The sequence below is a fragment of the Serinus canaria genome, chromosome Z, assembly GCF_022539315.1.
Source record: "Serinus canaria isolate serCan28SL12 chromosome Z, serCan2020, whole genome shotgun sequence".
Lineage (NCBI taxonomy): Eukaryota > Metazoa > Chordata > Aves > Passeriformes > Fringillidae > Serinus > Serinus canaria.
The window spans coordinates 73,482,042-73,554,130 of NC_066343.1; the positions used below are offsets into that span (position 1 = coordinate 73,482,042).

Here is a 72,089-nt window from a genome sequence, read left to right on the forward strand (position 1 = left end):
AAGAGCAGAAGGAACCACTTCATCACAAACACAGAGCTGAAATCTGACACTCAGTACCACACAGCACTGCTGAGGCCAAAAATACAAGCTGTCAATACCAGTCTGAGGGAATACCAGCAGAAGGGCCATTTATTATTTCCCCTGTTTCTTCTGCTCTTTCCCTAAGTGCCCACTTCTGGGCACTGTCAGACTGTGGTGAAACATCTCTGTAATTCACTATGGCTTTTTATGGAGACTTTCCTGGAGCCAAGGCTGCAAATGCCACTGAGGAAAATGACGGATGCTGCAGGCTTTAGGAAATTAACCATTCTTTGATTGCTTGCTTAGCCGAGCAATTTGCAGTGTGATAGACAGAAATTATATCATCCAGTGTCAATTTGTCTATTCATTTTTCCCTCTCCACATGCTTCCTCTCCTTGATTGAATAATCACTAACAATAATCACAAGCATCTGGGGGAAGGAAGTACATCCATCAGTTTTAATGTCAGCAAGAATGAGGGCTGATTCCTCCAGCATTCACCACAGCTCTGCATCTTCAAAGTCATTTACATTTTCCTTATACCAGCACTAATACCTAGATTGTATTATTTCTGTTACATACTCCCATTTAGGTTTATAATCTAGGAACAATAGAATGGCAATTGGGAAAATACCCAGTTTCAAAAAATAGATGGTTGTTTCATCTGCTATCATGCATTACCACAAATATTTTTACATCTATGCTTTAATTCTGTGAGAATATTGATGGAAGTGTAAGCTCGAAAGACTGAGGCTGAATAAGAGAGAGCAAATCCAAAGAAGATGATTTTATGTGAAGGATGAATAGAGTAAAGGACAGAGCTGTTAGGAAGGTGTAAGTAGGCAAATCCCAGGGATTGCAGAGGCTTTTTGAAGGCTGTCTGTGCACAGTTTGCTACTTCCAGTAATAAGTCACCATACCGTGTCTAGATATTTTGTAGACAACAGTCCAGAATATATACTGAATATTCAGTGATCAAAATACCAAATTCTCAGTTTGTATGGTTGCATAACTCTAAATACACTTTTATATATGTCTGTAAATGATGCTATATCATCATATAATTCCACAATGACATTCTCTAGTTTTGTGAGCCAATTTCTATCAGCTGAGCTCCCAGCTCCCCCAGTTCAGGGACACAGAACAGCAGAAAGTACAAAATCAGCGTGAAGGCACAATAAGTGGCCCAAAGATTGCCTTTCCCAGAAAACTGTTAAAGTGATTTGTTTATTCAATAAAATCATCTTTCAAACACAGTGACACAGACCAAAAAAAAAAAAAAAAAACAAACAAAAACAAACCCAAACCCAAAAACCCCTGATTACTGTTCTAGTTATGGCTTACAGCAATTGAAAGGCTTTCTATCACAACCATAGTACAGCTACAGAAACAATAATAAGCCAAAATTACAAAGTGTAAAGTCGACAAAATAAAGGTCAGCCAAAGGACACAAGAGAGTAACATCATCATAAAACCAACATGACTCTGAATGGATTTCTCCACCCTCACTGCCATTGCCTTACAGAAACGACAAACATGAAACAGCTTTATTTTTTTCATAGCCCAAGCTACCCTACAATGAAAACACGAAGGTTTACTCCAGTACTCCCAAAACAAGCATGTGTTTCCCACCAGGTGAAAATCAGGGATATACTCAACAGGCAGTAGTTGCTCAGTACAATTTACACGGGCTCAGTGCAGAGGTTTGATCAGGAACCTCATGGTGGACAGCAAGGAGGGCCCAGTAATGAAGAAAAAGTCACCAGATTTTTGTCCTGTCCCAGACAGGGAAGGATTTTTTCTCCCTTCCCTCATCTCTAAGGGGACAGGCTTGAATGCACACCTAAGTGTGTATCACTTGGCCAACACAATGCCAACAAACAGGGATTAATTCTGCCTGTTCCACACTGATAAGAAGGCAATAACCAGAGTCTTCACAAGCCTGTGGAGCATTGGAGATACTTCAGTGTCTTGGTCCATCAGACAGTTTCAGGTACAACAAACACCTTGAGAACCAGTCAATGCAGTACCTGATTTTTCTGGCTTAATTTGTCACTGTTTTACATGCTAACACATTTTACAGTGATTAGTACAGTCAAAAATGTACATCAGCTTACCCGAAGATCAAACACTGAGAACATCTATGGCTTCTAAATAGAAAGTCAGACACATTGGTAACATATTTACATCTTTCAATCCTTGAAGCACTGAGGCAGATTTGTCTTACTTCAAGCTTCCCACTGTGGGCCAGTCCCTCATTTCTGATGTTTCTTGGATAATCAGAGCTTTGGGGAGCACGGGAGTTGTTGACAGCCTGGGACCCAGGCTCCCTCAACCTAACGCCTCTTGTACATTTGGATTTCCCTTAAGTTTATTTTTAAAAGCACTTAAACAGAATTTCAATTTTGAATAGAATCAGTTTTTTTAAATTTTATTTTTATTTTTAATACAATGCAGACAACACAAGATGCCAAGCAGGCTCACCCACATTAGACAGGATGATAACAAGACACAAAATGATAATAATCTGGGAGGGACTTTTGGGAGATGCAGGTTATTGGCTTGGCTTACAAGCACTGATGTAAGGCCTGAATTCTCTTTCTGCTGAACCCAAATGTGAAAGTGGTGGTGGGTTCAAAGGTAGTGGGCTGCATCCTGCCTTGAACACATTCATATCACTGACAAATTCCATACTGGTATTTTAAAGCAAGTAGAAAAAACCCTCTTTTCCTGAGGCCTGTGGTTCACATACATACTGCCAGGTACAGGGGGCTCATGTATGATTTACAGTACCATGATGAAATGCTTTGCATAGATGAGTTTGAAAAGATGAACTGATGGCATCTGGAAGGGAGAGTGACAGTCACAACACTTCTGCTTCCAGAGAAGCTTGTTCTTTGCTCACACCATTAAAAACATGCTATTGCTGCTGCACTGTATCTAAAGCATTTTAAAAAGTGTCTCTGAAATCAAGTGGGGGGGGGAAAGAGGCTGCTCATCTTGCCCATGATCAAGGCCCATTTCTGGAGCACACGAAATTTCCACACGCTTCACTGGATTTTCTAAAGGCCTTAAGCACAAATACTGATTTCTTTATTCCTGGAACCTCAGCTCACTCCAGAATTTCCCAGGGAACTTGGCCCTTTAGGGATTGCCAAATTTTGCTGTTTCCTTTTTCCTATACTTGTAAAAGATCCAAGGCTCTCTTCAAACCCAAATGCAAGTGAAGTGGGGGAAAAGGCCAATTTCAGAGCACTGCACATTCACTACCCAAGCAGACAAGTGCACAAGCAACCTGGCCTCAGAAGATCAGGAAGGACAGACTCCCTGCCTCCCCACCTCAGTTTCCCCCAGACACAGCAGAGATTGTTCATTGCTGCCAGGGAGGGCTGAGCAGGGGCAGCCCACCCACGCAGCCGCGTCACCACCAGCGCTGCTGCCTGCCTCCAAGGCTTAAGCAGCCCTTCCTCTGATTCACCAAACACCCACAGAGGGGACTATTCTTGGAGCTGATTTCCTTCCATCCACTACATCTGGCCATCCCCAGTCACCTTTAATTCATCAGCAGCTGAGCCGGCAAGAGGGTGGATTTTTCAAAGGCTGGAGGAGCCACTCCTGATTGCTGCAAGCTGTGAAACTTCACCTGCTGTCTCTGCCGTGTTATTCCAGGGCACTAAAGGCTCTGGAGCAGCACTGTGCTTGCAGTCTCCTACATTCCCTTCACATTGTTTCTCAAGGAGACCACGGACCTGCTCAGCACGGTGCCTCTCCTCCTGGAGACAGCAGCAGAAGGAGCTGCTGCTGTCATGGCATGGTTCTCCCTTTTGCAATTCATGAGCTGGCTTTGACAACTCTGCTGCAATCACAGGAAATATGCTAAAATATTATAATGGCCCTATCGCCATTGAAGCCATTCTGTCCAACAGCAAAGTTGGATTTCATGAATCAAAAGCAATCAGCTAAACTATTCCAGCTAAATACTTCCTTCCCTTTGATGACAGCACTGGCAGATTCATGAGCCTCCTCTGTTGACCCGACAATGAAGTCAAAGCAATCCTAGTTGATTTCAACCTCAACTTGCATTGCCAGTGTATGCAGTATCAGGAACTTCTTAAGGGATTCTCCTAAATAATGCCAGGGATTGGGGATTAAACCATAACATTCTCTCTCTGCCTGTTTCAGGCTTCATATCCTCAGCAGCAGCAGAGCTGAGATTACAGCTCGAGCTCAGGATGTGGTACCAGACAGCTGACAGCCTTTCTTCATGGACAGATCAGAATTATTGGTGGGGAGGATTTCTCTGGGGCCTGAAGACTTTTCTCTGGGAAAGTACAACATGCTACTACACACATCCTTTACTTGCAGCAAACACATCTGACAGTCACTTCTTACCACTCATCTATCCCATTGTTCTGAGGTTAAGATTGGACATTTGGAGCTTAGACCTCATGGGAGAAGGGAAAACAAAACTAACCCCAAAGTCAGACAAATGATTGATGTCAAAAGAATATTTTCTTATGCTCAGTACACAAAAGAATGATGGCAGAAACCAAGGAGGGTCCTTCTTTCTGCAAAAGCCCTTCTACATATGGCATTTCTGACAAGTGCCATAGTTTTACAATCGCTTTCTGAGCAACACCTGAAAAATGAATCAGAAAGTGAACATGTTGCAACATGTATTTCATCTCAAGGACTATTTTATATATATTTCATTAGTTATCTTTCTGGCTTGTGAATCACTCCTTAACTGTACAGCTATGTACACCTTCACAGAAATATCTGGGCCTGTTTCTGCAGTCCCTACACAAATAAAATACCCACCCACCTGAATGGCGGCGTTTTTCAGATAAATGTGGCAAGATTGGGCCTTTGGTGCATATGTGCAAGTAACCTGCACACACTTCTTAAAATCATTAAAAAAATATAGTAGCTATAGATTTATAAGCAATCAAAATCTAAACACAGTAACACTGCACTTATTACAGTGAATTTACATTGCTCATTTATACGAAGCAAACAGTGGAAAGGAAACATCTGTGACCCTCTATTTACAGATTAGTTGTAAATGCAGTTTTGCTTATCCTTTTGTCTGTCCAAAAGGATTCCTTGCAACTAAAAAGAGGGATTTGCACTATTTCTATCAACATATGGGTGCTTCTCAAGTGCTTTCCCATCTTGTTTGAAGTGCCTTCTGCAATGTGTCAGACTCCTTTCAGTTGATTTTGTTCACTTCCATCACCATAGTAAAGAAAAATCTCTTACTAAAGAAGGTAACCTTAGCAGAGCAGCAGCAGCAAAGCAAACCTGAAGCCACTACTAGTCCCAAACTCAGGCAGAACAAGGAGTAAGGGCTCTGAGTACCAGCTTCAGGGTCATTACTGTTATCATAAAACTTAATGCACAGCTAGACGGCCAACCTGCAGTGTCACATTGCACTCTAAATAGCACTTTCATCACAGCACTTCATTGTCAAAGCCCTTTGCACACAAATTTACAGAACACAGCAACGACAAAGACCTCTTTTGCATATTGAGTCAAGGAAACCATTTCACCTGCGGGTTGAGGGGGGTGCTGCCTATTTCACAGGTAGACGATACGGGGGGGTGCTCAATAACACGCCATGTAACTCTAAGAGCTAAAACACATCACCACAAATAATATATTAAGCTTAAGCACTGGTCCTTCCCCTGCCCCTGGCTGGTATTTCCCAGGTGAATTCTGACACCTTCATCAAGGATGGTTTGCTGCTAAGGCAATCAAACCTCAGGACTGTAGTGTAAATAAAATGCACTCTCACCTACCGCCCAGGTCACTGCTGGCCAGCAGGGACTTTTGAAATGGTGACCAATGTGCTTTCACTTTCTTTGTGATCATTTTATCTGTAGTGTGAGCAACTTGCACAGCTCTCAGCACAGCACAGAGGCTTTTAAAAGAAGCTTTGTGCATTCATGCATTACAAAGTCAAAATCCAAGTCCATATTTGGATTTAAACCCTCTTCCCCCCCGCAAAAAACATCCCTCATACAGAACTTTAAACTTCAAATCCTTGATCAAAGACCTTATAATCTACATAAGACAAGACAAGGCAACAGCCCTAGTGCTTCAGACTAAGAGCTTAGACAGGGAAACTCTGTTTGTTTAACTATGCCAGCACAGCTGGAACAGCAAACCTCACCTCCTGTGTATGCAGCCATACCAGTATGAAGGGGCATGTGCCAGCACCCTGCTACAACAAAATCAACTCCAGCAACTTCTGGCATCTTCTCTCCTCTAAGATTTTGTCAGCTGTAGCAGGTGAAAAATTAGGCTTGGCATATCTGGCAGAGCTACACTGATGACATTTAAAGAATACACCATCAGCCCTTTTACTATCCTAATAACATTGTCCATATACAAAAACGCCACATTAAGACATTTGACATCTCAAGATGCATAATTTTAAAATAAGCTTCATAATCTAAGCCACAAAATAACTTCTCTGAATTTTAACTTCATTTCCTGACATCAACATATTACAGATACCTGAAAGTGTTAACTCAACCTGTACAACAGTGAATCAACATTCAGATACTTTACAAAGTCTTTAATACAAATCAGCGAGGAAATGTTTTTTTTTTCCTATCTTATGCTGAACCAAAAAAATCAACTTGTAAAATATAACTATGTAATCCCCTTGCTCTTCATCTCGAGAAAACCTTGTGAAGGAGCTTGTTCCTTCAGCAAGGACTCCAATGTGATGCTGAGATGGTGGCTGTGGGAGGAAGTGCACACATTGCCATGTGTTAGCTAGCAGGAAAGCATCACAGACAAGGAGAAAGGAAGCACAGTCAGCAGAGGAGAACAGAAATGCAAGGCGCAAGAAGGAAAAAGAAACAATCTCTAAAACAACATCACAACATGATTCACACAGTTACCTGTTGCTGTGAATGGGAGTTCAACATTCTGTTTTATCCTGGTTGAAAAAAATTCATAAAGTGATTTTGTTTATTCCTAACACATCTATCGGCTATTTTTGATCAACACTTTGTGACATTACAGAACAAAGATTTTAAGTTATATATCCCCATTAAGCTATAATGCTAAAGAGTATTTTCAAAAATCTAAAGGCCAGAGAACAGAGTGTTCAACAACATCTGGCAATACCCCAAGGTACTCGATTCAGAAAGCTCTGTAAAGTCATATAATCTATGCTAAAATTCTCCACCTCTGTTTTTCCTCAAAAGTTTGGTGCTTTTCTCCATAGTGAAATGACAAATATATTAATGTGCTCTATTTATCCCTAAATGTATTGTAAATGTGCTTCTTATCTGACTTGCTTTCCAGGACACCGTGTACCCTGGGGCAGAGGAGTTTTGCTTCTCCTACACTGTTACAGACCCAACTCTGCTAGCAGGAAAGATGCTGGTGTCCTAGATCTTATGGGATGCAATGTCTTGAGGAAATTTATATCAAACAATTATTGCATAATCTCGGGGTGTAACAAAACCTCCCACACCTTGCACGGGCCATCGAGCTCCCGCCACACTCTCGCAGTGTCCCTGTCAGCTGCAGGTCCCCGTGTGAACCCGCAGGATCCCCTTGCTGTGCATGTGGAGGAAGTTGAATATCTCCGAGGGCATCGCGTGGAAGCCGGGGCGAGGCTTCACGTTGTCGTAGTAGTGGTGAGTTATAAAAATCCCTGAGGGGTTCATGGGGAAGGCCCAGAATCCGAAGAGATGCACCTCCTCGCAGAGCTCCAGGGCCGCCGTCACCAGGATCAGCCCGGTGCTGACCCGCTTGGCCCGCACGCCCTGGCCGAGCCAGTAGCGTGAGACGTTGATGAGATACTGGGGGTGGAAGTAATAAACTGCCTGCTGTGACTCGAAGTCGTCCAGCACGTACTTGACGCGGATGGACACGTCCGTGTTGCGCGTGTTGTAGAAGGCCGGCAGCAGCACGGAGGCGTTCTCGTACACCTGGAGCACGTCGTAGAAGGGCTTCCTCCACTTCTCCAGCTTGTGGAATCTGGAGGGAAGAGGGTGTGAGAGATGGTCGGCACGTTCCCGGCAAGAAAGGCGCCCAACGGGCTTTCACTGAAATATTTCTGACGCGGGGATAATTGAGATGATGCTTCCTGCTGATCGCTTCCCGCTATCAACGGGAATGTACTTAGATTTGTAGCTACAGCATCAGCATGAAAAGTAGGGTAGAAATTACATACCTCTAAAAAACTATTAAAAATATAACTTTTTTAAAATGAAAAAAAAATTTAAAATTAAAAAATAAAAATTTTATAATAACTTTGTAATAACCTTGTGGCCATTTCTGATCATGTCTCGCTTCTCGTGGTGTTATTGGAAGTACGAAATTTTTCCAAGCTATGTGGTGCACCATGCAGTGCAGGGCTGTATAAAAAAGTGGCCAACACCAAAGCTAGAAAGTGCTTAAAATGTCTAACTGTAACAGTTCTAAAAGAAATACAAAGTCAAATTATTTTATGTTGCTTGAGAAAAGAAACACATCCCCCCATTGAGAAAGGAAAGCAGTAATGAGCCTCAGGGTCCCAAAAATGTCACAAGGTAGCATTAGGGCTTTAACAAATTTAAAATTAAAATAACCTAGTCAATCCTGTCTATGGTAAAGTTTCACTGACATTTCTTTAAAACATGTGACAATGTGTGTTACTCTATTTACTTGATGATAATTTTCCAAAGTTAATGACTCTGATTCTATGACTTCAGCATTTTGGGTGGGATCCAGTTTTTTTCACACTGAATGTTTCTGTGTTTGACTGGAACTTGCAAACAGAGCAGGGGAAGGATGGCTTTGTTGTTTTAATTTAATTTTAGCTCATTGCCTTTCCATTTTCTATCATCAAAGTGCAGGTTTAACATTTCTACAACTTGTGCATTTCTACAACTTGTTACCTATTCAATTCAGAATGAAATGTATGATTCGTATGATGGCATAAAGTAGGATTTGGAAAGAAATTCTGTGTAACAGAATTAAGTTGAAGGTAGATTTGGGAAATCAAGAGAAAGAAAATACAAAAAGAACCAGAAATAACCTCTCAGTGATTATACTGGGATTGACAGTCACAACATCTGTCTTCACCCCAACGTCCATGAAGTATTTCTCAGATATAGGAGGTAAATTGCATCTGTAAAAAAAAGAAATTAGTGACAAAGTTTAAAAATTTCTTTCACCTTTTCAGGACTAGTAAATAAAATTTATTTAAGCATTTCTGCCAAGCAACTAATCTAGAAACAGAATGAGAATTTAAAATTGTTTCAAAATGTGTTGATGACCAAACTGCTCAATAATCTAACAAGTTCTTGAGGGCTGTGTGAAATTCTCTCTTGTTCCCTCACCTGTGAGAGATGACCCCTCTTTGCAGGTGTAGCCAGTGCTCATTTGCCTCTTTCATAGCAATTTACCTATTTACTTTGGCAGTTTAGGATGCAAAATGGATTGAAGCTCCAAGGCCAATCAGCCTATAAAATCAAAGGCTTGCTGAGCAGTAGCTGAGGTGTATTCAATAATTAATAAACCATATCTAAAACACTGCCTTAAAGTGTTTTAAATAATAAACCAAAGATGCTTTGGTTTATACCCAGGAGAATTTAGGGGAAATGTTCCACAAGAGAGGAATCAATCCAGACCTAATTAATCCCAAACTATCTGCTTCACTTCCTTTTCCATTTATTAGCATCTCCCAACATGGTGTAATAGCAGCAATTCTGACTCCACAAGTTCACCACAGGACATCAAAGTTTTTGGAAGCAAACTTGTGAGATTTGCAAGACTTGACTTTGCCCAGCCTCCATTCACCTTGGCCTTGTCCTAGATACATCATCTCACAAAATTTAGAGCCTCTCTCCAGAGAGGCTGAAGTTACTGAAACACACACTCACAAGCCATCACTCTGTCTTTCTTTCCAATGGAAATCCAGCTGAAAAAAACTTCAGTATCTGTTTTCAGAGATAAAATGTGTGGTCTGAGAACTGGTTTTACACTCAGTTTAAGCTTGATTTAGGTACTGAGTGACACTTTTTGAAAGCTTTTTGAAGTGACCTGCAAGCCTCAATTAAAACCGTCACTGTTAGGACAGTCTCAAAAATACTGCTGTGCCTAATTTTCAAAGTTGTCCTTATTTCTGAAGAACAGGGCTTAGAAAAAACTGTCATGGTCTTTAGGGTAAGAGATGCTTACTGTTTTCACAATACCACAGTTCACATAACAGGATAATTTCTCAGCCAAAGAGAGAGGACAGCTTGGGGAGCAGAAGAATGCACAAAATTCCTCTGAAATCCTTCTAACACTCAAAAGGTTCACATCCACCTTACAGATAGTCCATCTTTATCTGGCCAGAGAATTGGTTTTGGCTATCCTTTTCACAGAAAATGCCATTTCTAGGACTTCCTTCTGCTGGGTCATGCCACTCAAGTCCTTGGGCACCCCCACTACCACCTAGCATTGGGCACTGTGCTGATTAGATGATATTTGAGAAGGGTTTTCAATGTTTCTGAACAGGAAATTCACACCAGGATTGAGAGGTACTGAATTTTTTGAAGGTGAAAATGCCTTATAAAAATGGTCCCATCAGCACAAACTGTACTTTTGTCACAAGACTCCAAAAACTCATCCCCACCAAGAGAGCAGTTGTCATCTCTAAATTCACCCGGTGCTTCAGCACAGAGCTCTGCTCTGGCCAGTAGATGGAGACAGACAATAACTACTTGTAAATGCAACCCTGGTGTGTATTTTATATATTCTATTGTACTAAAACTAATTGCTTTCAGAATTTACTTCACAGAACAATCCCGGCTGCGTGCTGCTGGCCACAAGAAAAGATTTCCCCAAGTGTCCTGAAGGTACAGCTGAATGTAATCAGGGCCCCATAAACAGCTTGTGAAATGTTTTATATAATTTCACAGGTGGCCAAGATAATGATTCCTGATAGTTTGGTGGACTGGAAAGCAGATATATTCAGACCTGACCTTGAACACAAGCTTTACTTTAAAATTGACCTTGTGTTTTAAAACACTGGCACATCTTTTTGCATAATCCACATTTTGGAGATGGTGTACCAGGGGTTTCTTTGGCACTGATATATTTATTCATATTCGAGTTCTGACTAAACCTCCATTTAATTGTTACAGTTACCAAACAGAACCCAGTTTCTAAGTTCTGTAATAATCTCCTCTTTTTTTCACTGGTTTTGGTACTGTTCAAGGAAGAGTAGCAGTGGTAAAACAGGACCTCTGCTAAAAGTCCTCAAACATAAATGAGACTTGCCAGACACATTTCAGCTTCTGCTTAAAAGCTTGCAATCTCCATGTGTCCCATGGGCTGCTCCTTTCATCCATACTTATGGTTGTGATCCAACACAACAGCAGAGAATCTACAGTAATTATTTAATGCATATGGAATGGACTAGGCTTTTAAGAAAGAAGTTATGCGAAGCCTGGACTTTCTCACAGACTCTTTTTTTCATTGGCAACTAAGATAATAGTTTTCTGTAAAGTTAGAATAGGAGGCAGACACAGGGGTCTGAAAATAATGAATCCTGAATGTAAAATTTTCTCATATGTCAAATTAAATTAAGACTGCACTGAACCAAAATCTGATCTAAATTTTGCTGGTGTGAAGTCAGAGAAATAATTGTTTTACGCATGGTTATTCTAAACTGACAACAACATACCCAAGATCAGAAAATAGGCCAACTGAAATAGATTTTTCTTTTCTAGAGAACAAGTCATGAATCTGTGAGCTAGCGGTCATATGCCATGACCCAGGCAAAGAGCTTAACAGGATTTAGAGAGGGATTAGTCATGCATATGAATAACAACAACAAAAAAAATCTTTCTCATATATATTAAGGATTATAAAACTGCTGCTAGACTCTCTTATCCAGGGACACTCATTGTGGGACATCCCAGTTTATGCAAAACCTGGGTAATTTCACATATAGCAAGGAGCAGTGGAGACACTTAATCTTTAAAGTTATTCTGGTGACTCTGGAAGGCCTGGATTGATTATTGACTACAGTAAATCCTGTTATTGAGCACCTGAGCTCTGCAGCAGTCCAGAAACACACCTCTGAGGCACATCAGCTGTGAGCTATTAACATCTGACCAAGCTGCTTGTCACTCAATAGAGGCTGTACCCCTGGCTCAGATCTGCCCCAGAAAATAATGCTTAGGTTCATAGGACACTGCTTATAGGGTAATATCCATAGAAGTATAAATCCACAACCTCAGTGGCAGGGGATATCCTGAAAGAGAGCATCAGACTTTGCCAATAAGTCAGTGATTAACCCCATGGAGTTCGGGAGAAATATTTCCTCAAAGCTTAATGTTTTAAAAAATACTATAAAGTAAGATGTTTTGGGGTTTTTGGGTTTTTGGTTGTTTTTTTTTTTGTTGTTGTTGTTGTTGTTGTTGTTTGTTTGCTTTTTTGTTCTTGCTTTGGGGTTTTGGTTTTTTTTTTTTTTTTGAAGCACATCTTTTTGTGCAAGAAGCAGGCTTGACACAGCCAATTTAGCAAATGTCATGTTTCCATGAGAGAGAGAAAAACTTCGCAATGTTCCATTTGTCATTGAAAAAGGCAAAAAAGGGGGAAAATGGAGCCGTGGTGGTTACCGAAACACGAAGTCTGCACTGTCAATCTCCCGGCCACATCTGCTGTTCTTCAGAATTCCTCCGTTCCCCACCACGGCACACCTCTTGAACTGGGAGCGGTGGTATGGCATGTCCTGCAACAGCACGGCAAGGAAACAGTTAAAGACCCCAAAACATGGAGACAACAAGCTCCTTTTTCACTTCTTTCCTTTTGTTTTCCTCTGCAGCTGCACCTTGATGCATTAACCACGGGATGCTGACGCTGGTTCTGGGGTGCAATGTTCCCTCTGCACAAAGTGATGGGATATTTTGCTGTGCAATTAGAGATGGCACGCAAAACAAACCCAAATGGAAGAAAAACCAAACCAATAACCTGTTCTTTTTCCCCAGTTTCAATAAGATAAGGAGTATTTTTAGACATTTTTTTCCCCTTTGATTTCCACGTGAGGGCACAAACCATGAATTAGTGTAGCTCAGGCACTGTTTTCTGAGCTGCCTGCAAACTGCTGGTTCCTGAGGCTCTGGTGTCCTGCTTTTGGGAAGCCTGCACACAGAGCTCCACAGCAGCCAGTAAAGCCCAAGAAGTCTGTCAGACAGTACGTCGCAGAAAGCAGCCCAAATTTTACTGCTTACCAACTCTAATTGTACTAATAGTATTAATGATTATTAATTAGCATTTGCATTACCAGCACTGACTTTGGTCAGGCAGCTTTATGGACTTGTGCAAGATGCATCCTCCTGTAATCTTTGGGCAAAATCCCGACTTCACACACAGAGATGCAGCTGCTGCTGAAGCCAGAGAGTGAAAATCACATCCTGAGAACAAACTGGGCTGTTAGGGTGAGAGGGCTGTGACGAAGAGCTGAGCCATGCTACACCTTATGAATATGTAGGGATGTGCTTATATAAGCATGAGAGTGCTCGTTTTTGGTACATACATATTTTATCAATAATCTCACGCTGAAAACTACAGAGGGATGCAAGAGTGGCTTGACATTTCTAGGTGATTATTCCCAGGATCTTTCCATGGCATCCATAAGCCATGAGGCAAAAAGGGCATGCAATTACACCTGTCTGAGAAAAGCAGAAGCTGTCTGACAGAGAGAAAATATGGAGCTGTCTGTGCTTTATGCAGTGATTTCCTAACACACAGTCCCTTGGCAGCCCTGGAAGGAAAATCAGAAGCCATGTGTTCATGCTTAGCACGAGGCTCTTGCCCTACAGCATTGCTTCTGTGTTTTCAGCCTTTTATTTCCTGCATGTGACAGGCTGCAGCCCTGCTCCAGTGTAGAGGGTGGCTTTAGTCACTGCCCAGTGACTCCCAAAGGCATTTTGGCATGCAATGATGCCTTCACAGCATCCTGATCATACCTGGACAAACAGCACAGCTAGGACAAGCCTAGCAGATCTCAGGTGTTTAGACTTTGATGCACTCGTCTGCCTAATTAGGCAGGGTTTTGAGGATAACAGTCCTGGATTTAGATGTACCCATTCTTTGCACATCTCCAGATGCCAAAGTGCTCTCCTGGATCCAAGCCTTTCCCCTGCTTCTGCCCCAGCTCCCCGTGTGCACATTCAGATAACAACACTTCCCTTCTTCTCAGCAGTGCTCAGAAAGCCAAAGGATTAGAAGTGTTTGGACCCTGAAGGACAGGTTCAATGGCACAAATCGTAAGTACTTAACCTGAATATAGGTCTGACTTTTCAAAAGGGATCAATGTCAGCCACCCCCTCCAAGTATGTTGTTGTAAATTGAAGGGGTGTGCCCCATGATAAATCTACAGCCACATCAGCCCATTCATGCTCATCAGTCACCACGTGCAGAGGGAATTGCCCACTGATTATAACCTTGAATACCCCTGGAGGTCAAGCAATATTTGCTAGAAAGGCTTTGAATAATCATTATGATGAATACATTTAAAAATTATGAAGCCTGCTCACAGATAATCTGCAAACGGAAATAAGTATAAAAATAGTCATTGTGAATATTAATTATAAAACAATCATGCCAAAAGGAAAATCAGACCTACCCTCAAATGTTGGCTTTACTATATGTGAATATTATACTTTGAAATAGTTCTGATAAATCAGTGTCTCTTTTATTAGCTTTCTTATTTCATTATCCACTTTGCTCCTAAGTTGGCAATATTCTGCAGGAAATTACAAACATATGATACATATGTGTGCATATATATATATATATATATATATATATATGGATGGATGGATGTGTATGTATATATTTTGCAGATGACACCAGAAAACAGAATAATCACCTAAAATATTGTATCAAAAATAAAGATTTTCAAAATATAAGCAGTGAATTTGGTAGAAATGTCAAACAAGTGCTAAATGCTTGGCTATAGGATAGAGCCTAATGCAGCAGTGAAACAGTGAAACTGTTCCTGAAAATGGGAAGAGGCACCTTTGGAAACATTTTGAAGATTTCTTGGTTGATATGAAAGATTCCACTCGTGTCCACTTCATATTTCAGTTTAGTTCCCAAGGGAGTATTTTTCTGGGTGGTGAACAGAAAGGATGGGGCATTGCAACACCTTGACAGAGTAGACCTGTGAAATGAAAAGGAAGTAAGATCAAGGAGTTGATGGCATGACACAGAATTTGCAACTGCTGTTACTCCTAACAAGGTATTTTTCACCAAAAAAAAAATTTTTAGCTCTTGAATGGGTAAAAGGTTGGTTTGCTGGATTTTCCTTCAGATTCAGTGAAATTTTCTGTGATAGAGAAAACTTTGGCAAAGCAAAAAGAAAAGAGAGTAAATTAGATACCTATTGTTGTCTCTTCTAGGCCGTGGGGAATTCATGTACAAACTCTTCCCTGCTCTAGCCCCCAAAGATGAGCTTCTGCCTCCCATATCCTGGCAAAACCACATCAGTGAATTATTCCCTCTCTACTTTAGAGATCTGCAGCCTTTCATGAATTATATACTCATCACTGGCAGGAAATGCAGGGGCTCAAGAGTCCATCTGGGGATGTGGAAGTGTGGCAGCGTAGTATTTAAACACTGCAATACCCAAAGACACTGCCCCACTTATCAGACTGCTGTGGAGCACAGCACACGTTGACTACAACAAAAAAACCTTCCAAGATTTTAGTTTTGCCCCTGGCCTTGCACACGTGGGTGTCAGGAAGGTGATGTGGCCCCGACAGGTTGGTGCCAGGCAAACTGGTCGTGCCTAAAACTCCAAAATCTCAGACTAATGGCCAAATAATTTTAATTTTTTTGCATAAAATCCAAAACATGGGATTCAGAGGAAGAGAGAAAAAACCATTCAGCTCTGATCCCTTTGCTTTCACATTGTAGAAACCCAAAACACCGAAAATACTTCTCTGTCTACTCTAAAGTATCCTAACCCCCAAGGGAGCACTAACTTTAACCCTCATTCATAGAAAAAGTTTCCTAGACTTCAAAATAGACTAACATCCACAAAACTGTAAAATATATTATAAAAAGTAGCATATCACTTAGTAAAAAATTTAAGTTTTGAAATTTTTAGTATGTTGTAGACGGAAGTAAAATAAAAAACACAAAGTGTCATCCTAAGTTTCTCCTTCCTTGTTCTTCATAAGTTTAAGTAACATTTTGTAATTAGAAAAAAAAAATCCACATTACAAACTTTTTAGAATCAGTTATTAAGTTAAAAGAAAAAATAATCTCTCAATTCTTAATTAAATATTTTGTCTTTAAAAACCTTGTAACAAAAGATTGTTAACCATTTTCTGCCTTCTAATGAAAAGCAGCCAAACTCACAGTAATGAAACTGCTTTCCTAATAAACACTAATAAACACTTTAATCCAAACATAAACTACAATCTCAAATACCTTCAATCCAAACCCTAAAAAACCAACAACCAACACCCCAACAACTAAAACCCCCCCACACATGAAATGTAAATGGCAAAAGCAGCTTTGTGAATAAGATTCCCATTCCCACCTCCCATCCTGCCCTGGATGCTTTTCTTCTTTTACTGGTGGCACTGGAAGCCCTGGTTTCTGCTCACCCTTATTCCAAGGATGGTTTATTTCCCAGGCAATGCATTTGATACCTTTAGTGAAAAATACATGTCATGGCAAATGTACAAGCACGAAGGCAAAGCCAGATGGCTCTCAAATAACCCAGATTAAGTGCCTTGCCTCTGGGGTGTGTGGCCTCATATTCTAAGTTGGAAGAATAAGCCTGTCTTCTTTATGGGCTTCATTACAAGCACCAGAAAGCAAATAGAGAATTATGCAAACATTTCAGTGATGTCCAATTACTCTCAGATACTTGACTCATGCAGGATGGCACAAAATGACCGTCAGATCAAGGCAGCAAATGAGACTGAAAAAGTCAATGAATAATGTCTAACAGCAAAAATAATTACAAACAGATAGTGGAATTGAATTGTTACAGTTGGGATATGAGAAAAACCTCTTCATTGGCTGCTCCTTAAGGAATTGAAAGAGATGTTTTTCCCTAATGTCCAGCCAGTGTTCCAGAGGCACAGTCCTTTTTGTGAATGCCTTTTTGTGAATCTGATAGAAGATTCTCAAGGAAACTGCTTTCCTTAGTCTCTGCATACAAACTTTGTTGTGATTTTTGCCCTTCATCCCTCAAGTAGCTGCTCAAGTAGCTGCTATTTAAATCTGCTGGATTCTCCCCATCTCACATGATGGGACTGAACTGGCAAAGCTCAATATCCCACAGCTTGGAGGGTTACACATTTCATCCTCCTCCTAAACAGCCTCCAAACTCAGAGACCTTGGTTTGCTTTTAAGGGACAGCAGCTTCCCCACAAACTCACACACTGATGTCTCTGCCCCACTGAACACAGATGAAACAGGCTTTAGACATTTTTCTTTCTTTTTAACTACAAGCACTACTGTTGTCCTGAAACCAGCTGACAGAGATTTTGTTTGCATCTGGGTGCCAGTGAGGGCCCTGGAGCAGTGATTTATCAGTCGGGCAGGTAGAAGAAGTGACAAGAGTCTTTCATCTCTTTTCTCTCAGTGCACAGGGTAGAGAGAGGTTCTTTGTTTAATGTGCTGGTGTTGGTGGCCTGAGATAGATTGATGGTCCTCCTGGTGGTCCTTGGAAACTCCTTTCTCATTGCCCCCACCTCTGCTCTGGCCTCCAAACCTCAAAGGGCTCCTTTCCATACCTCAAAGTGCTGCTTTCTCTCTGGGCACAATCATTACTCCTCTCACTCCAGCTGTTTTTAAAATAATGAGCTGCAGTCCTGAATGACTCTCCTCTTCAAAACGGGCTCTGATAATTGCCTACCAAGTAATTTCCAGGAAAAAATACAGGGGAGAAAAAAAAAAATTCAAACAAAAACCAAACACCTAAAAAAACTTAGGTGTGGAGATCACGTTGGAGAAACTGTTGTGAGTCTGAGACTAACAATGTTATTTTTAAAGATGTCAATGACTAACTCAGCACATGCATTCTCACACTCTCTCATTAACTCCTGACAGCTATTTCCTGGAATCATGCAAGACAATTTGGGATAAAGCTGAGGGCCTTATTACAAACAACATCTCTGAATTGTACCAGTGACTTGCAGAATTCAGTCTACAGCACCTACCCCGGAATAGTTTCTTTTCTCAAAACTTACTCAAATATGGCACTGGAATATATCAAGATACAACATTCAGAAACTGGTTTGGCTTCAATCTGCTGTTGCCTTCACAAAGCCAGTTTCAAAAGCTGAGTCTTGACAGGATCATGGAGCAGAGAAGTTACATGAAGAAAGACAGAGCACTACAGAAATTAACTGAGAGGTCTCTGAAGACCAGAAAAAATATGTAGATAATACGTGGGCAAAAGCTGACAAGCCATTAAAAAAAAAACAGTCAAAAACCAGAGAAAATCATAACCAAGGTCTGACAGTATGTAAAACACCCAGAAGAAATCAAGTCTGATTATTTTGTAGGCCAAATTTGCAGTATCACCAGTGATATTACCATTCCAAGCCAGAGAGTTGGGCTGAGGTGTTGGGTGCAGCCATTAAATCTCATCTCCCTCCCCACTGCTGCCCAAATAACACCTGGAAGTCTTTCCCACACCAAATTCCTTCTCTTTCCTGGAAGACTGTTCCACATGCCAGAAATTTTGTTGCTGAGTTGTTTTTTAAAATAGGGGGAAAAGTCTACATTTATTCATAAAGGATGGTATTCCCAATGTTGTCATGCTTACTCTTGCTATCCATGTGAAATATTGATCTCTGTGAGAAGCTAAATTCAAACTGAAGTAAATTTTACTCAGTCTCATTAATGTGAGACATTCTTACTTGAATAAATTGGCTTCTGTGACATTCATCTCCCATTTGCACATCTGTAGGCTCTTCCATCTGTCAAACAATTCAGTTTGCTTCACCCTAAAAATATATTTTAAAAAAAAATTAAGTTTATTACAAGGGCTTAATTTCCTAAAACAGCTGCAGATAGAACACCAAGCAAATTCATGGGACAAATCAGCCAGTCTAGACAGTACAAAATTCATAATTTTTCTTCCTTTTTCTGCTCAGACATAGCCACTCCAAGCCGTGTGCAGGCAAGAATTGATGTTTGGGACTGATTTATTCTCCCTGATAGGCTTCCTCTGTCTTTTCTCAGGATAAAAAAAAGCAATATTGAGCAAGAAGCAACTACTCTACCAAAATCTGCTGAGAAGCAAATCAAATGGGTCTCGATCAGCTGGGTTTTGGGGAAAAGCTGCACCCAGCAGAAGGGCCCAGGAGGGGAGTATTGGAAAAGGAGATTAATTTGGCCAACTAAGGCTGCATTTGGTGAAGTTAACTTAATCTGTGGGATCCTACAGCACAACACTGTAGGCAAATTTATTTTCTGAACAATTTATATCCCTCACATGTAGGGAGAAGAGTCTGTGATGGTAAGAGGAAACGAAAAGCTCTTTACATAAGCATCTCTACCTCCTCCTCTGCTAATCAATATACCTGTAGTCACACTAAAAAAAAACCCAAAAAAACAAAACAAAAAAACCCTCCTATTTCAACTAGGCTGATACAGGATGACTCATTTTGTGATGATATCACCAATTCCAAGAACTTCCCCACTGAAGTTCGCACATATTCTGGTGCGTTTGGACAACAGAGATAATGAAGGCTTTGCAAATATCTAGAGGTAGGAAGCAACTCTATAATCTGGATGAGAAATTTGGAAGTCTGTGATTTCTGCAAGATTGATAGGTCTTAATGAGTTCTTTTCAGGCTTGAGGGCTTTTAATGTTTGAATAAAGCACAGACTTTTAAGATAATTATATATTTAATGTGAGTAGAACCGAGCATTTCCCAGGCTGAGGAAGTTGCAGGAAGGAATTAGGTCATATTGTACTTTCTGTAGCCCACCAGAGCACACTAACTTGGAAATCTTCCGTTGCCATAAGGGCTGACTTGGGAAGCATAGCACATTTGAATCAAGCACATCAGAAGAGACCAGAAGAGTAAAAGAGCTTAATGTCAACGGTATCTACTGTAGAATTTAGGGTAACTCAGATCTAGCTGAGCAGGACTCCACTACCTTCCCTGGGCCACTGGGTAAGATGAAGAAAAAGGAGGAATTCTCTGTGCATGCAAGAAGAAAAAAAAGCAAATTGGAGCTTTTGATCCTCAGAAGAACATTGGAGAAGTGTGACATTCTCACCCCTGCCATTTATTTTTAAGCTCTGCGAGTCAGCAAGCCGTGCAAAGTGTGTTACTCGTGTACCCTTCATCCAGTGCAGGAGGCAAGGACATAACCTACATTTTGCTGTGCACAGAGTCAGTCAGGGAGGTGTGCTCAGATCCGTGCAGACCTAGAGCAACAAACTGTATTTTCTGTAGCTCTGGTTGCTTAAAGTTATGCATGTGTGGAGCTGCGCTTTGAACTGACATTCCCAGTGGGCTTGGCAGACCCTGTGCACTGCCTGTAACCTTACTGGCTTTAGATGTGGTGAGGGATTAGGCATAATCTAAGCACCTGAACTCAGTGAAATGCTGAAAATGCAAAAAGGCAGCACTAAAATTACCCAGCTGTGCAGCGTTGCGCTGGCAAACTCACTTTTTTCACCCAATTCCTTTCCTGTGGCTTCATGTAGACATCTCATCCAACTCATTGGTTTCCTGGCATACTCATTGGACCACAATACACAATTTAAAGATATTTTATTGTTTCCCAGAATCACATTTCCTTACCTTTTCAAAGAGGAGTTTTGAGTTGTGAAACTCACTGGTGTTTGAAGAGGTCAAAAATACAAATGGGCTCAGAAAATAACTAAGTAAATTAATAGAAAGGTCCATTGTCCACTCTGATTACTCCACTCTGGACTCTTTCTACCAGTCCACAAGTCACCATGCCAGTATTTATTAAGACACTTGCATGAGTCAGTCTGGCTGTCCTTACCCTTCAATTACTGGAAATATGATATTACAAACACTGCATTGAATTCTCAACAATAATTGTGAGCCTGATCAAAATGCCTCAATGTATGGGAAAAGCTTCCTTGTTCTGTAAATGGAACTCAGATCAAATTCAAGCACTGCTTGCACAGGTAAGAGAAGGCTAGAGATCCCTTCTGAGATCCCTGTTGATGTCACCTCTTGAGCCTTTTGACAGTGTAATTGTAAGATACCATTCCATCCTGCCTCAGAAGTAACACTTTTAGCAGTGCTTTTGTTGCCAAATACTTCTACATTAGTTGGTACTTCACATTTAGCTCATACTTACATAGACAAGACCTTCACCTCAATGATGTCCTGCCTTAATTCCAGGCATTTTGTAGAGTTGTATTCCAAAGGCCCTTCATAAAACTCAAAATACCTGAGGAAGGACAAGAAAAGATATCATAAATAAGGTTTAGGCTAGAATAATTGTCTTGCACATCAAGAGAATTTTGCTGAAATTTGTCATTTATGATTTCTTCCTAACTTGAGGCTGCACTGCCTGGTCCATAGTCAGCTTGTTCCTTCACAGGAAAGCACAGATGTCCCTGCTGGTCCTAGAACAGTCTCCCATGCCCAGTTTGTCCATTCCTACAGGAGGTCATCTATCTTGAAGCAACAACAAGGACCAGCTACCTTTTCCAGCAGTCAGCACTAGGCAGGTGGAACTGAAAGTCAGGGCAAAAGCACTGATCAATTAAGGGACACTGTTCCCATCTTTTGGGTACCTGACTGTGATGGGCTGGGAAAAACAGTACCATAAAAGTGCTAGAGGTTGTATTCCATCTGTGGAAGCTATTCCATAACTCCTGAGGAACTGAGATTTTCACTGGGATTTACTCTTTTGGTCTGCTTAGAAGGGAACAGAAAGAAGGATTATATTCTGGGGGAAAAAATTTTGAGAACAAAAGGATTTAAGTACTCAGACACAGCACAAAAAAGAGTGATATTCTTGATTAAAATATAGACAGAAATATTTACTTTATTGGCTAATTTCTTTACCTTAGTCACTGGGCTGAAGGGGAAGAAAACCACAAAGATTGCTATTCATGCTTAAGGAAAAGAAAAAGCCCAAGCTGACAAGTGAATTCTATGAGTCTGCATTGAAATGACAAACAAGATTTTGGGTTTAAACCAAGCTCTGCATTAGTTTCACTCCTAATCATTAGAAGTCTGTATTAAAACCTAATTTCTAAGACCTGCACATACCCATGAAACACTTGAGAGGACAAAGAAAAATTAAGAGAAGGTGACTGGAGGAATAGGTGTTATGAACAAGACTAGAGAAAGCTCTTTTGATGGATCCTTTAAAATCCTGGAATTCATGAGGTTGTAACTCCAAGAACTCCATTTTTGAATCTTCAATGAGAAATAAAGAGGTAAGATTTGTGGAAAAGCTTCATTCAGGCCATCACTGGAAATTGAATATTTGAGGTTTGTGTCATTGGAAAATAATATCAAAATTAATGTTTGACCCATGTGTAACTGGAAAAAGTCCAAGAGCTTCCCAAAACAATTTGTTTTCAACAGGGAATATTTCTGTCCTGTCAAGTGCTGCTTTAGAAAGTGTCTCCTTCACCTCTCCCTGAGGTTTTCACCACCTCAGATTTGTCAAACCCCAAACCAAACATTTCTGTGATCCAGTGAGAGGCACAAACCTTGAGACTGAAAGGAGGAAACCCATGCTTAAAAGGTGGCAGCAGGAGAACAAAAAAATCCCTAACAAAAAAGTCAGAAGAATCCAATAGCTCATCTTCAAAAAAATGTGGCTATTTGTAAATGTGTTTGTATAGACTTCAAGGCAACAAACATGTATTTTTGTAAGTTTTGTAGAAGAAAATATGTAATTAAAGTATTCCAAAATCAGTAAGAACTCCATGAAAAGACTTCCTCAGCCTGCTGAAGGGAGACCTAACATGAATCTTCATCTGGGTTCTCACCAAAAGGCTCACACTCTCCTTCCAGCTGAATTATTCACCTGGACATTCAGCATTTACTAAGGAGCAGCTGAAATCCACTGCCCTGGCACATCTCCCATGTGCTTGTCTTGTTGAGCTGGAGCTGAGCAACTTGTGGAAGGGGCTTCAACTGGGTTTGGATTAAGAGCCCACCTGCTTGCACCAGGCCAAAGCCCTGAGTGGATGTACTCCAGGCAACTTCCTCAAACTAAACCAAAATCTCTCTTCAGACAGTGCCACAGAATTTCTTACAGTTCACAGAAAATTCACAGAATTTTCCAGGGCTGAAGGGGTACCCTCTGGCTGCCAGTACAGACAACATTTTAATCCTCTGAAATAATCGTTTTTCTGACTGTCTTTTTCAGAATCAATCCTTTTCTCTGGTTCTTTGAGTAAGACAATGCTGGCACCCTGGATGTGCATATTCTACGAGGGGCAGGCACACACCCCCACACAGCACTCAGCACCTCAAACACCCCTCCTGCTTCTCAGCGTGTGCAGGAGTGAGCAATGCCTATCAGCCTCACTCTCACCTGTCTCCTAACACTTCATTTCAGTACCTTGAGTGTGCCTCAGGACAGATAAGCAGAGCCAAAATCTAGATTAACATTTATTTTTATCTTTCCTGTGCACTTCTGGCTGTGCTGCTGGGTTAGAGAGCAGCAGCTCAGATGTGAAGCAGCACATGCTGTCACGTGGGAACACCACAACACAGGAAAGCTGCCTTCAGCCTGTGGCATTGGAGTCAAAGATGTCATTTTATGGAATGGAGATGAAATTTCCTGCGTCCCAGCCATTCCCTTTGATCGCTGCCTGTTTACTCAATCCACAAACCAAGAATAGAAATGAAAAAGGATGTGTTACCACAGCAGCAGAAGGTTAAGAAGGAAAGGATTGGGTCAAAAATAAACCACTTCTGGATCTGAAAGGAAATCAATCCATGAGGCAACACTGCTTTTCTAGCAGAGCTATTGCATGAGCTTATAGATGGAAAAAGCACAGTCCTGCAAATCTCTACTCTCTCAACAGCTTGAGCTTTCCCAACAGAGCCACTAGGAGCATTGAATTCACCACTTAGTACCCCATGGAAGTGCAGAGGGAGGATCCGTGGGACGGGCTGGATGACACATGGCTGATGGGACACGTGCAGCAAAGGCAGGGGACACCAGTGGCAGTGTCACTCTGCACAGAGAGGGCAGAAAATGCTGCTGGCCTTGGGGTAGTTCGACTGAAGTGAGCTCAGTGATGCCAAGCTACTGAATAAACATCCTTTGGGCTGGCCTTCATCAGGCTGAACCTCACTGGAGCAGACAGACAGACAGACAGACACTGAACCCTCCTTGGCTGTAATGCTACGGATGCTTCTACACATCGGCTGCAGGCAGTAATGGTGCTGCAACAGCACTGGGAATTTTTCAAGACAGTGGCTGGTCAAGAGACTCAGGAAAAAAAGGATTCCTCTCTTTCTCCCAGGAGTGTTCATGCTTTTTATTTGCTTCACAGAGATTCTTCCTGCTGCAGATATTAGCAGAGGCTTTTCCCTGGAGCACTGGACAACCTCTTCCCACAGAGGTGCTTCCCACTGTGCTTTCCTAGAACTCAGCTTTTGCACAGCACCAGGCCCTAGCACAAGGGCCATGGCTTCCCTCAACCTCCAGAGATGTCCTCTAAACCCACGTCCTCATCTTGCAAGGGTCTGGACCTGCAGGGAGTGTTTGGAGATCAGGCCCCCGCACTTTCCCAGAGGAAGCATCAGTCTCACCCACTCCCTGGTCTCTGAGAGCTCTTCCTGCCTATTAACTCCCACTCTAAAACATGTAGTTCCCTGTGAACGAAGATACATTTGCCTGTCAGAAAGCTTAATTAGCACAAATGGAAACCGTCCCCCCCATCATCCTCCTCAGCCTGATCTCCAGCTAAGAAACAAGGATATAGTTCAGTTTATTTTGATTTGTGTTCTGGATTAGTGACAAGTGACAAACCTGACCATACTACTTACTCCTTTTGCTACAGAAAAAGTCTGTACTTTGGCTTTACAAGAATGACAGTCAAGTTTTATTATCTATGAGACAGAGTTGATCTGTCACTGCCATAATATCCCCTCCCTGCATTTTTCCACTGCCCCTGACGAAACATAAATAACTTCTATCCCTTTAAAGGTCACAAGTCTACAGGAAAACCAAGACAAGAATTCATGATTCTTTACCTTAAGAACACAACTGCAAGTGAATTACAACAAACAGCTCAGTTGCATGTAGGATTGTGCTTTCCCAGGGCACTGGGTACTGCACACCACTCGCTGCTCTGTGTCTGCTCACATCAATCGTAGCTTTCAAACCTACAACACTTTTCCAGGGTCAAATTCTGTGCCTCAACACCACACAAGCTGCAAGTGCTCAGAGGGCACTGGTTTTTTACAGCCCACTGCACTGAGTACCCAGGAATTAGATGCTATTCACTCTGTAATTTTCCATTTTTGACTGATTGAAACTTTCTTCTTTTCTAACCTTCACATCCCCCATCGCAACCTCACCTCCAGCTGAGCTGCCTACTGAGCTCGCTAGTGAGAGACACATTTGGTTTCTCAGTACATCAGCTAACACTTAGATCTTTGATCATCTGCAGTTGGGCTGCTCCTGCTTTGATCAGAAGTAAGCTTTCCTTGATCACACTACACGAATTAAAAAGCCCGAGACTTCAATCCTGCCTTCAAGTGACACTTGGGTTGAGACACTGATCTGTCTGATATACTGAACAAAGGTTTAAAAGTATAATTTGCTGCAATGGTCAGGCATCTTCTGAGCAGGATCATTTTTGAAGCTGCCTTCCCATTCATTCTGCTCACTCCTGAAGTGCCAGTTCTCAACACTGCTTGCAGTGAGGCTGCAGCACTTGCACGGCGAGACCTCAGAGCATGGCAGGAAGGATTCCACCTACCCTGCAGGAAAAACAAAGATCTTTCCAAAAATATACATTATCCAGTGACTAAGAAATAAGAATAAATGAACCAAGCCCTGCAGGCTTCTACTAAATGCTTATTAAGAGTGCTGTCCAATTAGCAGTGCCTGTGTTCATCAGTATGGGCAGATCCATGGCCAAGCTTGGGTCAAGATTCAGGAATGTTCCTTTATTCAGGAATGTTCCAAGTGTGCCAGAGCACACATTCCCCAAAGCACAGGGGACTCACATCATCTGGCTAGGCCTGCATGGAACCTTCAGGACCCTGGAGCAAAAATGCTGCTGGGGTGGAGGAGCCTATCACAGCTCCAGAGGCCCTGGACAATTCATCTGGAATAGAACACAGTAGGTGTTGGCTTCATCAGGGCCCATTGTGAGAGTCCAAATCCCTCTGGCCTTTGCTTCTCTTAATGCTTCCATGTGACAACATCAAGACTCACAAGAGTTGGTTAAAATGTTCAAGGGCTTTATGTCAGTTCAGGGGTTTTTCTCCCTTTATAAAAGCATCCTAGCACTTTGCATGACCTGCCCTCCCAAGATTATTTTGTCCCGTTGGGAAGGGATGATCCCTGTTCAGAAGGTAAAGAAGCTGATGTAGACGTGGCAAGGGAAGCAGAACCTTTGATGCTCCTAGACTAACTTAAACTTCACCAGGACTGTGGCACAAAAAGAAAAAAAAAAAAAAAAAAGAAAGAAAGAAAGAAAAATCACATTGCTTCTTGTGTTGTTTCTGCTTTTTGAGAGCCTGAGTCGACTTGACCACAACAGGATGGTGCTTGAAAGGCTGAACTGAGTGAGGAAGAGCTGTGGGCTCAGCTGAGGAGACTGGAGAAGCATCAGGCTTCTTTCACACAGCTTCATGAAACTATTTGATTGTCTCATCCTTGGGGACAACAAATATTAAACAAGATGGTTCACATTCCTCCTGCTTACCACGTGCTGATGACAATGTCACTGGCAATAACTGGTTTAAATCCTGTACAATCTTCATCTGTAATGCATTAGGTGTCTAACTGATTATGAACTTTTAGTATGTGTCAGTAGGTGGGAGCAAGATATGCCAGCATGAGCTGTGTCCCGTAAAAAATTAAAATATAAGCAAGATAAAATGGTCATTTATCTCTGTATGCATGGTGTAATAATAGCTCTTCTGAATTACTGCATCCACTGCTGACATTTCATCTTTGGGGCTTTGAGACACTGGTGAGAGTTACAAAAGGACCTGCAGAAATTTTCTGGATTCTAAAATATTATGAGAGGCGTGTGAAGCTTAATCTAAACATATGGTGACTGAATAAGGAGATACTGCACCAGGAAGCAATTACCAGTGGCAGGAAAGTTTTCAATACAGTATAGCAAGGAAAAACAGTATTCAATGCCTGGAAGCTAAAGATAGAAATGGCATGTTTAGTTCAAGATTGTCTGTCTTTCTAGAAGAATCAGAGTAACTAAAATTCAGGATCTGGAATTCTTGTACAGGGGTTTAGGTTTTCCAGGAGATCCTTGCAGCTGAGGTTAAAAGCTATTGATTCATGAACTCACTGATCATTCACTTAGGATATTTTGAGATGTTTGGCTTTACAGAGTTGTAAGCTTTTCTGAGGTTTGATAATAGATGATGTTAGATAGGTCCATCCATCAAGACAAGGACCAAGATATTGCGGCTGTTTTCCAAGTTAAAATTTTTGCTTTCAAAAAACCAAAAGTGCCCCCATGAACCAGCCATAAATCCATAAGTTTGATCTTCTTCAGAGGAGAGTGGCTTTTATTTTTCTGTCCCTTAAAGGCTGTTCATGTATAGCTGACTGAACACCCCCAGAAAAGTAGAAAGTACACAATATTTTTCTACTTAGAGGTTCTCCTTTTCTGGATTCCTTTTCTGACCATGACTCCACAGGTATCCTCCCCATCTGTGCAGTCAAGATGATGGTTGTGATGCCCTGAGGATATATTTTTCATCGCAGCCATGGAGGCTCCTGGCAAACTGTCACTGGCTGCTCACTGCCATTCTTATTATGATGTTCCATCTCCAAGTCTCCACGCACAGATCACTTGGAATGGCTTGGCTCTGCTGCTCATTACCCCATTAGCAATGTGAATTGACCAAACATCCACTCCTGCCAAAGGCACGTTTTTCCCTTCCCATCTGTCCACTGATTTGGGACACAAGCCTTTCTCTCCACGGTTTCAGCCTAGCACAGCACCAGAGTAAGTTGCAAAACACAGCTCCACTGCAGCAGTCGTGGGTGTAGCAGCAGGAGCTCCAGCAGAAACAGCCCTAAATGGCACAGCAAAGTCCAGGCTGCCTCCTGCTTCTCCCTGGAGATAAGCCCACCTTGCAGTCCATCAACACCACCACCCCCTGTGCTTCCCAGGTCCTCTCTGAACCAGACTGACACCCATCCTCATTTAGAGGCTTTCCCACTGTGCAGTGTGTGAATGATTTATTGGAGACTGCTTTGAATTTGAGTCTCAGGGACGTGTTGGTGCTTCTTGTCTTTTGCTGTATCAAACCAATGCTGTCTCCTGACAAGCAGCAGTGGAGCATGCTGCAGGAAGCCCTATTTTCCCAATTTCATTTCAAAACTCTCAGATTTTTAATGAACTGGTGCTTGGGTGTTTTAATCAAGCCCTTTCCCATTCTCTCTGACTGAAATAATCTGCTGATGTTGTTATGCATATGGCCACCCACCTAGAAGATATAGCAACATTCATGACAACCCTTATACATCAATGACATCTTAAACCCCACATTTTAGCTTATTGCAAGCAACTGCCTTTTTTTTTCTTGTGGTTTTTAGATTTTAGGATCCTTGTATGAGCAATGTGACTCGAGCAAAATCCTAAGTCCTTGTATTCACTCTTGTGAAACATCTATTTGACAAATCAAATTGATTCTGCATTTTATTTCATAGCCAGTGGGGACAAGACAAAGCTTCAGATTTGTCATACTAGGGAATTCAGTGTACAGATTTGATAGGACTTAAAGTAAGATCTCCTGTCACCCACCAAAGGATTCTGTGGTCTCATCACAAAAGCTCTACATGGAATCTTATCTGCAGCTCCAGCAGACTGAAGGGAACACCATAAACCAACTCATATGGCAGATAAGTCATCCTGTCATCAAGGCAGCTTCTTGCCAGTGAAAAATTACTTGAGCGTGAAGACTCACAATTCCAGTAAGTTGGAAAACATATTAAAAGGAGAGCAGAAGAATCAGAGCTCTGGGAAGGGCCTGTGTATATCACTTGTCGTAACCAGCACTAGATAAAACCTTTATCTGATTTTCCACAGGGATGCTGTAAGGTTTAACGATGCTTAGCACAAAGTAAAATGCAAAAGATAGAAATATGAGTAATGGGTGATGCACAAGAATCAAAAATAAGCCAGCGTTCAACAACTGGTTGTTATTGCATCTGTGTGGGTAGTCCTCCTCTGCTTGAAATCCCTATGGTTTTTGGGGAGCTACGGTGCTTCACTTCTACTTCTTGTTAGTAATCACTATTTCCTTGCCACCTAAAAGGCCTTCAGCAACATAATCTGAATTGAAATTAAGGCACTGGTGCCCAAAAGGGCCCAGGAAATCGGGACCTGTCAAGTGTCTGCCCAGAGCAGTGGTAGGTGACACAAAGGGGATCCACACTCTTGGTTGCACCACATACATGACCCGAGATTTAATTTCCATGCACTGCTTCTACACAGTCTGAAGAGCTGTCTTAAGCTCTGTGATGAAAACCTGGGTTAGCTGAGTTACCCCAGCACAGCAGAGCTGTCAGAGCAGGGCTCAGCGTGAGAAATGTGTTTGATTTCAGACCTCAGCCATCAGAGGGCTGGAGCCCCTCTGCTCTGGAGCCAGCCTGGCACAGCTGGGGCTGTTCCCCTGCACAAGAGAAGGCTCCAGGGACACCTCAGAGCCCCTGCCAGGGCCTCCAGGGGCTCCAGGAGAGCTGCACAGGCACTGGGCACAAGGCATGGAGGGACAGCAGCCAGGGAATGGCTTCCCAGGGCCAGAGGGCAGGCACAGATGGGATCTTGGGAATGAGGAATTGCTGGCTGGGAGGGTGGGCAGGCCCTGTCCCAGGGTGCCCAGAGCAGCTGTGGCTGTCCCTGGATCCCTGGGAGTGTCCAAGGCCAGGCTGGATGGGGCTTGGAGCAGCCTGGGGCAGTGGAACGTGTCCCTGTCCATGACTGGGGGTGGCACTGGATGATCTTTAAGGTCCCTTCCAAACTAGTGTGTGGTTCTAAGGAGTGGCTCAGTGTTTACTGAAATCACATAACACAATATTCATCTCTTTCTTACTTAATAATTTTCATGCAGGGTTTAATCTTCACAGCTCTTTGGTTTCTCTAAGGCCACTATTCTCATAATGCAATTCTAATGCACTCATTCTTTCTGCATGCTTTTGCTTTGGAAGTCCTTCATTTTCATCTAAACCTTCACTCCTACAGGATGAGTTGTCAGCATCTCTACACCCTGTATTAAGTTATGTAATTAAAAGATAAAGAGTAGTTCTAGAACATGTTCAAGTTGATACCACATATGAATGAATAAGCATATGTCTCTATATATAAATGGTACAAGTTAATGGAAATCATATTCATATCTATTTCAATTAATATCTTTAAACACAAAACCTTTTACAAGAAAGTGATGGCACAGCAATGTGCAGAGCTATGCAGTGAAAGGTATTCTGACATACAATTAGTTTTGTGCACTTTAGACATCTCTCTGGAGTCCTGTAAATATATACAAATAAAATCAGTTCTGTGAAATGTAGTCTGCAAGTTTTCCATTCAGTGGAAAGAATTATTCATTAGAGGAAGACTTGTTTTCATTTCATAACAACAGCATAAAGTTGAGTGTCAGATTAAGATTCTCAGGAGATGTCTGGTGACAACACAGTCAGAAAGGTGATCAAATGTAAATAGTAAACAATTTTGACACAGCTCTGCAGTTGTCACCACACAGCCTCATCTCCACACTTACACAGTACTTTTTTTATTTTCCTATATTCCCAGGTTCCATTCAAAAGGATAAATAATACCTCTAACACACTTAGGTGTGAAACATGTTGCAGGTAGGCTTATCCCTGACTGAAAAGTGTACAGCTCCACTGCCAGCAACACAGAACCACAGCATGTCTTGAGCTGGAAGGGACCCACAAGGATCATCAGTCTAGCTCCTGCCCTGCACAGACCCCCAGCAATCCCACCCTGGGCATCCCTGGCAGCGCTGTCCAAAGGCTCCTGGAGCTCTGGCAGCCTCGGGGCCGTGCCCATCCCTGGGGAGCCTGGGCAGTGGAGATACAGTCACTGACATATCACATAACACAGGCTTTGAAATACACTTTTTTCCTTCATTGATATTATAACTTTTTCCCAGTTATATCTGGCTTGTGTGGTTTGTTTGTGTAAAATCCACTTGCACCTTGAACCTCTTTGTCTTTGAAGAGGCTGAAGAGACTGAGAGCAGCACTGTGGTTCAGCCCCTCCTACTCTGTCTTTTGTATTCAAGGCTTTTGGATCCCAGTCATACAATCAATGATGGTTCAATTGCCTCTGTCAAAGGTGTCTAGAGCAGGAAATCTATATTTGTTTATTTTCTCATGCCTTCAAGATGATGTGTCTTTGTGTCACACTGAGTTCTTTTTATATGCCAAGTGCCTAAACTGAAGACTTTGTAAATACAGATTATATATGCAGATACTGAAAAGGCAACAAGAGAGGAAGACAGACAGATACACACACCAACACATACACACATGAGCCCTGCTCTAAGTGAAAAACTGCAGTGGAGGATGGTTGCTCTTATAAAGAACCTTTACAAGACCAACCAGCAGAGCAGCAGGCAGGATTGGTACAGGATCACATTACAGCAAGAGCCTGAACAGGAACTGCAGCATTGCTGTGGTTCAGTGACAGGATGATTTCTGGCAGGCTAGACTCTGCAACTTCTGCTTGCCTTTGAAGTGCTATCAGCTCCACTGCTGCAGTGGTGTATGGTTACAAAATGATGATATTTAAAAGAAAACGGGCAATTTACCCTGAGCTTTTTTTATACACAAGTACTAAGTGTAAAGTTCTTTTCATTGTTTTTAGTTTTTTCTTTATTTTCCAGCTCTTTCCCTGCTGTTTATTGAACTTGATGCTACACATGACTCAGGATTTTTAACTCCTGTAATTGGTGTTCCAGGAAGAGAGCCCAAATATCCACCCTATGCCTGTGCCTGGATTTGTGCAGATGGTCTGGGATAGCTGTGGAGTTCTTTAGGCAGAACTGCTGCCAGTTTTCTGACTCTGCTCGTGACCCTGCAGACACCTGAGCCCATGTCTAACTAGGAAGTACAAAGAGTGCAGCAGCACATCAGTGCTCCTCACGTTGCCAAACACTGTAAATAAAGGAAATACTCCAGCCTTATCTTGACAGAACACTTTTCCCCTGCTAGGCCCTGAAGAGAATTTAAATTAAGCTCTGTTTTCATGGAATACAAGTTTTACTCTAAAGACCACATTCCCCAGTGTGCTCTGCATGCACCAACACTGTCATGTTGGGACATTCTCTGCCAAAGTCCCATTCTCCCATACTGCCACACCTTCACACACAGCATTGGTAGGGAAACAGGACAGGAGGGGCCAGAACACAGAGGCCACCCTCCTGCAGACTTTATGGATGCTTATGGCATATTCCAAAATGTCCCCAAGGCTTGCAAGGGGGAAAACAGCACAGTGCTTGGGCATCCCTGACATCTTCTGTACTGCGGGGAGCAGTGCCAAGCAGCCAAAGCACACTGCAGATCTCATTTTTCATACAGCCTGTGCTCACATTTGTGGTTCACACAAGGAGAGAGAGGAAGAGAGAGATCTCTACAGCCATTCCCTCGGGTGTTGGTACCTGGTGCCTGTGTCACTGCCACTCTTCACTGCTCCGTCATCCGTGAAATTAAAGGTGCCGGTCCAATTTGCCAATTCCTCTCCATTCTGCCAGCTAAACTGCAGCCCTCTAGCAAGAAAACGAGGCAGTTGATATTTGATATCATTCATTAGGTTAAGTCTATCAGCATGAGTTCTCATGTCCTTAACATACAAATGTGACTATGACACGTTCATCAAAAACAATTAAAAGATACCAAGAACAACAAGATATCACCTTACTGGGGTGAATAATTTTTAATTCCCACAGACTCTGCTAGTCCTTGGATGAAAACAATACCAGGCTCCCCATGCAAATTTGAAGGCCAGTAGTTATCTGTGCTCATAAACAACACACATCTATGAGGAGGAAGAAATTTCATTCTCCAAAGACAAGGGCAAAAAGCTGGAGACATGGGAAACCATGGGGCCAAGGAAGTAAAAGCTCCAAACTTCAGTTTTACATCTACTACATTAGTAGTTGCTAAATGTGGTGGGCACTGGGTCCTTCCTCTGATTTGCTGGCTCTGCTGGCAAAGGATGTGTCATTTGATGGTGTCTCCAAAGCCATAATACAGTGCTTATTTTGCCTGTTTGGTAAGATGGCTTTTTTTTTAAGCCAATGCATAAACACAAACATCACAAGTCCCCTGTTTTCCAAACTTTCACAGATTTGTTCCAACCCTCATGATGCCTGCAGTCTTCTGGAAACTACACCAATAGCAGGGTAGAAATTTAAAAATGCTGGGGAGATAATTGACAACACAAGCCAAAACCCTTCTCTTATCTCAGAAGCCAAAGAAAAAGGATCTTGCAGATTGCTATTTTTAAACTTCTCCTTTTTAACCCTATTTCATTATTTCAGAAGCCTGGCAAGCTGAGTTGTGAACATTTGGTGCTGCCAATACTGAAAGTTAACTTCCCAGTTGGGCTGTGTGGGGACAGCCAGGAAGCAATCTGCCAGCAGGCTTTGTCCAAAAGAAAGGACATCCAGGACCCCGATGGTTTTTCTGGTCACTGGGCTGATGACAAGGGCTGGTGAATCTCTCTGGCCACATCCATCCTCTAGTCTAATTGGAGCAATTCTCAGCACAGGGAGTTAAGAAAGACCAACATGGGATGTTAAAATATGCCCAGGGGAATCTTGTGAGGTTTAACAAGGCCAAGTGCAGGACCTGTACCTGGATGAGGGCAGCCCCAGGGATCAGCCCAGGCTGGGGATGAGCAGAGGGAGCAGCCCTGGGAGAAGGACCTGGGGGTGCTGTGGGTGAGAGCTGGACCTGCCCCAGCCTGAACCTCCTGCCCTGGGCTGATCCTCCAGCATGGGCAGCAGGGCAGGGGGGATTCTGCCCCTGTGCCCCTGGGCTCAGGTGAGACCCCACCTTGCAGAGCTGCCCCAGCCCTGGCTCCAACAGCACAAGGACCTGGAGCAGCTGGAGCCAGTGCAGAGGAGGGCACGGAGATGCTGCCAGGGCTGGAGCCCCTCTGCTCTGGAGCCAGCCTGGCCCAGCTGGGGCTGTTCCCCTGCACAAGAGAAGGCTCCAGGGACACCTCAGAGCCCCTGCCAGGGCCTCCAGGGGCTCCAGGAGAGCTGCACAGGCACTGGGCACAAGGCATGGAGGGACAGCAGCCAGGGAATGGCTTCCCAGGGCCAGAGGGCAGGCACAGATGGGATCTTGGGAATGAGGAATTGCTGGCTGGGAGGGTGGGCAGGCCCTTTCCCAGGGTGCCCAGAGCAGCTGTGGCTGTCCCTGGATCCCTTGGAGTGCCCAAGGCCAGGCTGGATGGGGCTTGGAGCAGCCTGGGAAAGTGGAACATGTCCCTGTCCATGGCACTGGATGAGGCTGAAGTTTCCCTCCTGCCCAAACCACCCTGTGATTCCATGATTCATATAAAAGTGTGAATACATTATGCTATAATGGCCTTTGGGTAATGCAGGGCTCTGGATTATCAGGCAGCCCCATAACTTGTGTGTTTCTCTGGCAGTTTTTAGTCAGATGACCTGCCCAAGGTACAGTTTATGAGTGGAATGTTGGTGTGTGAAGAAAACATGAGAAAATTACTTGGACACCTTCACTTTGAGGCTTGTTGAAATAAATGCTTGTGGTTCTCTCCCATATACCATAGTCTAACACATTTTTTGCCACGCTGTAACTGGTGTAGAATCATGGTTTCATCAAATATATATCTTTGTAAAAGACATGTAAGTATATGGCCTTAAAAATATCTTTTAGTTGTTTAAGGCATCACTGAATGATACATTGGGTGAGAGGGTAGAAGTGTGGGAAAACCAAGCTGGAATTGTGCTTTTAAACTGGATTTAAATTCAGGATTTGGGACTTCGATATTAGCTTGCAAACTGAAATAGAGAGCATTAATCCAGATAAATTTCTGGTGTTGGTGTGTCCTCCAGAGGTGAACTCTCCTACAGCATGGCCAATATTCAGGCAGATTAAATGAAGAATTAAAACGTGCAGTAAAGTCCTTTCCCTGACAATGTCTTTACTCTGTATGTAACAGCTGAAAGGAAATCCAAGTAAATGTTCCAAGGTGGAGGGGGTGAATCTGTCCATCAAGGAAAACAAATTGTAAAATCACTTTTTAATGCCCTCCTTTCATCCAGCAGGTTTTGGGGGAGGGCGTGCACTGCAGCAGAGGCACCAAGTGTAAAGGACATTCACATTTTGGGTAAGATCCAAGGGGAGATTGGAAGACTAACCCTGAGGAATGGCAGATATGTCTTATGATGACCAGCTTGATATACTTAGCTTTGAAGTGGCAGGGTGGGGATCTAAGGGAGGTACAAAAATATCCAGTGAGGGATCTGGGTATGACACTTCTCTGTGGTTAAGGACAAAGTGCAGAGCTGTGAGCTGAGCTTAGGGTCAGGTTAAAGGTAAGTGCCCAGCCCTGAGCCAGACAGACCACACAGAGCTCTTCTTCCAACAGGTACTCCAGGGATTATTACAGAATACAGACTTATAAATACACAAAACACCCCACCAAAGAAATTTTGCAGTTTATAGGGCTGTGTGTCTCACTGTGAGTCTGCAAGACTAAGACCAAGCTGCTGCTCTGCATTTTTTGCAGAGGTGGTACAATAAATCTTTTTCTCACAGTAAGAACAACTTCCATAAATAATGGTTTGGAGTATTAGGACAGAGTAGATACCAAGGATGAGACATTTAAAAACACTGAATTAATTCTGTTTCTAACAGGATTACTGAGAGCTTTACCATTGATTTCAATCAGCCTTGAGTTGGGAGAATTTAATTTTTGAAATACAAAATTTTCTAATCCTCTCAGGTTTGGGTTGTAAGCATCCATAAAAAATTGTTTGGCCAAATGTGCAAACAGCCTGAGAAAACAGAAAAGAGACTTGAACCATTTCATCAGGGTATTTCTTTGGCATTCTATTTCAGTCAAATTCTACCATGTTCACTCTCAGCAGTAGCTGCATTTAAACAGGTAAACAAATTAAGGTTCTGTGAATCAGAACTGCAATATAAAAGCGCACAGAGGACAGAAGCACAGAAGAGGAAGAGAAAAAGCATCAGAGCAAAAGGGTAAGGGTAGGTTAAAAAGGGTAAGGCAATATTAAAAGAAGGTGAGGAAAGCTGAGGAAATGACTGAGACATTGAGGTCTACTGCATTTACAGTAATTTACTGTAAATTACATAGCTCATGTCAAACAGTTCAAAAAAAAAAAGAAAAGAAAAAAGGGAGAAAAGAAAAATGAAAAAAAGAAAAAAGTAAAAAAGAAAAAAAAATTAAAAAGAAAAAATAAAGAAAGAAAAGCCAATTTGAAGCCTGGAATCGTTGCCAATGATTGCCAAGTGGAACTTTGCCATTTGTTCAATTTGCCCTAATAGAACAACTTCTAAAACTGGGATGTGTCCCCAGCGTGTGATGCTGATGACGGCAAGGAAAGAATTCATAAAAGGTGTAATAACCAGAAACTCTCTCAGTGCAGAGATGCTTTGTTTTGCCCATGAATGTAAGCAAATTGTTCATCAAGGAAGATGTACGTCAGATATGATACCATTAATCACAAGACTTATCCCTAACAAATAAAAGTATGAGCAATGCTCTGCTTTGCGTTGCAGAAACTCCGTGAAGTTGGATGTCTTAGCAACAGAGGCCTTGAGTTTCAGGTAAATGTCAAAGCAATATTTTGATCCTAATTTGTAACTCTAAGTGTTGAATCAGTGTGTGGTCAAATAAACATCAGTGTAAAGTAATAATAGGAGGAGGGCGTGAAAAGGCAGAAAATTAACAAAGCAGCAGTGACTCTGAAGGGCTTGTCAAAACCGGCTGTCAGGAAGCAGCAGGAAGCAAAGACTGAAAGCCTGTTGCTGCAATCCAAACAAAAAACACAACTCCTACACAAGCAGAGGTTTTAATAGCAGAGGATGTCAGATAATTATGAGGATTTTGAACTACAAGGCAAGAATGAGCAAGTGGATGAATTGCAGAGAGAAGCTCTGCACCCATGCTGCTGTCACGCTGAGATCCCCCCTCAGAGGTGCCTACTGAACTTCTGAAAAGGAAAGGAAAGGTGAAAACTCACTTCAGACCAGAAGGCAGGGTGAATAAAAGGGAGCTGCTAAAAGAAGGAGACCCAAAAAATCTCCAAGCACAGCTGGAGGTCATGTCTGGGCTCTTCCCAGAGAGTGTGTGTGCAGCAGAACCTGATCAGGAGAGATCTTTGTGCTTCCCAGGCACAAGAGCAGTTTGGTGCAGGTGGCTGAGTGACACAGTCCTCAGCACCTCTGGGTGACAGGGACTGAGTGGCAGTGGGGCCATCACCTGCCACTCCAGCCACAATTATTCCCCAAACACCACCAGTTCATCCCATTTAATCCCAGGCAGCAGGCGACTTCCACTCATCTTCAAAAGGTGACAGCTACAACTATCCTCATCTGGCATCTACCACAGGCAGGCTAAATCCAAGGCCAAGCAAAATCAGGCAGAAATGCATGTTATTTTATACTGGTGAAGCTAAGCCAGAACCTGACTCAGCTTCTGGCCTACACAGATGAGCAAGGAAGGAGAAGCAGAGGAAGGGAAGGAAGATATGGATGTCCCCAAGAACCAGGCAAATTATTTGTCTATAGCTCCCTCTATTATTTGTCTCACTTCTACTGCTCTTGCTTTCCAGCATTCTCATATCCCTTCTCCCTAACAAAGAGGCCATTAGGAAGTGACAGGAAATCCAGGTTTTGTGACTACAGCTCCTGTTAAAGTTATTAGCAAATAGTATATTCAATAATTCCACATGCATCATTAGTAATTTTATAATCCTGTTTCTGCTGGAAGCCATATACACTTCTCAGATATAGAAGCCATATCTAGCTCCTGTCCTGGTGCCCAACAGCCCAGGACATGTAAAGGCTTCCTAAAGTCACTGGAAAATCACTTTCACTGTACCTCAGTTTCCCTGTTCTGTAATTCTTGTGCCTTTGAGGGGGAGGAACTGAAGACTTTGGTGTTAAGTGATCACTGCTGTCTTTGAAAATGGAAAGTGGTGCCCTGAGCCTATTAGCAGGGGTGTCACAGAGGTGTTGGAAAGTCAGATGGTTAATCTTGCCAGAGGTCCAGTTCCTTCTTTCCGCAAAATAAGGAAACTATGACTCACTGTGTCCACAGGGTGCACGGAAAATAAAACTAAAGCCGTGGTATGCATGAGTGACCTGCAGATGAGAGTGATTGGAAACACACACTAAAATGGATCAGGGAGTTAGAGGAGCTTGGGTGAGGGGAATATCAGGAGTCCCCAGTGTGACAGACTGCTGCACAGGTGAAGAGAAGCACAGCAGCCAGCAGAGACAGCAGTAAGAGGAGGTTTGGACCAAAACCAAGGATCCTTTTTAACTTTTGCACAGGCCAGAAAAAGCAAGATTATTTACACTGCACTTGAAAAGATATCAGAGGGGCCCAAAAGGAGTAAAGGACTAAAGTTAGCTGAGAGAACAGTGAGACACTGGGATCAAACCCAGCCCAGCAGTGCTCAGCCAGACCAGCCTGTGCTCAAAACCCCTTTCCTGACAAAAGGGCCAGACTCAGGCCCTGAAGACACAAAGCCAGGTGACAAGAACAAGGCAAATGCTTACTTGAATGGTTAATTATCACTTTAAACACCTGAAACACCTGAATCAATTTTGAAATAAATATGCAAGGCACAACACATTGAAAGGTGAGAGGGGAGGGGAGCGGGAGGGGCAGGGGAGGAGAGGAGAGGAGAGGAGGGGAGGGGATGGAGTCCGTAGGGCGGGAGGCGGACGGACGGAACGCTCAGCTTAGATAGATAGCTCGCTCGCTCGCTAGATAGATGATCGATCGATAGCTCGTATCTAGATCGATAGATAGCTAGCTAGATCGATAGATGCATAGATCTGCCTGTAGCAGCAGTCCAGATCCAATTCAGCTGTGTTATGTACTGCCAGGAAAATACCATGTGTGTGCTGGACGCTTTCAGTCCAGAATCCAGGTCCATAACCCTGCCAGGCAAGACACAAATAAATAAAACATTCCTGGGGCCATCTCAAGGATTTCAGCAATATGTTCTCCTTCTTTTGTGAGTCCATTAAAAAATTCATATTTTTCAGTGGAAGAAGCGTTGAATCTGACTAGCCAAGTTTAGAGAAATACTTATTTCTCCAGAGAAATTAGCAAAATGCAAGTTTTAGTCCTGATACAAGAACTTACATTCTTCTGCTTGCTGCTTTAATAGAGATCAACCTTTGTCTCAGTGACCTACAGCTTTGTAGATAGCCTGACAGCGGGTAATTACTGAGCTCATCACTCACAATCTCACAGGGACAAGATTATTAAAAGGTTTTGAAAATTGTATGAAAATAAGTGGCAGAGAAGGAATGGTGTAGTCAGAGCAAAATGAAGAAATTAAATAACATGGGCCCCACAAAACATAAAATATGGACAGGGTGGGATGGACAGGGTGGGAAAGGAGCACGTCTTTCACACACTCTTGGCCTTACAGAATTATACCAGGGACAAGTGTGGCTCTTTATGTTAGAGGGAAATAATAGTATTAAAATGGTGGAGGAGTATATTTTGACTAGTGCAAAAAGCAAAATTGGAAACATAGGTGGGAAGCTTCTGGATTATAACCATTATTACACATAAAAAAGGTTTTGTTTCATGTAGCACATTTCACATTTGGGTTAAATCTTGCATCAGATACTCACAAGCACTATCTGAAAAAACTTGGTCTAAAATTACTTCCCAGGGTGTATAAAACACATTCAGATAGTTGGCTTAAACTGAATCAAATGTTGACCAGGACCTCAAGAACATCAAAGGAAACCCTCCAAACCTTTACAATCTTAGCTTTTGTCATTTGTGGCTGGAAGATAAACTTCTAAGGAGTAAGAGATAATATTTATCAATGTTATTGGCAATAATTACTCACAACTATAATTATTTATAATTTAAATATCATGATTTATAATACTGAGGGGCAGAACCAAACCAACAAAAGAATGAAATTGTCGTTTTCAAGAAAAAAAAAACAAAAAAACCTGTAAACAACCAAGCCCTGAGCACAGACATGTTGCAGTGTGTTTTCTTTGTTTGACAGGTTTGCCGCTTAATTTGTGTTTTTTTGTTCACTGTTTGATCTGTTGGTTCTGTAATTCCCCTGTATTGTTCTCCCCCTGCCTTTGGAGTGGCACAGGTGCCTCATTTTGTATCTTGTGTTTCTAAACTTAGACCCGCTCCCTTACTGTAATTCAGTTCAGCTAAGTGTCATTCTCTTTGTTTGCCACCCAGCCACTCCCTACCTAGGTTGATCCCCAGTCTCCCCAGCTGCCAATCCCTCTTGTCCCTTCCTCCCCCAGAGTGTCAATCCTCCTTTGAACCTGCCCTCCCTTCTGGAAAACTCCCTGTCTATCCTGTGTCTTTTAGCACTCTATTGGTTTACCCAAGTTAGGTTCCTCCCTATTGCTCTTTTATTGGTTTAAGTGTAAAATGTCCCACCTTCAGCCCCTCCCCAACCATACCCCTATTGGCTCGTTACCCTCAGACCCCTCCTTCTGAGTGAAGTTATAAAAGCTCTTGTTTGCCTCAAGTCTTTGTCTTGCGGTCTTGAGATCTTGGCTCATCACCGTGGGTAAGTAAAGCCATCCCTGCTTTACCCCCCAAGACCCGTGCTGCTGCCTTTTGTTCCTGCGCCGAACCACTGCTGGGACTGGGATTTGCAGAGGAGCTTGCGAGGGGGATCTGTTGTGCCCCCGTTGTCGTCGTCCCCTGGCTGGCGACTAATTATTGCCCCGGCAGAGACACTCACAGGAAATCCCAAATGTTTTAAGATACCAGGGAATTCTGACATTTGAGATGGTAGATGCCTGATGCAGCGTGGGTTCCAAATCTCACCACACCACAAGAGATCTGACTGAAATAATTGCACTGCATCTCCAGTACCAATATATTCAGCATCAGGTCAAGTGTCCCTACACTGCCCTGAGGGCTCTTGCTGAAGACAATGAGCAAAATGCATTCACAGTCAGTGAGTGTGTACCCAGTGCCAGGCACAGGAGTAGCAAGTATTCTCTCTCTCCATCACAGAAGTGGATGGCACAGTCTTCTCCTGCCACTTAGGCAACCCTCCCAAAATACTTACAGCCTAAGATGTTCAGTTAGGACTGTCAAAAGCCCAGCTTTGGCTGTATTTGTTCTGATAGAAAATGCCAAACCAGTGACTGAGGCTGCTTTTAAGGCATTCTCCCTGAGAACTAAAGCATAAACCCAACCAAATAAAATGGATGTGAAAGGACATCAACTATCTGCAGGGCTGATGGAAAAGCAAAATGGATGCAAGCAACAGAGGGCAAGCATGCCTCAAAGAAATGAGAGGTTAAGTCCACAGTTTGCCTGAGGGAGACATGGACTGCTGAGCAATGAATACACTTGAATTAAAAATTGAGAAATGAAATGAAAAAGCAATCAAGGGTAAGAATGAAGCACAGTGGAAGTAAGAAAATACAAAGCCTTGCACAGTGATTATGCCTGAACCAAATCCAGCAAGTGTAAGAACGATCAGGAAACTCCAGCTGGGTCAAAAATAAAAGTTACCAGGTCACCCACAAGGGCCACAGAGGTCAGTGGTCAAGGGTGTGATGCACCACAGGTGGGGCTGTGGGGAACATGGGTGGAGCACAACCCAAAATAGGAACACAGGGTTCTGGGCTTGGCTTTTTTCAAATTAAGGCAAGACACACAAAGAGGCCAAGCAGGTAATTATTTTCAAAACATCGTAAAACAAGATGATGGCATTTTTTCTCTAAAAGAGATGTCACAGCAGTTATATCATGTTGGATGAAAAGGTGTTGAATGCTGGGCATTGGCGAAACTCAACCATTACTTTGTCATACCAAGGCAACCGATCTGTGTAAAATGAGGATTTAACCCAGATATTCAGCCAAATACACAAGAAGAATTGTTTGCTTGGACAGAAGCAGGCCTAGATCTTCACACAGCAAAGTTAGACTGAAGGAAGCTGCTGCTGGGTACTACATGAATTAGAATCATTAGAATTAGGATTTAATTGTCTCTGTATTAATCAGTAAGGACAATGGCCACTTTTTGGCTGGTAGGCAGGACACCTATAATTCACTGCTCCAGGGCAAAAAGTTTCTAGAGAGCTCCTACAGCCCAGCACGATTCAAACCCACCACAGGGTGGGCTGGTGGACACTGGCCTAGGAGCTGCTGGGTGGCCACAGCCACAACAAAAGGGGCAAGTGTCCAAAGGCCACTCTGGAGTGACACATCCCTCATGATATGAGGTCAAGAAGGACCATGGTGTGACACACTTGGGATAGTGGAATTTGCACATGCAAAAACACTGAAATAAGGGGTGTTCATTACCTTAATTTACTGTCATCTGAAGAGAGAAGGACTGGCAATTCACAGGCCAGACCAGCGGGTGGTTTTGCCATCTCAACAGCAGAGGTGAAACAAAACAAAGCTAGAAATACAGCTAGAAAAACAAAGCCAGAAATAGAGGGAGCAGGGATATAAACCCTGCTGGTTTTCTGCATCAGGGCCATGGGGAGCACTGCCAGGGAGCACAGGAGAGGAAATAACATTTCCTCACACTCGAAAATTTCAGCCACTTGACGCTGTCCTTTTCAAAAGCAAATTAAAATCATGGTTAAAAATCCCCAAACCTTTAACTAAAAGAAGGAAAAATTTTCAGATTCAGGAGAATTGCCTAAACAACCACAGCAGCAGTGGGAAAGGGAATGGGATGACAAGTGGGATGGGGTGACTGCATCCAGCATGTGGATGGAGGAACATCAACGTGTTGGAGCCAGTCCAGAGGAAGCCACCAGAATGATCAGAGGGTTGGAGCAAAGGCTGAGAGGATTGGGACTGCTCAGCCTGGAAAAGAGAAGCTTTGGGGTGGCCTTCAGCACGTGAAGGAAGACAACAAGAAAGATGGAGAGAGACTATTTACAAGGGCCTGGAGTGACAGGACAAGGGGCAATGGCCTCAAAATAACAAAGGGTAAATTTAGGGTAGATGTTCAGAGAAATTATTCCCTGTGAGAGTGGTGGCACAGGTTTCCCAGAGCAGCTGTGGCTGCCCTATCCCTGGCAGTGTCCAAGGCCAGGTTGGACAGGGCTTGAAGCAACCTGGGATAGTGGAAGGTGTCCCTGCCCATGGATGGGGATGGGACTGGATGAGGTTTAAGGTGCCTTCCAACCCAAACCATTTAGTGATTCTGTGATCCCATGAATCTGGAGACAGCTGAATTAATCTATCTGCTCCCTGCTGGCTCTGTCCCCTCCACCCCATTGCCAACAGGGATGCCTGCACCCCATGAAATGGCTTTGGGGATGCTCTGCAGCAGGAACAGCATGGCTAGAGTCTCAGCTTCTCCTGCTGTGCTCAACTAGATCTGCCCACTTTAAGGTGATGTCCATATCCCATAGATGCACTTTTTTTTTTTGTGTTCTGTATTGTTTGAAGACTTTGCTTTGTTCTGAAGTTTTTCTGAAGCACTCTTCTCTGAAGAAAGCTCCCCAAACCCAAGACCTGCCCAGCACCTTGTCAGGGATTCATCCAGATGACTCACAGGATACATGTAATTTCTGTGGAGCAGTAATTCCCTCTGGTTAGAGCTGGAAGCACAGAGCTGTGTGACCAGAGAGAGATGACTCACTAGGTGACCTTCAGATTAAGCCTTTTGGGGAAGATATTTCAATGGGAGGAGAGTTTGAACACAGGAATAGATGGTCTTAGGTTATGGTTAACACTTTCACAGGGTGTTATGAGCTGGCCAGAGGAGCATGTACCAGGGATGGGGCAGGAGCTCTCAGGTGAGCTGAGCTGGCTGCAGTTAGGACAAAAAACCCAGTTCAGGACAAAATACAGCTTGGGCCACGTGTAACCTCCATGTCTCCATTGCAGTCCCTGCTGTAAGAATAACATGAATTTAGGGTACAGACTAAATGGTAGTTCAGGTTCATTTTCTTTGGGTTTATTCCTTTAGTCAATGCAGTGCAGAAAGTGATCACAAATAATCTTATATGGTAAGGAAAGAAGTAAGGATCCCTTAGAATTGATTTGCAGGTGTTGAATAAAAGCTGCCTAAGATATTAAAAAATGATGGGTTTACCTCAAGTCATGAGATTCTGATCTTTGTAAGAGGGCACACATACATAAGAGTGATGTTTTATTCCCATTTAGAAGCTACAAAGCTTCCAAATAATAGAGGCTGCCTGCATAGGAAGGTTTGCTGAATCTTACTGTGTGATTCTTTGCTATCTTTTATTTACCCTCTAGCAGGCCCTGGGGTAATATTTGTTAAAGTCTTTAATAGTTTTGGAAATGTGTTCTCTTCACTCAGCTGAAAAAAAAAAGGAGTTTTAGAGGTGCAGATTCCCTTCTTCACGTGACACTCTCCCTGTGCAGAAGTCAGTCTGTTAAAACACCCAGAATTTAGTGAATTTCCTGCCAACAGAGCATTGGTATGTAGCAAAGTATTGCTCTGATATCTTTCCCTTGCCAAAGGGAAGGACTGTCCTATTGATCTCTCCCATGCTACAGGTTGGGAGATGAAGACAGATTTCAACATTTTTTTACTGTAGTGGCAGTTTCCTGATGTAATCCAGGATTATTCCCTGCTGGCCAAACAAGAGTTGACAAAAAAAAGGCCAGCCCTCAGCTGAGCATCTGATTCAAAAGAAAATTCAGCAGAAAGGCGAGCATTGGAAAGATGAGTCAATACAAAAGCAAGCAGCAGCTCTGGATTGAAGCAGAAGACCACAGCATTTAACCTACTTTAGCAGATCAATGCAGTGGATTTTTAATCATCACATTAATCCTAAAATAAAAATAATTACCCCAGAGATCGGTATTAAAGTCCCTTAATTATATCTCGTTTCATCATCCTTTTTACTTGGGATCAGAAGCTGCAGAGACCAGAGCTTCCCAATGCCATTTCTCCAGCTTGTGGTTTGACTCTCCTGTTAGGACTTCAGCTGCAACTGCAGGGATGAGGCACTGGCCGTGGTGAGAGCACCCACACCCATCCCACCTGGGAGAAAACTGAAAAAGGGCAAAAAAGAAGGTGGGCAGGACTCTGCCCTCCAATACACTGCATACAACTGCAAGGGAAGGAGTGGGGAACATTACACGGTGGGTGAAAAATGTGTGAATGCCTAGAAATTCAATCTCTACACTGTGCCCTTCTTCCAGCAATGCCAGGAGCTCATTAACATCCCATAAGGGGAAAGAGAGAACTTTGAGCAGAGGCTGGGCCCCTTATCAAATTTCCCTGAGCAGGGTTTATTTTCTGGAGCATCCTTTCCTGTCCACAGTCCTGCCACCCCCACAGATACTCTGGGAGCATGGCCATGGGCAAGTGCAGGACCCTGAGCCTCCATGGACAGCCTCAGGTGGGATTTCATGGTCATCACACCAGCCCATTCCATGCTTGTAAGGGCAAGTGGCATGGCACAGCTTACAGCCACGGAGCAAACTTTCCCATCTTTCTCCCAGAAAAGGGTGAATAGTGACCTTTCTCCACTCTGCTCTTTGGGACCAGTCCTGAGTCTGTGCTGTCAGCTGCATTGTGCCCAAGCTGCTTGTTGGAGGTCACACTTCCCTGCCTTGCTGGCTTTTACCCATTTCCACCACCTTCTTGCAGAGAAAAGAGCTTCCCCGGTGTTATATTTAGGCTTAAAAGCACTGCACACTTAGTGAAATAGTACTTTAGGACAATTTTCAGGTTTCTCCAAGTACATGGGGGAATTTCTTCCTGCTGTCTTGGGAGGAGGCCATGGAGCCTGCTGTTGCTGCAGGTGTTGGGATGCAGGCAAAGGCATCCCAAACAAGCAGCACCTGGAATCCCAGGGAGTAAATGGCTGCGTCCCCAAGCTCCAGCTTGGCAAGTGGCACCAGGGCTATAAATATCCCGCTTCCCCTCTCCAAGGAGCCTCTCCAAAACCACCAGGTACAAGTCAAAACATGTCCAAGGAGCCTCACAGCCGGAATCAGCTTCTGGCAGGGGGCTTAGCACCGGAGGTTTGTGAAGTGCAAGAGTAATTAAAGGTTACAGCTGCCCCTGTAACCTCGGAGCTCACTGGCAATCAGACTGCCCTGAATGCTCACCAGAAGGTACTGCAGGGTGTTAAGAGAGAGGGAGGGAAAGGAAAGCTGGAAAATAAAAAAAAAAAAAGTAGCTTCATAACATTATTGTGGTATCAATGCAGGCCACTGCTTAATTACCTTTCTGTCACCATAAACTTCCAGCCAAATTCTGCATTTTTATTTCCACAGAAGAGGGGAACTTCCAATTCCCAGGAGTAAAAGGAGCTGAGGGCTGAGCTGCTTTTTTTTTTCCCTGCACTAAGTTTGGGGAACCCTCTATGAAGACTGTTTTCACATGATTAATTAAAAAAAAAGAAAAAAAGAAAAAAAAGTAAAATAAGTCATTGCAAGTTGGAGTTAAAAAAAAAAAAAAAAAGTAATATTTTCCAGTCCAAGTGACAAAATATATGCCCATCTCCCTACTTGAGACTCTTTGATGGCAGAAGGCTCAGAACCAGACTTTCTCCTTGCAATCCTGGGAATTGGACATCAGCCTTTTTTCATTCCCTCATGAGGACAGGAGAGATTCCCAGGGCATGAGGCAGGACAGAGTCAGGCCACAGAGATCACTCAGTGGAAGAGTTTTTGGTTGTATCTTCTCATAATTTTATCTTTACTCTGCCATTTTTCATTTCAGTTTGTACTTGTGATTTATTTTTCTTCTCTCCAACCCTGCTGCAGTAATTTTGACTTGGAAAAGCAAGGATTGGTAGGTCTGCCAGGCCTCCAGGACAAATGGGAAAAACTGAGAAAATAAGGCAAGATGAGACCTCGACCTGGCCATAAAGTCATATTCCTAACACAGAGGAAGCTTAGTGCTACCCTTGTCTACCTACCAGGCTCCTCAAGCTCCCCAAATATGGAGATTTTTTTACCTCCTCAGGTAATTAATTTCTTTAAAACTTCCCCATCATGGTTAAATCCAAATCTTTCCTGCTACAACATTTTAGCACTTTGTAAGTGTTTAGAGAGAGGTATTTATTGCTTTTTTCTTCTAAGATTTAATTTGGATACTTCAAGTCAGTTTTCTCCAAGCCAAAAAACCCAGTTTTTTCAACACTTCAACTCATTCTTGCTTCTTCCAGCTGAGGAAGTCACATTTTTCTGGAGCTGAGGTGCCCAAAAACACCCAGAGTCCCCCAGACAAGGCCTTGTGCTACACAAGGCACGCAAATTGCTCTGTGGATAAACAACACCCCTGTCTAAACATATTAATATCATGCTTGCTTTTCACTCCCAGAGAGAAATGTTGGCTGATTTGCCAGCATTTTGCTTGCTCTTGGCACAAAGCAAACAACTACATGAGTTGCAAGGAAGGCAAGAACCAAGGCATTTATCTCTCCTGGCAGAGTGCAGCTCAATTCCAGTAAAAAATTCCACAGCAGCTGCCTACACGACTGAAACACTTACCTCAAAGCATGTAAGGGAAACATTCATCTTCATAAAATCATGCAAGCTGTAACTTCTCAAACTAGGTTTAAGTAAAATAAACTCTGCATGGGTCAAGGTTAAACATTCATAGAGCCCCATCGGTGTTTGCTGTGAAAAGAGCATTTTCAGATCAAAGAGTGATGTGCTCTACAGCGAGGCAGTCTCTGCAGCAATTCATGGGAACACAGCAGTGCAAAAATAAAGTGCTCTCTCGGTTGTCTGGAACACTTATATTGATTTTAGGAACTGCATCTGCATGTTTGTTTCTAAAGACATTGAAGTTTCAGCAATGAACATGCTACTTCAATTCAACATCTCAAGCCATTTCAGCCTGAACTTACACAGAGTGGGAAGCCTTGCAAGGGGCAAATACTCAGGTGGCACGAGTCTGTTTAAGTTGAATACAAACCCATATTTTTGCCACAGCTGAGGATTAAAACATAACCCAGGAAACTCACCAAACATTATATTCTGCCTAACCTTCTCCTGCACTCATAATCTAACAAACATTACAGATGCTGGATGCACCTTCCCAGACTGACAAGATACTGTTGTCATCAGCAAAACGCTGAGAAGTGGTTTGCACTGCTGTAATGGTCTGCCTGGAGGTCCATCTCCCCTTAGCCTGATCAGACAACTTTTCCCATTCCCTCTGATCCCCCCTTACCTCTTGAGATAGTTTCTGCCGTAGAGGATCTGCTGCAGCAAGGTGACCACGGCAAAAGCGCAGATGAAGATGAAGAACAAAGTTCTGTTTCCCAGCAAATCCCGGCTTGATGAAGGGTCAGTGTATCCCATCCTTCTGAAAAGCCACTGAAGCTTCACTGGGTAAAATTCAGTTCATTGCCACCTTCATGCCCTTTTTGCTGGGGACTGGAGGGGAATGCCTGCTGGCTTTTCTGTGAGCAATCCAAGGACAAGGTATCCCATTGTTTGGTCCTGCTGCCCCTTCCTTGCCCCTTTTGGATGTTAGCTCCAGGACTGTGCGCAATGGCTTGCTTCCATGGCAAAGTTTCCAGGAGATTCAGACGTGGGTAACATCTAAAATCATCTCTCAGAGCTCTCTCAGCGCAGGCAGCCTGTGCTGTGTGAGAGGCATTCTGTTCCCTCTAAGCCTCTCTTGAAAACCCGCTGCTAGCAATTATCTACTTCAATCCCATTTTCATATTCCAGATGGGGGAAGCTGCACACAAACCAGAGAACTGCAGCCAATGGCAAACACGGGGCTCCGGCAACCTGCGTTGGAAGCACATAGTCGTCAGCTCCTCTCTGCTTCTGCTCAGTGATTCCGACCAAATGTGCTCACAAGGAGACGTGACTGGGGCTTGCTATTATTGAACAAGCATGCAACAATCATGAGGATTTCATTCAGAACCCTGCAGGGGAAAAAAAAAAAAAAGAAAAAAAAAGAAAAGAAAAAGGGAAAAAGAAGCACAGCAGCAGCAGCAGCAGTCTGGTCAGGCTAGCAGGCAGGAAAGCTGCATTCTGTGTAGCAGCGTGCCGTCCGTGCCGTGGCTCCGGTGCTGTGGCATTTGCATGCAGAATGCAGAGCCTTCAGTCCCACTCTGCTCACTATTTGGGCTCCTCTGTTTCCCCTATTCCTCCAGAGTAAGCATGAGCAAGGTCACTGTGCATCCCTTCAAGGACAGAGCTCTCAGTGCCTGCATGCTGATTTATTGGAGGCTCTGAGTAGCCTCACAGCCGCAGAGAGGGAGCCTGCCTCTCAGTGCAGGCTCTAAGAACCATTCATTTAAAGAGACAAATATTCTGATTGTTCCTCCACTAGACACAGTTCTCTTTTGAAAGGGCAGAGCAACAAGACCTTGACCACAGCCATCGTAACTCCTCTAAACCTCCCCCCATTTTCGGGAGAGGCTCAATTCAGCTCACAAAGAGTTTTGTCACTCATTTCACTGGAAGCAAAATCTGCCCCAACCCTAAAACAAGTTCCAATGAAAGCTTTATCCATGAATGAAACATCCAGACTAGGAGGTTGTTTTGCCCCAATAACAGATGGGAAAACGATTTTGACAACAAAATGAGGGGGGGGAGGAAATCCATTGTCTAAGGGAATAGGAAGATTTTTGTGTGAATAGATTTTCCAACAGTTAAATCAGTGTATGCAAATTGCTCTAGTGTGCCAGCAGCCCAGCTGTGTGGAGCAGCAAACAGAGTGTTCATGGACTTTGTTTCAGCTGTAACTTGTGCTCCACGTGAAGAAGGGCCAAAGGTAACTTTGTGCAACCCTTTCAACACAATCCTTAAAGACAGGGCTAGTCTTCAGCACGACCTACAGCAATTTAGGCAAGACAGACAATGGCTAAAACAGGCTTTGCCTTACCTAATTTTAAGCAACAAAAGTCACACAAGTGTTAAAGGTGTGATGCTGTCACCCCGAACTCCTGCAGGCTGGAGAGCAGCACTTTAGACACAGCTGACTTTGCAGAGAAGGTTTAGGGACCCAGCCCCTGGAATGTCCTGCCTCAGTGCCTCTCACAAATCCCACACCACCTCTATTTCTGAACCCTGCTAAATGCTTCCGTTATCACCTTGCTTATAAATAGAGTGGGGACCCCAGGTCAGATCAAAGATTTCCCAGGGAAAAGCAGGGGTAGAGGGCAAGGACATACTAATTCTTCCTTGGAAACACTCTTCTACTGTTTTGTCATTCAGGGTCTTCCAGAACAAAGGAAGGAAAACCAATATTTAGGTTAGAAAAATAACTCAGTAGGATGCACTGTACTGGGAATAATGCATACACCATGGGACTGCAAGTTAAAAACTAACAGTAGTTTGATTCCCTATTGTCAAAGCCATCAGCTCTGGGGCCAAATATTTATTCTTTAAATGATCAATTCAGATAAGCTCACATTATATGAACTATGTGTTCCTACATGAAACAGTTTCCATCTAGGAACTGAACCATTCCAATGGATCTATCCAGAAAGCCTCTCAGAAAAAGAGAAAGCTGTTTGGCCATCAAAATTCCCAGTCTGAAACCCCACATCAGAGTGGCAGATTTGTATGCAGTAGCTTAGTCAAGGCCAGTAAGTTCAGAAGTGAAGGAAAATTTACTTAGTGATTTGAACTGTTTGATTTCTACTGATAGCTTTGAAAACTCTGAGAAATTTGCCTCAGTTGCTCTGGGAGTCATTTTACAATAACAGCAAATTATTAGAGAGTAGAATTTAGCTTCTTATGATTTTCTGTAGGTGTGACACTGATTTTGCAGATTGGTGAAAACACTTTCAGCCTTTCTACTTTACTGCCCTCCATTCAAAGGGATTTTTTTTCCCTTGAGATCTGTGCAGTAATGCACCAAATTCCTAAGCCTAGCAGAAGCTCTTTCTCCTGGAGTGATGGCGAGCCTGAGCTGCAGCAAACAGCTCATGGATTCTGTCAGTCTTTGATTCTCTGTGTCCTCTCATCATCCTCTGCTATATCAGGACTGGCCAGAAGATGCAGCACCTGAGAGACCTATGAGCAGGAGAGCTGCAGACCCAAAGAACAAAGTACAAAGGTAGCTACAAAAAATAGGAAAGGTTTTCTGTGCCAGAAGCTTGCACAGGCATCATTCCTGACATCATATGCAAAAGAAATCTGTTTGCTGCCCTCAGCTCAGAACAACAACACTGCACAACTGGAAGCAGACCAACTCCACGCAAGCAAAGAGAAACAGGACATCTATTGACAAATTTTCATAGGATGCTCAAGGTTGCCTGCAATATTTCTTGTGAGTGAAACTGCCTGAGAGTGCAGCAGAAGTGCTGAATGAGCAGTGTCAGCCCTCATTCCCAGGGCCCTTTGAGAATTTGACTTGTAAACTGCAGGCCTCCTTGAAAGGATCAGGCCTCTGCAGAGAAAAAAATATATTTTTAATAATATTTTTACACTCTGCACTTGAACGAGCAGCAGACAACAACAGGTCCCCTCCAGAGTCTGAGAAGGATTGAAAAAAGTCCTCTAAGACTATTGAGCCCAACCAGTCCCCCACACTGACAGGTCCACATCCACCCATTCCCCTAAATGCTGCATCCACCTGCTTTAATAACATTTCCAGCACAACAGAAACAAGCTCAGAATGGGTATTCCTGCATCCATTCTTGGAGTGCAGACTTCCAAATCTAAAGCAAATCTGGCAAAATAGATCTTAATATGAAGCTGCCAGAAGCAGTCAGTCTTACACGTGTCTGGCCTTTATTTGTTGCATGTGAGCTGCTTGCTAAATATCACCAGAGATAATCTGTCACAAGAAACTCCTCCAGCCTGAGCAGGGAGACTCTGAGTGCTCTAACACAAACACAAACATGCTCCTTACACTGACACCCTCCAATGGGAGCTCATCATTTACTCTTAAGGCCCAATGAAGCAGGTTTGAATTTATTTATTTTTTAAAAATGAAGCTAGCATTAAATTTCAAAGACAAAGTAGCCAAGACTATGCTACTGAAGCTCTATATGAGGAAAGATGAATTGGCAAGAGGACAAAATCTGGTAGGGGTCAGACTCTTCTCTCTGGAAGCCTTATCTCTCTCTCTGTTGAAAGGACAATACACAGCCCTTCCTACTGAGCTGGAGTTGATTTTTTAATGCAAATGAACTACAAAAATTCATTTTTGATAGGCAGGCCTTGGGAATTTTTTAAAGTATCTTTCACTGAACCTGTCATTTGAATCAGTGTTTGACTGATCACGCATTCTAATTTCAGCTGAAAGCAAGGGTATTTGGTGTCTGGGACAGCAGATCTGTCTCTTGGTTGTTTAATCACAGAATACTTAACATGTAAACTCACAGAATCATACAGGTTCAGGGTAAAACAAGACATGCTTAATGTTCCTCTTCAGGATTTTTTTCTCTTCCTGCCTGCTCAGCCACTCTTCATGGCTGTTATTCAGACCAAAGAACTCCACAGCCAGCACTGCAGAATACTACGTGTGGTAAACAGTTTGAGGAGAACATTTTTTACACCTCGTTTTCCCCACTAAATTAAAATTAAATCATACCCATTTACAGTTTCTACAATGCTTGTGTAAACTGCTAGATCCCTGGTTTTGCAAAGAGCTGGCACCCAGGTATATGGCTGTAAGGTTCTGCTGAACGTGAAACTCATAAACATATGCTTATCAATATTAATTCTTTTGCAGATATAAACCATGAATTTATTAGCATAAACACAATGTCTAGTCCCCCATCACTGCCACAAATCCATATGTCTTAAACTGAGAAAGTGAAGGAAGCTGAAAGGATTCAGCTAAGATGTAAGCATTTGTTTTCTTCTGAGTTGGGTTCAGCCACGTGGAGATGACAGTGGCTAATCTGGCACCAGGCTCCCACCTGTGGAGACAGCTGAATTAGAGGACATGTCCTGAACACAACATATGGTCTGTACACTGGATTCACATTACCTCATCTCTTAAATCATGACCAATTTTCTTCCAGTTATGGGTCACAGAGCGCCCCATTATGGGGGAAATAATGACCCAGTGCATAAAAAACCCCTTTTTTACCCTGATGACATCATCTCTGTTGGAATGTCTGCCTCAAAGGAATAAGGTCTTCTGGCAGGAAGCTCTGCAGAGGGTGCCTTGGCTGCAGTGCTGTACATTTACTGTGGACAGTTCCTTATAGCAGAGCCTAAAATGCATAGCAAAATGCGAAACTCAGAGCCAAGGACATCTCTGCTTTCCCAGTGGTATTTCCATGTTCCTAGAAAACAAAGGAAGTTAAGCGTGATTGTTATGGTCCTGTTCAGGCTCGTGGCCTCGTAAGTAACTGAGAACAGAAGAAGCCCAGCCTCTCTGCAGAGAAAAAGAAACAGGACCCAGAATCTTTTACAGGAATGATCAATAATAAACGTTAGTTTGATTTTGGAGCCCTGCATGAGAGCCCTGGATTTAGCAACAATTCAAGGGGACTGACATGTTGGCAGAGCCACAGAGGGGTCAAAGGGTTTCCATGGCCAGCAGTTGCTCTCAGATGAGAAATGTGATCCCTTCTCTATTCCAAACAAGTCATAACTCCTACCCAGTTTTCCAAAACCACCTTTAAAACCTCCCAGAGGAAAGCACTGGAATTAGTAGCACTCACTTTAATGGGTGTCGAAAGATTGATATTTCTTTTGGATAAAAATATTCCAATAGTAGCATCACAATGAACAAATATTTCCCATGACCAGAATAAGGATCACACATTATCTAATGCTGAAAACCACAATTAATAATTATTTCACTATTTCAACAGTACATTTTTACAGAAAAAGTTAATCTTTTTTCTTTTTACAGAAAAGGTTAATCTCAAATATTTTTTAAAAATATGTAAATCGGCATATTAATTCCCAGAGAGAGCATATCAGATTTTGGAATATGTTTCGTTCTGTCAGTGAGTGGCATCAATCAGAATGGATGTAAATGTGAAAATGAAATTTTCCTCTGAACTATCAGCTAATTAAAACCTTCAAATTTTTGTGCTGCTCTTATACTCTAGATGTAAGAGACCTATAATAGAAAATTATTTAGGAAAAGTTACAAGGGTAATTTTTTATCTTAGTTCTGCAGTGATTTTGCATTCAAAGGAATTAAGTATATTCTTCTTGAATTAACCATCAGCTTCAGTTCCCATGACCTTTCAAGCAGCCCAGACGTTCAGGTTTTGAGCCATTCCTCATGATGCCCTCCAAGAGCACTAATTACAGTGCTGGCTACACACAGTAGTAACCACTAGTCTAACTGCTACTTCACCTCAGCTACTCCTCCAGCCAAAGCCAGCATGTATTCCAACACATCATGATTTTTTAAATAATCCATGCTAGTCCATGTTTAGTTCAGTCCATGACAAATATTACTAATTAAAAAAAAAAAAAAAAAAAAAGAAAAGAAATCTATCTGGCTTTTGTGGTCTCCAAAAATCCCTATTCTTCATGAGGCGTATTTTGTTTTGCTCTTCTGGCATTGTGGGAATGCCCACCGGAACCTGGACAAGGAACCTGGAAGACAGACACCTCTACCCTTAGAGCACTGTGACCAAACACACCTTTCTGCCCCTCCTGAGGCAGTGTGGGTTCAGATTTTAAGCCCTGCACAGTCTCTGGTCTGACCTGAAAAGTGGCCACAGAGGTGTCTATTAATAAAGCTGGTAGCATTTTCAAATTCCTTCCTTTGGATCTGTGATCTGCCATAAATCCCAGGGCTGTGCTTTCTTGTGTTAGGGTAACAAATAAAGAACATTCCTGGAACAGTCAGACACTGCAGCCAGGCATCAGCTGAGTCAGCTCCTGCCACAGGCATTTGTAATTTACCCAGGCAAGAAGGAAAGGTGACAGTGGGATTTATTAGCCCCTTTGGCAGACAACAGGAATTGCACTTTGGAAGCCGTGCTTGGTGGCATGGAAACGGCTCGGCTTACAAACAAGTTCAAAACCAAGACAACAATGCTCCACGTTGCTGCCAAACAAGTTTGAGAGTCTCAAGGGCAGCACCAACCACCCAGAGGGATAAGCTCCAACCACAGGCAGGGTCACCCCTGACCTCTGCCAGCAGCTTGGCCTTTTGCAGCCCTGTTACAGGCAGTGCTGGCGTGGGCAGGGAGCTGGAGGGCGGCAGCCAAAAACCTATTTAAGCATCTTCCTCCCCTTAGAATGTTGAAAATGAAAATCCTCGTTTGGCTCTTGGCTGCAAGTGAATTGTCCAGGGCTGTGATTAGAGTGAGACCTTGAACTCAGCTGGGACAGTGAAAGGTGTCCCTGGTGATGGCAGTGGTTGGAACAAGATGGTCTTTAAGGTTCTTTCCAACCCAAACTGTGATTCTATGATTTATGATGACCACGTTGACATGAGCTATATTCCAACTACTTCCAGTGCTGTATTCCACATATTTCTTTCTATACCAGGACCACCAGTACATCCATCAGTCAGAAAATTTTCAGATTTTATCCACAATCTTTGCTGGTGGTGTTGACCTCTTGCTGGAGACCCTGCAACAGGTGCTCACCTAAATAGCTGAGTACAGTCAATTGGAGGTGTTAATTTTCTCTAAGAACCTAAAATGGGGAAGACAGAATGATAGTTTATCCCCAGCCAATATTAACATCCAACACCATACGGCCTACAGGATCCAGTGCTGTGCAGGCAGTTATTAAGGAAATGCCTTTAACAGGGACAGACATCCCCAGAAGAGTGGGGATGAGGAGAGGGCAGCACAGCATGGCATTCAGCCAGAATGTTCCCATCAGCATCACCTTTATTTAAACATCACTTTCAATCAGTTTTATATTTTCTTCCAGGTGTATCCAGCAGCTCCTCTGGAGCTAAGAAATTTGTGTGTGGGTTTTCTTTCACGCACTGTGGGTAGGAAGGTATGTGGGAACTATAATTCAGTCACTCTAAATCACATGTAGCTGAAGCTTGAAAGAAAAATAATAATAAATGGTTCAGATTGTCAGGCTCAGTGCAATTCTCAATCAATTAAAGCTTATTTTAGCACCAGGGCAGTTTATTTTTATAATGTTCTTCTGGCATTTTGATGCTTTCTTGTTACTGTGTAGCTAAAAGGTCCTGCTGGGAACAAATTACTCTTGGTAAAGCATTCTCTGAACTACAATTTCAGTTTCAATGATAATAAATATCAAATGATAATAAATAATATCCACAAGAGCAAACAGCAGCAAGAAAAGGGCTACTGGCAGTGAGAGAGAACAGCTTTGGACCTGGGTAAAGCAGGAAGATAAACCAAGGGCTCAAGCACAGTAGAACCATTGTTGTCTGGGCTCAGAGTCTACAAAGTATTCTTCAATGCATGTGACTTCCAAATGTAATTCAATGTATTGAGACATTAAACAGTGAAAAGTCACCAGTGAAAATATTCCTCCACCAGCTTGCTGCTTCTTTTCATGAATGGTTAAAATTAAATATTGTGTCTGAATTTTAGATCTACATTTTGTATTGTTATCATGGTTCCCCTTTCACAGATATGGATTGCCCAAATCTAAATTTCTCTTTTGCTGCACTTGAGAATTTGAACCACAGTGTCAGGTTCAAACCTTCAAAGCCCTGAAGGTTTCAGGGCTTCAAAAGCTGCTTAATTGATGAGGAGAGCTCTTCCCCAATGTGACAACATAGTACTGTTTGTGGGTCCTTGCAGTGCATGGAAGCAGCTGGCAAACAAGAACAATGCTGTGAGTTCACCTTTCCTTGCAGGAATCAGAGACAAAATATTTGTTTAATAAGAGGGACAATAATCACAACAAGTTGTTCTTATTTTTTTTTTTTCACTGTGCCAAAGACAAAGATATTATGGAGGATATATCCTAAACTGTTGCACACTGTTGTTATAAACTGATTCAATTTTTGTTCTAAGCTTTACCAGGCAAGGGAATTAAAAAGCAAAGTGGGAAGTGTGTATGAAGAATGTCCCTTACCCCTTTTTAATTTACAGATTTGAGCCTCCTAGTTGCTCTTGCTTTTCTTCATTTGGAGCCATCCCTCACAATACACTGTTCAGGTGGAGATTTTCTATTTTCCTTTCCCAGCTGAAAAAAAAGACCATATCAAACACAAAATAATAGGAAAATGATGTCCTTCCAGTGCAGGAGAGAGCTATGGCAGGGTCATCAGCTTCCCTCTGGCAGCTCATGCTCAGGTGCTGGCCCCTCACCTGGGATATCACTGCAGGTTTGGCTTGGAAATCCAAGGAAGCTGCAGCTCAGATCTGTACATTCAGCATTCTTCTGCTCTGGACAAAAGAAGGACAAACTTTTTTCCTCAGCACTTCTCCTTCCAGTTGATGAAGCAGAACCAGCTGGCACTGCAAAAATCAGTGTTTTCAGAACAAACACTGTGCTGTGACACATCTCCTTTGCTAAGACAGTCACCAGCTCCACAGGAATACACACCTTGCTCTGGGCCACACACCTGGAAAATCCCTGCAAGTTCTGACCAGCCCTACACAGAGCTCCAGACCTGAGTTCCCCAGCTGCTGCCTGGAACCAGCACATCACCTCCCCAAATATATGCAGAAAAGCTATTAACTCTGCATTTTGCACCCACTGCCTGTCCTTGCAATCTCCACTCCCTCATCACAACACGTCTGTGCTTCAGAAATAATGTGTTCCTGTTAGCAGTTTTATCTCCCCAGCAGCTAGTGAAGAGTTACACAGCTACAAAAAGTCACAGTTCAATATCCATCCAACGTGATTTCAAGCTACAGTTCCAAATGTTTCATACCCCATTGGCTTTAATAGGCTATTAATATTACGTGTAAAAGCTTCAATTAAAGAATCGTTAATGATTTTGCTGCTTTTGCAGAACTATCCTGTCTTATTTTAATGTAAAACCCTAAATTTCCTCTCAGCAGGCTAAAAACCTGCTCCATCCATAGTCCATCCTATTTTCATTGGAGTGGGGACAACAGCCCTACTATCATTTCCTAATTAGCTGTAGGTTTGGGCTCAGCTCCATGTTTCACCAGGCTTCCTCCCCAACTCCAGGCAGAGCTGCACCACAGTGCTGAGGTCTCCAGGCTGGCTTGGCAAGGCAAGGTGGGATTTCTGTGACAGCCTGGCTGCTTCCAGCACCTGAACTGCGACTGCTGCATGCTGAGGGGGAGTCATCTGCTACCTAGTCAGCTCACATGCAGTGCAGGTGGGTGTCTTTGCCCTCCTCAGCACCTCTTCCCTCATTTCTGAACCAGAAATCAGAGCATTCCTTGGCCTTGCAGGTGTGCTGCAGAAGGACCAAGGACAACTTTCCACTTACTGCATAAGGCAAAAAACAAAAAAAAATCCAACAACAACAAAAAAATCCCTGCTGCCTTTTGGCATATGATTTTGCCAGTTTAAGATCCTAAGATCTCACTCTTGTGAGAGCAGGATCCACCTGACTGAGCACAGAATCCACTTCCCTACACAATCCCATCCCCAATTCCTTGACATGCCTGCTGAGGATGCGCTAGTATCACACACAGCTCTTGGAAAACAAGAAATCTTGATGTTACCAGCACTGAAGAGAGATGAGTCTGACTCCCACCACCAATGAATGTGCCTACACTCACCAAAACCCTCCAGGCACTCAGCTGGGATTTAGTCAACATGCTCTGTGGAGAATAAGAGCTCTTTGAATCCCAAAGTATCCCAAAGATACGTCAAATGAGTCACATCCCAAATACACCTTCTTCTTTCCTGAGCACAACAGGAGCTTTGGATGACCATTTCAGCTGCAGGTGGGATGGCAAGAGGGCCAAGCATGAAAACAGCATGGAATCCAGCTGATGTCAGGAAAATAACATCAGGAAGTGAGCTATGATTGCTTCCCCCTTAATATTAAATCCACTCAAAGTGCCAGTCTTAAATCCAGTGAAAATGTCACAGAATTTCACACTTCCTGCAACCGCCTGCCACCAAAGGGGGACAGAGCTACAGAATTTTACCCAGATTTCCACTTTTACCCTGGTCCTCTTGTTTCTCTCCCACAGCTACTGTAGATGATGATCAGCAAATGAATAAAACATACTTCCATGTGAATGGAACAACATGTGCCAGCTTTGCTGCTGGCATTCTGTCCACATGACTAGCACTCCCCTTTGCTAACCCTTCTTCCCTCTTCTGCTGTTAACCCTCCACTCACGGACAAAAGGAAAATAAAGCAAACCTTGGGTACTTCTTCCCCCTCAGTGACATCAAAAAAATTATCTGGGATGAGGAGATGGGGGGGAGTTATATTTCCACACAACATAAGAAAATCAGATATTTTAAAATAACAGGCCTCACAGAGCTTTTTTTTTCTCACAGAAATATTTTTAAAAGCAAGAAAAATGAAATTATTTGAAACTATAAATGGAAAAGGAAATCATTTTAAACTATAAAAGGAAATCATTTCAATCTATAAAAAGGAAATGCCCAGTTATATAGAAAGTAGCTTTTGGACCCACCTGCCACAAACCACAGTGCTTAGTGAGCTTCAAAATCTGCTCTGATGATCCATGCAAAGGGTAAGATCATTGACAGCTTCACAGACTGCATATGAACACCTCAAAATCACTGTGTGAGCCACTCAGACTTCCCTCACCTCAGCTATTCTGTATTCATCTGCCACAAAGGTGGGACACAGGGACAGCCTGCATGACCTGAAGCATTTATTATTCAATATTATTCTGTATTTTCATGTTCTTCAATGAGATGCCTGACCTGCAGGTTACCCCACAGGGATGGCAGGGACTGATGACGGGAATATAAAATGAAAAAAAATTTAATGTTTGCATAATTTGGCCCCTGGATGAAATCTCAGAGTGAAATCAGAGGATCTAAAGATTATTAAGAGAGTCTGCCCTGGTTTTTAGGTTATATTTCACCCTTTGGCCATCTCACTTGGCTGCAGAATAAATATCACCTGCTATGGCAATAACAAATACAGTTTGCTGGGGCTAAAGGTCCTGGTACAGTGCTTTATTTGCCTTGAACACTTCAGGAAAAGAAAGCCTGCAAAAGAGATCTTCATTTATTGCACCATTTGAAGGCTAGCAGAGAAACCCTCAAACAACAAGCAGCTAACAACTAGGTAAATGCCAGATTTCACTGAGTTGTGCCAGGGATGTATTTGGGCATGTATTCTTTTGTTTGTGCATCCCCCATAAAGTTGAATCATTGGGCAAATTTTGCTTAATCAAGAGCTTAAGCCAGCACATGTTTAAATCAATGGGAAGCAATCTTGATTTCCTAGGGAGGAATGGCAATCTAAATCACTTTATTATCAACTCAGACTCACTTTTTTTTATTCTCCCTGCAAAATCTACTGCTCAAGTGGCTTTAACCTCCCCTGCTACCATCAGTAATAGAGATCTTTAATCCAGCAAGTGGCCAAGCACCAACCACAAGCTTTTAAAGCCCTGGGGAAAGCTTAGAGCAATCCTGGGAAGCATCCAATACCATACTGGACTGATATGTAGAATAGCTATTTCAAGCTCTTTTCCCTATTTGTCCCAGGATAAAAAGGCATTAACTAATTATTTTAATTGCACTTTTTGTAGTATTTCTCATGGGAGCTAGACTACAGCTGCCTCAGCTTGATCCCATTTGGCTGGGGGATGGGATGCTACTATAAAATGTGTTTTCCCCAGAGTGAATGGGGCTTTCTGCTGCAGCTGTCTGTGTCGAGGTGGGGGAGCTGTTGGAACAGGTGTGTGGCACAGAAATTCTCCCTGGTTTGAAACTCTCTCATAGACTCCAGCAGGAAATCTTCATCCAGCTCCTCAGGAGCAAGGCCAGATGAACTCTTCCCCCCTCCACCTTTTTGGTGGGGAGGAGAGCTCACAGTGATTACTTTTAAAAGAACAAACACCTGTGTGGGATCAATGCCCTGACAATTGTACTGATGCAATTTTTTTTTTCAGCCAGAATTTTCTTCATTTCTGAGGGCAAAATGTTGAAACTGTTTGGAAGAGTCATGATCTCACAGGCAATCTGCAACAAGATTCAGATCACTTATGGAAAAATATGCAGTTGGGAATGGAGCGAAGGAAAACACCCCCACAGAAACCTGATTAATCAAGTACAATTGGCAGTGAGCACAGAAGAGAGATTGTGCTCTTTAGGAGACATTTTTTGGTGCAGATGAGTTTCTGCTCCCCTCCAGGTGACATTGTCCTGTTTTCCCTGCATTCCTCTTTCAGGCCTGGTGGAACTGTTGCAGCCTCAAACCCCACACTCATTTTGCTTGGGCTCCAGTCTTTTACAGTCTTTTACTTCTCCTGCTTGGTGACAGGCAGGAGAGGAAGGCAATTGGGATTTCCAGCCAGACTATCACTGCTAAAAATCTGTGTTTCCTCCTGAAAATCCCGCTCAGGTTAAAGATGAGTTACATCAGTATCAGAGAAACTGAGGTGGGTGTAAGATGTTCCCAGGAGCTGGTCAGACAGATCCTGTTTTGCAAAGGTCCCATGGTATCATCCTTTTCTAAACTTGCTACTGGGAACCTCTTTGTTCAGGGTGGACTAGGGGCTGACATTTCCCACCAGCACAATCAGAATCTGATAACCAGAAATGGACATCACTCCTGCTCCATGTGTGGTGTTAGGGAGTTAACTTTCCTCCCCCTTTGTTATTTCAGTTCATTTACTGAAAAAATAACAGATGTGCCCAGAAGAGGAGCTTTGGGAAATATTCCTGTTTTTTTCACTAAACAAACTCTGACAAGTTGAACATTCGAAGTACAGCAGCTCCCTTCCTCTCTCTGACCTTTTCCTCCCAGCTTGGGGAGGTTGTCAAAGGCCTCTCCTCCTCCCCTCACAATTTCTGCATCTGCAGCCTGGTCTGTGCATTTGCTTGCACATTACCCTGGGGTGAAACAGCATCTTCTGACTGTGGAAGAGACTGAATTATATCACTGTATTATATTTTAGGTGCAGATAGGGTTTTCTTTGATTCACCTACATCTGCAGAGTTGTTAATGAAAGTACAGCATCTGGTCTAATGGGCCCTAATGAAAAATAAAATTTTAAAAAGTATCACTTTCTCAAACAGTTCTAACTAGTTGTTCCAGACTACATTATTTTATGGAAAAGTCCATGGTGTTCCAGGGCAGACCAGCTTTTTAATGAAGGAAACATGAAGCTGCATTGCTACAAGCACTACAACATGGCTTAAACTGGAATACCAATGGAAAAATCAAACCTGTCCTGCTCTCAGCCACCTGTGTTTGTTGTTGCACTCTTCCTCATCTTGCACAACATCAGAGTTTGCATGGGTCTTCCATGATTAACTGAGAGGCAATCCAGTTTAGAATAAGCCCAGCAGGAAAAGAATTTTAAAGGTTAGTTGTCAGATGGCTCAGCTTCCCAACAAACAAACAGAACCAGAATCAGGAAAAGGGATGCTACGCTGGAATTTGGAGATGAAGGGGTGAGAAGGCTGGACGCTTTTGGCAGTGGGGCTGCTTTCTGTGAGCTGAAAGTGCTTGCAAAGTGATGGCCTGAAAATGTGACTTGTGGCATTCTCAAGCCCTGCTGAAATCTTCGGGCAGCATCGCATCGCATCTCTATTTTTGCACACCACAGGCTGGTTCTCCACCAAAGCCAGTCCAACTCAATCAGGCAGGAGGATAAAGAAGTGCCACAAAGTCTGCAAGACATAAAGCCCAAGAGCCACATGGGGAAGGAGGATTTTAAGCACAGAAGAACTTCTGCCTCGCTATGTCCCCTCGGGAGAGGCACTGCATTCCCTTGGGAAGGAGGTAGGGAGGGATGTGCAGGGGACTGTGCTGTTCTGGGCTGGATGTTGAGTAACAGAAGTGGATGTTGTATAGCTGCTCGTGGGCAATTATGTACAAAGTCACAACAGAGATGCTAGAAAGCTCCAGGCATCTTCACCAGACTTTTTTGGCCATTAATCCAACAGAAGGCTGCTAATGGCATCTGATCGCTTTCTTTGTGCTACTGCTATTTAAGGCCACTCTGAAGGGCACAAACTCTTCCCTATTATACAATGTGAGATTCAGGCAAAATTATAACCCTGGGTTTCAGAAGGATGAGTTCTCAAAATGACAATAAGCTAACAAGATGTGAACTTTATTTTTTGAGTCTTCAGCCGCGAGGAAAGGAATCAACTCTTGAAAAGCAAGGATCTCTAATCATAAATGAAATATCATCTAGATAGAGGGCACCAAAAATTCACCTGTGGCATTCCATTACTAAAAACCTTTACAACAACACTGTGATTATGAACCTTTCCCGTCGCAAAGGTCTATTGCACTGCAGCTCCTGCATCTCCACCCAGCATCCCTGCACATGGAAAACTGCACAGCATCCCCTGGGAATTTCAGGGCATGCCAGTGTGCAGCAGAGGGTTTTAATATGGGTCAAAAAGAGATATGCTAGCACAGGAAAATGGGCAGCCAGAGGTGTCCTTCCCTTTATCCATGCAAAGAGAGCTCCTGGAGTAGGTCCAAGGGTGGGTTTCACAGGTGATGGAGGAACTGGAGCATCTCCTGTGAAGAAATGCTGAGGGAGCTGGGGTTGTTCAGCCCAGAAAGGAGCCTCAGCTGAGAGGCACCCTCAGCCCTGGGTGTCCCTGGGTGTCCCTGTGGGCAGGGAGGGTCAGAGGAGGGCCCAGGATCTTCTCTGGGGACCAGCAATGGCACCAGAGCCACAGGCAGGGACTGAGCCCAGCAATTCCCCTGCTCAGGAGGCACAACTTCTGCCCTGGACAGTGACCAAGCCCTGAAACAGAGAGGACCTCCCTCCCAGGGGATACTCCAGACCCTTCTGGACACAGTCCTGTGCCCTGTGTTGTGGGATGGTCCTGCTGGAGCAGGGATGTGGCACGAGACTGATTCCCTCTGGTCCCTTCCAAATTTATCCAGTCTGGGATTCTGGGATCCTGTGAACCAGAGAATCAGACACACCAGGTCCAGCTGGGCAAACTTTCAACATCCAAAACTGGTATCAAGCTTATGAGGCTTTCAGTCCATCTTTGGGGTGAAGGACCTTTAGTGGTCATGCAATGGTCAACCCTGGCTATGGCAAATTATTTTATTTGTTCCCTTCCAGAAAAAAAGAGACAGCTAATTCATTATCTGACTGGGAAAGGGCTCACACAACAATCCACAGCCACTGACGGTGAGAACTGCCCAAGTATTGGCCTCACATTAAGAGGCAATAGATCTTTCTCAGAATCTGGAGAGTCATCTATTATGAGCAAAAGCAGAGCCAAGCTATTGGGAGAGGCAAGGACTCTGCTTATCTTCACACTTAGGCAGCTCCTTACAGCCTCAGGGAAAGAGTTCACCTGACTCAGGAAGGAGGGTGTGGATCATTTTAGCCACCACAGAGATGCAGCTTCCGTGTACCTAAAGACAATGATGTCAAAACTGTGCCACTCAGCAAGTGCCACACTGCCTGCCTTCCTGCCTTCCCCAAGAGGGACTAAGTCAGAATCCTAGCATGCTCTCTCCTGCCCTGCATAAGGAAAACTCAGAGGGAAAAGCTGGAAGAGGGTAGGAGAGTACCTGGGAGTCAGAGGCACAAACACAGATTTTTCAGCCAGACTGAAAAATCCCCCATCCTATAGAACAACTCCAACATAGGACAAGGCTGGGAATAATGACTCAGCTTTGTCCAGATCCCTTAAAAGCACACTGAAAACACATTCAAAAACACTTATAAAATGGTTGGGTTTATACAGGCTAGTGAATATCTAAAGGGAAATCTAACCAGCTTGTACAGCAAGCGAGTCAAATGCAGTTTTTCATTTGGCTTGCAGTCAAAAAGAAGATCAAATGATGTACCAAATCCTACCTTCACAAGAACACAGGACAGCAGTGTGGCTGAGAGCAGAATTTGATTGGAAAAAAAAGGAGTGAACAGGCCATTTCAATCCCTGCTGTGAGCATTCCTGATTAACACCAGCTGATACTTTTAGAATAGTAGGTCTGAGGATTAAAGTATTATGTAGGCTGAAAACACTACGTCACATCTCTAAAATTACTTTTTATCATTTAATACTCTGCATTCTATTAGGTTCAATTCTTAGGTTCATAATCAATAATGAGAACTTCCACCTCAAATCCAGTTAGTATTTAGGGTTACTCACTTACCCTCAGAGGCTTCTGTAAGAGATTTTGCCTCCAGATCTGCTTCATTATATTTTTTCATTTGTTTTCTTCAAATCCTACCTTAATGGTTCTTCTGTGAACCAATGGAATGTCCCATATGTAGATTAAGGAAAACTACTATTTTTGTTTTACTCTGATAGTTCTTAACAGAAAATCGTAATGCAATTTCTATTCACTCAAATATCTTAGCTCCAAATAATACATTTTACAAAAAAAAAAAAAAAAAATTGCATTCCAAAAAAACCCAAACCAAACAACAACAACAACAACAAAAAAAAAAAAAAAAAAAAAAAAAAAAACCACCAAAAAACCTCCAAACATAACCAAACCAAAAAACCTACTCAGGTCCTAAAGCTCACAATCTCGATGTCCTTTCTTCCCATGTTCACCTTCCAGAGTTCAGGCACCAGATTGCTTTATCTGTCACTGCTCTGTTTACTGCAAATAGGAGGAAAACAGTTTTCTGGATGTCACATTATACAGAAAGACTTTAAAAGAAAAGGCATGTTATATTAAAAGTGGCAAATAAAAAAATCTGATCAATGCTCTATCCTTGTATCATTATTATTATATACAATATAATTGTATATTACATATACATCTAATTAAGGATATATTCCGTGCTTTTTCTGAACCAAAATTTATAAAAAATTAAGTCCAGTTTGAAATGGGCCCTGGACTTGTACAGAACATGACTGTGGTGCATAAAAGCCAGCCTCCTTCTGATAGAATGTTAGCTCTCTCTCGGTGATATATCTGTAGAAAAGCTGTTCATAAAACACATGTTATAAACAGCAGAGGACAACAGGCATCTCTGGAAAAGTTGCTTTTTAAGGCAGCTAGTCAGGCAAATCAGCCCTTTGGTGTGCTCATCTCTCTCCACTCACTCCAGAAACTGCTTAAATTATCAGTTTAGATATAACAACAGATTGAGGGAGGGGATTGTGCCCCTGTGCCCCTGGGCTCAGGTGAGACCCCACCTGCAGAGCTGCCTCAGCCCTGGCTCCAACAGCACAAGGACCTGGAGCTGCTGGAGCCAGTGCAGAGGAGGGCACGGAGATGCTGCCAGGGCTGGAGCCCCTCTGCTCTGGAGCCAGCCTGGCCCAGCTGGGGCTGTTCCCCTGCACAAGAGAAGGCTCCAGGGACACCTCAGAGCCCCTGCCAGGGCCTCAAGGGGAGGGGCTGATAAAAAAGATGGAGAGCAATTTTTTACAAAGACAGATAGTGACAGAACAAGAGGAATGGTTTTAACCTAAAAGATGAATGATTTAGATGAAATGTTAGGAGGATATTCTATCTTAGTCACTTAGTTTTTGTAAAGAAGCTGGAGCTCTGAGCTCATCACAGGATCTCAGAAGAGTTTTGGTGGGAAGGGACCTTGAAGCCCAACCAGTGCCACCCCTGCCATGGGCAGGGACAGGTTCCACTGTCCCAGGCTGCTCCAAGCCCCATCCACCCTGGCCTTGGACACTCCCAGGGATCCAGGGGCAGCCACAGCTGCTCTGGATACCCTGTGCCAGGGCCTGCCCACCCTCCCAGCCAGCAATTCCTCATTCCCAATATCCCATCTGAATACACCTCTGCCACAGGCAGGGACAATTTATGGAAGGCAGGAACCTCTGGTGATCCTCTGTTCCTACTCAGTGCCATCTGGAGAAGGCTCACCCTGAAACGGTGGCAGTTTGCTCAGAGCCTTTTCCAGTGAAGGTCTGAGTATCTCCAAGGAAATTCCACAGTTCCTCCTAGCAGCCTCTTGTAATGTTGAATGAATGCTCCCACTTAATAAATTTGCCTTGAAATGTCACAAAACTTCTCTAAATTTTCTCAGGATGGATTTAATTTAAATGAATGAATTAATATAATTTGAATGTAATTAATTGAATTTAATTAAGTAATTTAAGTTAAGTTAATTAATTTACTTTATTTAACGTTAATTTAATTTAATTACTTTACTTTAATTTACTTAATTTATTTAATGTCAGTAATTAATTTCATTTATTAAGTTAATGTAAGTGAATTTAAGTTAAGTAAGAGGTATTTAAGTTAATTTACTTACTTTCTTAAGTTAATTTAATTAGTTAATTTAATTAATTAATTAATTGACTTAATAATTACTTTACTTTAATTTACTTTATTTAAGTTCCTTTCCTTAATGATTTAATTAATAATTTATTGTAATTATTCTTTAATTAATTTAATTTCCGTGGAGTTGTAGATTTAATTTAATTTACTTCAGAATTTTCCTTTCCTTAATTTTATTCCTTTCATTTCCTTTACTTTCCTTTAATTTCCTTTCCTTCCTTAATTTTACTTATTTACTTTAATTTAAGTTTCATGTACTTTATTTAATTTATTTTACTTTTCCTCCACTTATACTTAGACTTCAACATCTCCAGACCTACGCTTTACTTATGTTCTTCTTTCTTCCACCAATCATTGTAATTGAGAGTTTTCATTAATGCATTGTAATTTTGCAATATAATATCAACATAGTCAAGCTTTATTATTCTTTAAGTGACGAGTCTAGGTGAATTATTTCACATCCACATTTGCCTCTTAATTCGATTTACTCTTGGCACTTTCACATTCTTTACATTCATTTATTCTTCTTTCTACCGTTACTTAAGTGTACTTACTTTCCTCTAACTGCGCAATCTCAAATTTACTCCATTAGTTCCTTTCTTTAATCTCCTCTTACTCTTTACTTCCACTTCCCCATCGAGTACCACCTCACCCCTCCCTCCCTCCAGCCAGTCATGCCCTTTTTCTCCCATACCCCCCGATTCCCTGTCTCACTTCTTGCCTTATCATATATATATCTATCTATATCTATCTATCCTATCTACTAGTCTATCTTATATCGACTATCTACACTATCTATCATATTTCTATTATCTTTCAGTGAGCAAAGAAAATAATATAAACAAATACTTGATTTGTGTCCGGAACAGTGCGGAAAAAAAGATGAAAAAGGAATGAGATTAAAAATTAGATGTAGTCTAGGACCAGAGCTGGAAATTTTGGTTCAGAAAATGCGTCTTTTAAGCCCTTATAGTAAAGTAATATCCTTGTTTTGTTATTTCTTGGTCATACCCCAAATAAGAGTTTTTTGTTTGTTTCGTGGCTTGTGGGCGATCTCATTACTTTCTACACCAATAATCCCCCCCCCGCCGGCCGGGCACTCATTCGCTTTAGGTATGACTCTTGCTGTCCCGAACGTTATGATTTTTTTGTGATTATCAAATGTTGTCCACGCTCTGTGTGTTGCGGAAAATCGTAGGAGGCAACTATCTTTTAGACTAGTTATGTCACTTTTTGTGCTTTTCTTTCTAGCCTCCTCCATTTTTTTGAAATTACCAACAACAACACCCGCAATCCTGCGGTGAGGTAGTCTTTCTTGGCTGTTTTCCTACCTGATTAGTGATGTTGTAGTTGGTTGAATTGGCGAGACAATAGCTAACCATAAGCTGTGACTGTATTAGTCATCAACTCTTGTTTACACTCATAATACAAGCAAGTACTTTTCCCAGTAGCAGTATTACCGCACAGATGAGTCAGACTTTCTGCCACGTTTCACTCGTAAGACATAAAACCTCGTGCCAAAGAAGGAAAATTACTTGGCTCCGCCTGGTGTGAGTGGAACTTAGTGCATTGACCCCGTTTGCATATTTTTCTGGCTCGTTGCAACTGATACTTTTTCTATAATTTAGTGCTATATTGATGACGCAAGGCAGAAGCGATCAGAGAATCAGTTCCTGTTAAGCTTGGTCATGTGCACTGGCTCTTAGGAAGTGTTGTCTACTGCTAGACAAATCCCTCACCAGCCTGTGGTCTGCTTCCAAAATTTCGTTATCCCTATCGTGAATTGAGTTCTTAGTACAGTGCAAAAGAACTTCTTACGAAGAACTTGAGGTTCTTCATTTAGGGTTACCTTTACATCAGTAAGTACAAGCGTACACATCCACTAAAACTGCATGATACTTTTCTTTTTAGAACATAATGTTGCACATTTGAAATGTCATAAATTACATTACTTAAGCAAGGATAGACTATTATATTTGCTCAACAAAAGTCTCTTACTAGGACACTGAAAAATATATCAGAATTGAAATATTTAAAGTAATAGAATTTTAGAATTATGTGCAAAATATTTATTACTGAAAACATAAGAAAGCTCTTTAAAAGATAGCATTTGATAGTTTGGGAGCTACAAAATATTGACAGCTTGACAGGATCACATGGAACCTACATTCCCTCCAACAAAGATGGTCACACATAATTTTTACTTGCAAAATCACTTACAAGATATTGACAGTAGCAGCAGCAAAACAGAACTGATAACTGAGCACACAGTTCTCACATTGCCAGGAAAAACAGGCCAACAGCTATTTCCTTCTCAGATCTCAAGCTGGGATATATATAACTGAGTTCACAAACCAGAAATTATCATCTGCCCAGTCTTAGAGGTTCAAAATGTGGCTGAAACTACACAACTAGCTAAGAACACCAAAAATATTATTAGCATTTAAACTTGTCACACCAAAATTTCAGACTTTAAAGGTCAAAGACATTAGTGTGAGATTTCCTTTCAGAAGTGGTACCTCTCTTCCTCTTCTTGGAAAAGGGAGCAGGAAGGTCCTTGATGGCTCCACATCCTTGCTAGTAAGACCCAAAGAGACTCAGTGAGAACATTAGTGACGTGGGATTTTTGTACTAATTAAAGCTGATTTTCCTAAGAGAGACTGCATTGAGTTATAATCAATAAATTTAAATATTTTACAGCATGTCCTAATAGCAAGAATCACATTCTTGAGAGTTTTGTGAGGCAATTGCATCCTGTTTCTTTGGGAAATAATTGGAAAGTTAATAAATGAACACTAAGAGTTAGAACTGATAATGATGGACAAACACAATAAAAAGTAATTTTCTTGTTCTATGAGTCTGAGTCCTATTAGAGCAATTCACCTGCCCTGCATCACCTCCTTTGGCTCACTCTTTCCCAGAAATGAACTATTGATTACACCTCTAGTCTGTCATTTTCAGTGACCCATCAAGCCTCCCACACACCAATTTAAAAAAATAGTTTCCAAGTAAAAGCTGTTCTGCAAATGAGGTAGACGTAAATTCATCAAACTGAACAAAAAAAGGAGGTTATTCTAATTCAATCCTATAACAATATGGTCTTTAGAAGCTCTACACAGTTAGACTTGAGCTATCTGGGAACTTTGCAACAACTTAAGCTTGTCCCTCTCTTCATGCTTGCCTGCCCAGGTGCCATCCAAAGAGTCCCACCATGGGTCAAGAATGAACAGTTGACTTATTTAATGAGACAGGCTGATTTCCATTTTTCCAAGGTTTTTTTTCCACATAAATCCTGGAGTTCCGAGGCTCCTGGGTGCACCTACTTCATTGCATTCACTGTAGTCAGTGATAGATCTGCAGCTACTTCACAACCTTTTCATCTTGGGCAACGTGGTATTTTCAAAGCACTTCCACATCCCACGAGGGAAGATGCTATATAAATGCAAATACTGACAATTCCCATTTTATCATTTTTTTTCTGACAAGAAAACACTGCTGGTTTTCAATACTTTAAAAAATACTTATGGCTGAAATATGAAGTTAACTCCTAAAAATAAGTTAATATTAAAGTAAACATAATAACAGCCAAGAATAAAGTCACTCTGCAAAAGCAGAGGTTAAGATTTGGAGGGCACTAAGATAGGTCAAAAATCCTTGTGTTCCTTAAACAGTTTAATCCAAATTAAATAGTTGCAGTCTTTCAAAACCATGATTCATACACATATTGATATGTTCTAGAAATATCAGAATTATTCTAGAAACAGGTTTAGGTGCTTCTGTACATTGATTTTAAAGCAAGCCTCTTTGGTCTCTGTCTGAAATTTGGATAGTTTTTGAGCAAAAAATCAACTTGTTTGGTTACTGTTGATTTAAAATAATAGAAATAATTAGTTCATCAAATCCTTCAAACTGATGTACCTGTGGAAAAGTCTTTTGAGAAGGGAGCTGTGTGCATAACCCTCCTGGCAAACAGTACTGAGCACAGGGCCAGTGGGTGGCTGGGGAGTCATTTTGTTCTTCAAAATAAAGCTGTAATAGGACGTGGGTGCTGCATCATCCCTCTGGAGTGCAATTAATTGCAATTACTGCAGCCTCTGTTTGTGGCTTCTGACACACTTGCAGGGATAGCTGAATATTTTCTTTTTTGCCCATGAAACAAGCTGCATTTTCTCTCTTGTGTTTTATCTGATCTGCTCCTGGTCTACCTTGGTTTCTGGGTTGGTTCTTTTGGATTTTTTTTTTAATCTTAGCTTTTGTGTTTCTCTCTGTTCCATGATGTCTGTGCACCCTTGAAAACCTAGCATACAATTAGAGTGTGTAATGGCAGAGAGGTGCAGTGCTGCTCTCAGCCTCCCCTGAACGTGATGGGGAGATTTATCACTGCAATCTCCCAGAAAACTGGTGGAAAGTGGATAATAGGCCCTAGAGAAGAGATTTACTTGAAACCAGGGAACAATATCTTAAATCTCTTTCTC

At 42.5% G+C, this 72,089-nt stretch overlaps 1 protein-coding gene across 2 annotated transcripts; it reads right to left on the bottom strand.

Moving 5' to 3' along the window:
- Positions 1 to 2,575: 2,575 nt before the first annotated feature.
- ST8SIA5 (ST8 alpha-N-acetyl-neuraminide alpha-2,8-sialyltransferase 5) lies at positions 2,576 to 49,221 on the bottom strand. Of its 2 annotated transcripts, XM_009095358.4 has the most exons (8): positions 48,607 to 49,221; positions 32,873 to 32,980; positions 21,351 to 21,443; positions 18,917 to 19,003; positions 15,048 to 15,192; positions 12,644 to 12,756; positions 9,067 to 9,159; positions 2,576 to 8,024 (listed from the first exon to the last, which is right to left on the bottom strand). In XM_009095358.4, exons 1-8 carry the CDS (start codon positions 48,735 to 48,737, stop codon positions 7,562 to 7,564), a joined length of 1,233 nt encoding a protein of 410 aa, XP_009093606.1. In that variant the 5' UTR covers positions 48,738 to 49,221; the 3' UTR covers positions 2,576 to 7,561. The 2 variants fall into 2 exon arrangements, with proteins under 2 accessions (XP_009093606.1, XP_018775599.1); XM_018920054.3 differs by lacking the exon at positions 32,873 to 32,980.
- Between the last annotated feature and the right edge of the window lie 22,868 nt (positions 49,222 to 72,089).

Excerpts from the sequence above, each read along its gene's own strand:
- ST8SIA5 (XM_009095358.4), bottom strand. The coding sequence starts at position 48,737 with ATGGGATACACTGACCCTTCATCAAGCCGGGATTTGCTGGGAAACAGA. Across the intron at positions 19,004-21,350 it reads GAGGTGAAGGTCTTGTCTAT|GGTGAAGCAAACTGAATTGT; the intron begins GTAAGTATGAGC and ends ATATATTTTTAG. Across the intron at positions 8,025-9,066 it reads CCCAGTATAATCACTGAGAG|ATTCCACAAGCTGGAGAAGT; the intron begins GTTATTTCTGGT and ends TCTTCCCTCCAG.